At 38.8% G+C, this 72089-nt stretch overlaps 2 long non-coding RNA genes across 2 annotated transcripts; both read right to left on the minus strand.

Annotated features, from left to right (window-relative positions):
• Window positions 1–5389: 5389 nt before the first annotated feature.
• Window positions 5390–30884, minus strand: LOC112980871 (uncharacterized). The gene is made up of 8 exons (XR_010387416.1): window positions 30787–30884; window positions 29672–29833; window positions 28691–28777; window positions 23947–24022; window positions 21386–21538; window positions 20341–20535; window positions 19515–19597; window positions 5390–6654 (listed from the first exon to the last, which is right to left on the minus strand). It is a non-coding gene; the product is annotated as an uncharacterized LOC112980871 (long non-coding RNA).
• An 8109-nt stretch (window positions 30885–38993) lies between these two features.
• LOC112980869 (uncharacterized) lies at window positions 38994–58179 on the minus strand. Its single transcript, XR_003258533.2, has 4 exons — window positions 57915–58179; window positions 53373–53471; window positions 53175–53261; window positions 38994–40584 (listed from the first exon to the last, which is right to left on the minus strand). It is a non-coding gene; the product is annotated as an uncharacterized LOC112980869 (long non-coding RNA).
• Window positions 58180–72089: the final 13910 nt, after the last annotated feature.

Consider the following 72089-nt stretch of genomic DNA (forward strand, 5'->3'; position numbering starts at 1 on the left):
TTCTAACACATGGATTTCAGTGTTGTAGTAATAATAAAACCCCACATTTTCAGTATTTTCTTCTCTTCTAACATGTTTAGGGCAAATTGTGGCAATACTTAACACTTTAAGTGAGCAAGCTCAGAGACAAGAAGCTGTCCAGTCACAGCAGCTTGGGAAGGTTGTCACAGCCCTGAAGAGCTGGTGAACCCCCCAAAACCCAGCAAGGAAAACTAGTGCCTTTAAACAATCCAACTGCATGAGAAATTAGTAGCGTTAAAACAGAGTAAGGTAGCAAGGTACAGTAGTGATACATTTAAAATTCCCAAACTGACAATCTAAGAGTCACTGTAAAATCTGGTCGGTTATACAACCCAAAATGGTTACCACAGGCAGCAAGAGATATTCTGAGTCCTCGTCATAGCCTATCACTTGCTTGTTTTCCACCATCTGTGTGATCCTCTGTTCCTCCTTTTATACTGCTCTTGCTCTTTCTCCCATCAGGGCCCTTTCTCTCTTAGACCTCCTCAAAATACCCTTTTATCTTTTGTGTTTCCACTTTCCCACAGATCTTCCATCTTTAGTATCTTCCCTCACCTGCAAATCCTTCCTGCTTCCATTCCCCTCTCTGAGAAATCCTTCTGTACTCTTTTCCATCCCTCCAATACCTCTTCCTTTCCAAGTCATCCCTTTTCTTCCTTTAAGAACCACCCTCTCAAATTCACCAGTTCATCCATTATTCCCAGCTTCTCATTCCCTGCTTCTCCCAAACACTGCTTCCTCTATTTCTTTCCCCTTTTATACCCTTTTCCCATGACAAATCCACTCTTTCTCCTGCTCCAAAACTTTGACTTTGCCTTCAAGTCTCCTTCTCTCCTGCCTGACAAAGACTCACACTCCACTACATACCTCTTCACCAAAACCCCCTGTGCTTCCCAAAGATCTACTGCAGATACTACAAGGAAATACAGGACCCACATCTTCTGTACCTTCTCTCCCCCTATCCCTCCACCCTTCCCAGAGCCCTATGTCTTTTCCCTCCCTGTTCCCATCAACTGGGGTGTCTCAGAGACTTCAGACTTCCTCTCTCCTTCCTGCTGCAGCTACTCCTAAAAACCATACCTTTTTCCTTCATACCACCTATTTCAAAGGCCATGGCTTCTTACTACCTATCCCTCCCCTAACTTTCAGGCCCAAAACCTGGGTAAGCTTACTTGTATCTTTTGCTTTTCTTACAGATAATAGTAGTAGTTCTCTTCTCCAGTATAAACAACTATATTGTTCACTTCTGACAAACACCAAGCAAAGCTCTCCAAAGAGATTTTCTTTCTAAAATTTCTGTGCGTTAAAGCCTGCTTTTGGATGGCTTTATCTAAAAGCCCTTTCACACATACCCAATACTAGATTAAGTAATGGGATTGTTCAAACTGCTGTTAAAACAAAATGAACCAGTTAGGGATCTCCTGAAAGAAAATGAAGATACAGGTTAAGAGCAGCTTTAGCCTGTTAATCTCACACAAAGATTTTGCCAGTAATCCTGAGTTCTTAGAAATGTGATTGTGAAGGACAGGATAGTGCTTATGACAGAAGAATTCTTAAAAAAAACATAACCAGAAAAAACTTTAACTTTTTATTTTAACCCCAAAATTGAGTGCGACAGATGAAATTCAGTACTCATACCCACAGCTGCATGTGCAAGAACCTGATTCAAAATACAGAAAAGGAAATAAATAGAAGTCTTCTGGCTGATTTACCTCACCAGGCATGGATCAGGCCTGAGGAGTACCAGGGCTGCCCTTGCTACACTTGCAGATGTCCAGCTTGCATTGAACATCTCCACATTTCAAGGATGCTTAAACATGGTGTCTTCATCAAGTTTTATCTTTACTTCTGCATTTGCTGCATAATTTGGGCTTTAACAACTTTATTGCTAATAGCAGTGTAGAAGAACAGAAGAGCCCAGTTTGCCAGAGAAGATAAAATGCACCCACATTTGTGATGTGGAAATCATTAAGAGAATAAGCATGGAAACCCACAGTGTCATTTTTTTACAGCAAAAGGAAAAGAATGCTTAATGTTGGTAACAGTAAGGCTCTACAGAGACTTGCCATTCACTGGGTGAAGAATATACTCAAAAAGCATAGCAACTTACGGAACAAGGAATCAGAGAAGATAACATTCTTGAGCACAACACATATTTCCTAAAATAAAAAAAAATTGCCAAATTGTTACAACACAAAATAAATGAAAGGGATGGCAGGACATGGGTGTTCTCTAGCTTGATTTTGCAGGTGCTCACATTACTTTGTCACATGTTTAGTTAACATATTACATACTGGATCACAACTGTTAGCTAATATAACTCCACTTTTTTTCTTCTAGTAAAAGCTATTGGAAGTTTTATTCTAATGGAATAAAGTATCACTTAAAAGGATAGCAAAATTATGCGTATGTCTGTGTGGAGGGAGAGAGGGTAAAGTACATACAGGGGAAGCACATATACTCCCAAATGTATCAGCAGCACTGAGGTACACTTACAATTAGTGCATCAATTCATTTCACAGGGAGGAATGTTATAGTTTTGTGTTATTTCACCTACCTTCTAGGTTGATCAAAATGTCTCTTACTCTGGAAAAAAAGCATGACCAATTTAGCAGAAATACGGTTGGTGAAGTCCAACACTTGTTCTCCATAAGCCTGTAGAAATTGCATTCTCTGATACATGGCTTCCTGATATTTTTGTGGACAAGGCCGTAATGCACTTGTAATTAATAGCATCACCAGCTGCAGTACCCTACCTGCTACTTTAGCCTTCCCTCAGGCATTTGCCCACTTCCATTCAGCAGCAACACAATGTCTCATCCTATGCTAACATCTTTGCCAAAGCTTCTTACCTTGAGGCTCTTATGAAAAGAAGGTAGCTGCCAGACCTTTTCTACCCTCCAGGGCTTTTTCTTAGAAGCTGCTGTTTGTTAGTTTGCTGGCCATTCAGGATGTGGGCTTGAAATTAATTTATCTAAACATAAACTTAAAGTAAGTTGTATTAATTCGGCAGAGAAAACAGTGTTTTTGCCTGACATGCCAAAACACACATTTCTTACATACTAAGCTCAATCATTTGTTTTCAGCTTTGTTTTCAGGGAGAAAGGGAATAGTTCCTAAGTAAGGGAAACAATCTCACTCACTACTTTTGGCAGGCAGTGTTCCTTCTTTGCAGTGCAGATGCCAACTCTTTGCTGAGTCCCATGCACAAAACCAATTTTTCTTATGATTAGGCAGCATCATACCAATAAAACAAGTGCACTTACATGTGATATCATACACACTGATGCACACGCAATACAGACAGGTAAAGATAAAGGCTTTTTACCTAGCTGCATTTTCTAAGAGATGGCTCACTGAAGAATCAAAACCCTTTAGTGATGTTAAATACTCAGAAAAGGGCTGAAGACCCAGCATAGTTGTTAAAGTATACAGTCGCCTGACCATTGCTGCATTCTGCAGAGGCTCAAGTTACGCTGTCCCAATCAGACATTGAGACTCATCGGGAAACATCAGTACTCAGAGGCAGAATGAAGCAAACTTTTTCTGCACTCCTTGGCTCCGAGTGGTTGTTGACCACCATCTAGTTCCCAGATGAAAGTCATCAGAAAAATATTCACAGTTGAAGTATGAAGCTAAAAGTCTGGAAATGGTAAAGACACTCAAAAAATATTTAACAAACAAAACTTCACTCTGTCTGCACAAGCAATGAGTGGCCAAAAGGGGAAGATAGTCAGAAACAGTTTATTTCTGGCAACAGCAAGCTGTGAAATGCTTCATGTTTTTAATCTTCAGCAAAAACGGACAATGAGACTGTATCACAGACATTTGTGTAATACTACAACTGAAGTAAATGAGAGCCATATGTTTAACCAGCAACTATAAGAAGAAGAAAACACAAAGAATCTACGACTGATCTGAAGCTGATCCATTCTTGCAGTTTTCAAGAACTGACTGCATTCCTGACAAGCAACCAGATGACTGGTACCTGGAGCTGGAAGAAAAGGTGTCCTTGAGAGGCTGAATGATCCAGACCCAGACTAAATTCTAGACAAAGCAATAGGCTCTGACAAAGAAAAGAAGTCATCCTACCCACATCGATGTTTATGGAAGAACAGCATTCTGCCAGTACTGGCAACAAAGTACTACACCTAAAGGCACCGGAGAGCTTATGGAGCTGACAGTCAAAGTCTCCTCTCAAAGAGTATGTGAAGCTACATACCTAAGAGGGTAAAAATCAGAAGCCAACACACACACAATACTGAGAAAGATACAAAAACATCGACACTTTTTTGAAGCAGTTTGGAACAGCTATCAAAATACGTGCCACATGTGACACTAACCATATCTCAGGGATACTCCTAGCAGAAGCAAAAGAGAATGTTTCAGCAGGAGATGAACAGACCCACAGGCTCTGAAGCCATTGCAGTGTTGATCCTTAAGCTGCTCCTTACATACAAGCCAAAGCAGTGCCAGAGCCAGTGATATTGTAGCAGAACCCCCCTCCTACAAATAAACAAAGAAACCAAGAAGTAGTCAAAGAAATGTAACTTACTCCCTACACAGTCTCACAGTCTTCCTTTTGCAAAGTGTTAGACATAAGGAGGACCATTTTAACTCCATTTGGGGAAAAAAGTTAACACAATGAACTGTTAACATGTGAACTATTATTAATACTAAAGGTATCAGCATTGTTAGATGGGAGAGATGCATGGGTCAGTTCCAAGGTATTTCTGACTGCGATTAATCTTTGCAGCTTTGGAAGAATGTAACTGTTACCACTACCAGCATGCTAAATCCTCTCTCTCAGCAAATAAAATCTCAAAAATCACAGAAAAAGCTATCTACCTTTAAAGAATGGAAATCACAGAAGTGACTCTCTCTTTGTGCCCAACAGCTGTTACCAGAAGCAGTGAAGTTTCTCCATCCTTCCTAAGTAAGGACAGCAGACTTCCCATCGCAGGCCGTAAGAATACGAACCTGGAGACCAAAAATGGGATGATCACAGTCCGGCATGTCACAGCATTGGCTAATGAATACCTCAAAGTTACTTGATTGTAGATTGTCTTTCTGTTTATGCTGCAAATTAACTGTTACCCAGATGTTCCTGTATACTAGACTATTCCCTTTCATTACTTAGTCTCCACCAAATATTTGCTCTAGAAATCTGGGTTAACTGTGAATAGGTGCAGACTTCTTTCATATACATATTATGATAACCTGTTAAAATGAATGGGTAAATCAACAGTTCATGAGAGATGGCAGGAACATACAGCAATGAAACATACAACTGGAAAATCCATGATACACATATTCTGTTTATCAAGGCAGATGTTTAAACATTACAGTCAAAGTAATCAGTAGAAAGTAGTAGAAACTAATTTTATTTGTAGTATGGCAGTGAAAACAGACTGATGAAAAATTGATAAATTGATGAAAACTTAATCTAATTAAAGTGAAAAATGTAGAAAAGGTTCCCCTATTTTCAGAACTGAAAATACTTATTTTGTGTTTGAAATCGTCCTTGATTTATCATATAATTGATTTAAATTCATTACTTAAATGTAGGTGAATTCAAAGGAACTTGATCATACTTCAAATCTCTGTAAATCAGGAGGCTATTTCAGGTGCCTAACATTTTGAATATCAGGACTTTTTGTTCCTGATGAAAAAACTCTTTTTCTATGTTTTTGCCCTCCATCCTCTGAAAGAAAGGCACAATTTCAACACCTCAGTAGCGCTAGCAGCTGTCTTTTGCCCATACCTCACCCTTGACCAATGGAGAAGAGGCTGAGAAAAATGCTAATTGTTGCTTTTGGTCAAGGAGTGATCAAGGAGAGCAACGTGGATGCTACTAATGTAAGATGAAAAAAAGGGCAATGAAAATACAAAGACAAAACATATGTTTGATACAACGAATCACCAAAAGAAGAAAATGAAGTTCTTCAGGACTGAGTCATTTATGACTTTGCTCTGTTTTTGTCTACCTCTCTAAAAACAATGTGCCAACTCATTTTCAAGTCTCTCTTTTTAATGATGCACTGCACAGACAAGTGATAATAGATAAAGGTTACATTTACCACAGAGAAACTCCCATATTTGAAAGTAATATGATTTAGTATTTGTACCTGAGGACAGAGCTAGATCAACAGGGATGAATTAATTGGAGATGCAAGTAAATACCAAACAAAAGAAAGGAAAAGCGAAAAATTGAAGAGTAAAAGGAATGAGAAAAAGGGGAGAGAAATCAAAAAGGAAGGAAATGAGATGTTCCAGCAGTCAGATTGTACCTGTCACAAGGAAAACTGAAAAGAAAAAGGTAGTACTCAAACAAACTTATGAACATCTTTGAGGGAACAGGACTAACACAACTGACTCTATTAATGAATATTAACTAAAAATTAAATGAAATTTATCAAAAATAAATTAAAATTAATTAAAAATTAAATTGACACACAATCTGATAAACTCAAAAATCTGTATTTTCTTTAGTTCCATGTATGACTCCAGAGAAATGCAGATGTTGCTTAGAGCTCAGGAAGGTGTAGGCATCAGCTACGCATTCCCTCATCCTGTTATTTTGTATACTAGAAAGCCCAGCTTCCATCCAAATAGGTGGTGGTGGGGAAACACCTGTAATGGAAAAGTATTGTCTTAATTTGTAGAGAACTTGAACAGTCACCGTAAAGATGTAAATTGCACTGAATATTTTTATAGGACATTAATTCAACTGATCAGTGAAAATTTCAGTGTTAATACTCTTAATTGCAGAGAAATAAAGTCAGAAGAGCTCAGACAATTCTAGGTGTAGACACGCTTCAGTAAGAAGGTCCCACGAGTAAGGAGTCTATAGCGAGCGTATACACAGCCCAGTGATGAGAGACTGCCCCTGAGCCCATTGAAAGGAGGAGCATCCCCACACAGACATTTTGACATTTTAAGAGAGCGGAACAAAGGCTGTAATGTGAATGTGGGTGTTAAAAAAAAAAAAAAGAAAGAAAGAAAAGAAAAAAGGCAGTGGGAATTTACCTCAGCCTACTTCAAATTGTTCATTTGGGCTGATGAAATACTGTGTTACAGCTTTTGGCTACGAGTTGATAAAGTGATGCCCTTTCCGTGGGCTGGAGCTAAAGATAATTCTCTGAACTGAAACTTCGTTTTTATTTTATGACAAAAATGGAAAGAAACACATGGAAAATGGAAAATTTCCCATAACTTTGTTACAATGAGAAGCTAATTTCACCAAAAACGTGATATTTTTTCCAAAAATGTCTCAATCTGTGAATCTCTAGCCTATCTGCTTTTCATTTAAAATATTGTTATGATATGGGGCCTGAATTATTGTCATTCCATAGAGAAACTATAAATTCAACCTCTTCTGTCTGTCTGTCTGTCTCTCTCTCTCTTTTTTTTTTTTTTTTTTTTTTTTTTTTGGAAAAGAAACACTGCTGAGCCTGGAGGCAATTTCAAAAGATTAAAGTCAGACATTTTTAGCATGTTAATACTGCACCACAGATCAAGTCAACACAATGCTCAATGTTTTCTAACAGGAATAAAAAAATGCCCAGATTTTCCCAAACATTTTAAGGCTGCATTTCCTAAAGTTGTCCTAAAATAATCTGCCACCATAAAAGTATAATGGCAGGCACTTTTCATAAAAAGCAACAGCAATCTGAACAGCACTGCCATACCAGCTGGCTTTACACACATTAACAAAGAACGACTGATTTTGTCATAAGCAGGTGAACTGAATTTGCTCAGGTTGGTTATTCTGTCTCTGCTGTGTTCTGCTAATTACCAAGTGGTTCAATAAGCTACCGATCTAATGAATCTCAGTTTCCTACAAATCTCTGTCTCAGGAGCAAGCTCCCATAGGGATTCTCTGCTTCCTATTTAATGGGCCTTTGTCTGATCCACAACATTTGTGGAAAACCAACATCTTTGACTTTTGTGTCAATTGTGGTTGAAATTTGCCAATAGATTTAGGAGGTGTCAGCTGAGCATGAACTTCTTGTGACGTGCTCATGCACTGAAAAACATTTTTTTGGGTAACAGGCCAAAAATAGGCAGTGCAGTTCCATCAGCCACTATTCTTTGCATCCAGCCATCCAAGATGGAGATGACATGCATTTGACATGAAGAAATGAGATCTTTTGAGTGGGACACTCAAAATCTCAACAACAGTCACCAAAAAGCAAGCTAAATATAATGTCAGCAACCTTACCATGGTCATCATCTGAAAGAAGTTCTCTCCACTTTGGACAGGGAAAGCAGAACAAATATTTTACACAATTCAAATAATTAACAGAAGTTGTGTGGCTTTTTGATTAGCTCAACCTTGCGGTTTCCGAGACATGTCCCAGTTAGACCAGACAACTTGGGATACATAATACAGATTCTCTCAATTCCTACTGTTCTATGACTACAGCAAAAAGATTCAAAGAAAGAGGGAAAAAAACAGTACTGACAGGATAATTTTGCAAACATGCAAGTCTGAAAAATTTGGTCTGAATGTTCATAAATTCGTCTTCACCAGACAAGTAAGAAAGACACCGTATTGGGCAATAAAAAGAACATGAGACAAAGCAACAGCTTTTCTGTGACAGGACTCCATAATTCATGTAAATCAAAGAATAATATCCAGTAATACAAGGACACACTAGCATTATAGATGTTCCCATGCAAAAGTGATAGCAGCTTGAGAATAAAGACAATTAGTTTTAACTACTATCGAGACAAAATTTATTGCAGAATTTACCATTTAACCATTAACCATTTTGTTAGAGGTATTAATTTTAGCAGTGGTGTAATTGCCTTGGAAATAACCTTGATAATAGGTTTTGTGACTTTTTTAAATTTAAAAGTGAGAGTCAGTCTGCAAGGTAAATACTGATGAAAAAACCTTCTGCTAACTTTAATACATCATGCTTTTGTATAAAGATGAGGGGCCAACAGAACAGGCAGGGCCACTGGAAATCCCCTTTATATAGCAAAATACATGATGGACTGAGATGAGTGTAAATAGGAATGAGGTCTCAAGTAATTTTTCTGAGCACTGAAAGCTAAAATTAAAAATTGCTAGCTTACTAATACAGTGGCAGAGCTGGTAGATTACTTAATAGTGATTTGAAAGCTGTAATTAGCAGTGAAACTCACAAAAGTACAATGCAATTTTAACTGATCTGTTAGGTTACAACCAAAAATGAAAGCAAAAAAAAAAAAAATGCATACAAATTTGGCAAAGGTAGTGGTGTTGGGTGAGGATGGTGTTATTAGATAGTGTTGTTGAGTGAGGCAAATTCTGCCAAATAAGATGTAGAAGATCTGGCTGAATTATTCTAATTTCCCCCTTTTTTTGCCTTCAGCAACAATTAGTCTATGAGATCTCAATAAGAAGAGCCTAACAGCTCTTACGACCATGCTTCACTCTTCTCCGTAATAGCCTGTCAAACCATGAACAGGGTAGACTTTCTGCAGTTGGACTAAGCCTTTGATTTCTTTTTCGTCATGGCATAATTTGTTGTTCTTCATTTTTTGTGCAACTGTTAAGTTTTGCCTACCTTTTTTTTTGGTCAGCAATTAAGAGTGATGGGTACAGAAGCTCCATGATCTCACCCAGTAAATTTCATCCTCCTTTTCTTTGCTGTATTCATATGACATGTTCCTAGACAATTCAGCCCAGATCCACACAGCTGTTTGAACATCTCACCCAAATGAACTTGAACAGGAGGAAGATGCACAAATGCCTTTTGTCTAATGAAGGAACTATCTACCAGTCTTTCAATGTTTGTACATGGCTGGTGTGGGTTTCCTGGGACTCATATGCCATGAATGGAGTCTGGTATCATAGTCTAAATAATAATGATTTAATTTGCACTGAGAATAGCTGATCCAGAGATAGTCATTCTATCCTCACAATCCTAAAGCTGATAAAGATTTTAAGCAACACAAGGGATACCTTTCTTTTAGTTTAATTTGAATTAGCTTGTTAAGATTGAATTTGGAAGAATGTGTTGCTCTTTCAATTGCTGCAGATTTACAATGAGCAGCTCCTCATGGTCTATACATCAATTTCAGCCTTTTCATGATCATCCTTAGAGGATTTTGAGTCAGTAGACTTAGAATTTGGTCTAGTGATTGTGGTTCATCTTTACAGTTATAACTTGGCCTTCAAAGCTGCTGGTGAAACTTCTGGCAGCTGTCTAGAATGACAAAATTTCTCCTATTTTTTTTTTGCTGCATCTCCAGTGCCATTCACTGAGCTGCAAACTATTCTTTTCCATTTCAGTAATCTGACTCTGGGTGGCTTCTGTTTAAATGATTTAAACAAAATACTCAGGATCTTTTAAAAATATCTTGGCTGTCTTAGCTTTATCCATTCTCACTGTACCACCTACCTAACTTTCTATGCCTTATACCAAAGCCAAACACAGTTTCAATGCTCTAGCTCCAATTACTGATTCCTATTTGAACACAGGCATATACTCCCTTTCTTCTGCGATAGTGTAATTACAAGATCAGCACAAGTAAATAAAAAGCTGCATACTCTACTTCCCTTTGTTCATGGACCCATTTTTATCTCTGTTGCACATTGCATATTTTGAATTTAAGTCATTTAACTCATACTCACTACAGCTTTTTCTTCATCTTTTCTAACTTCCTACTCCTCCATCCTTACTGGAGGGTGAGATAACCCATTTGCCATTTATGTGACTTCTCTTCATGTTTGCGACTATCTGGATGCTTGTACTTCTCACAGGCATTTTTCAGTATTTTCACATGCTCCTAGGGAGTTCTGTGCATTCTCTCTATTCTGTTTTCCTTCTCTAGGGTCAGGCCATCTTCAGTTAATAGGTTTTCACCTGTCTCTGAAGTATGACCCCATTAAAATTCTGTTTTTAACATGTCATCTTCATCTACAAATGCACAGTGTCATGAGCAGCAGCTGGGCTTCCCATTCATCTTTTGTGTTTAGTAAGCCTTGAGTCCTCTCGCTAAAGTTTTTAGTTTGAATGGAAGTGTTTTCAAATGGCTCAGGCATTTCAAATAAGTTGGAGACTTATGATCATCAAGTATGATTTGTCCATTGGATTCTCATTCTCTTTCTTTCTGTCCCATCTATATTTGAAAGCATTCAACCTTTTAAGTTGCTGGCCATCTGTCTCCTTCAGGTCCTGCAGACATCAGCATCATGCAGTTCCTTCCATCTGGCTACGCTTTCAGAAATGTTTCCATTTCAAAGTCTACTGGAGATATTTTTCTAACACTGACTGTATTTGCCATTTTAGTTTCCCTTTGACACCTTGCCTCGTACCCAGACACTACATCAGAACAATTCTTTAATTTAACTTCCCAAAATCTAAAGAATTGCTTGGCTCCCCAATGTACTTCCTCTCGTTTAGACTGTGTACACACACTGAAGAGAGTAGGTCTCTCTTAGAACACTGTTTATGATAATTATAGCAGCAACTCCAACCAAAATACGGCCTCATTACATTAGGCGCCATACAAACACAGTAAAATGACAGCCCTTGTTCTCAAGTGGATTCCATCTACATTCTGCTTTGGAGATCACTGACATGTCACCTACCAATAGAAGTCAACATAAAAACGTCAGAAAGAGGACCAATATGGGAACCTTTTACATTACAAAGAAGGTGACTAAACTATAGCACATTTGCATAGTAAATTGCTTATTTAATGGGCACATAATCACCTGGCATTTCTAGCCACCATTTAATCTCTTCATTTAGGCACAAAATAACACCATTAAGTATTTATTTTTGCTGCACTCTTCCTGTTATGTCCAAGCCTAAGAATATCAGAAAAACACCATGGTAGATTTAATTACTGTGAATGGATAATGTTCAGTTTTTAATGACATCCACTGGGTTTCTCTCATCAACGGTTCAGAAGGGGAAAAATAATGACTCTGCTTTGACTTTTGCTTTGTCCCTCAAAATTTCCTACCTCCTGACATAAGATATGAAGCAATGCCTTTGCACTTCATCAAAGTTTAACATATTCAATAAAACACTGTGAAGGCATTCAATTTCTCATTTTCTTAACTTTTCTTTCATCTCTATTGTAAAACACTTTTCCCCATCTTTGGAACGCTCTCCTATTCTAAAAACACTGGAAATGAATCTCTTTTACTCTTTGCAGAATTCTTTCAATAAATTAAGGGGGAACATGTAGGAGGTTGAAATGAAAAACTGATTCTCCTTTTATGATCTCAATAAAGTAACCTACTGATAGAAGGAAAAATCACACATTGACAAATCACAGTGTAATACAATAAATCTCCTCTACCTTATGAGCTTCAGTGTCATATCAACAGGTTGAAAGTCAACAAAAGCCATAAAGCTCAGGTTAGAAGTTTAGAAGGGGAGGGGAAAGGAGGAGGGAGAGCAATCTGTCAAGTGGCCCAGTTTCTTTCACAGACAAAAGCAGAAACACCTAAAACAGCACACAGCCTGGGTGGGCAACTATATGGCACTCAGGGAAAAGCAGCTAATTTGGTACCCAAATGCAGACTCTCAAAATCCATGAGGCACTCTTTTTTTCTGGCATCTACTGTACATAACTCCTTATGTTTTATTACTGGATACTTTGTAAAATTCAAACACTTCAACAACTGTAAAGGTACCGCAGTGCACGTACTGTATTATGTGAACACATTTGCTTGCTTTCCACATTAACTCCACTTCTCTGAATGTCTCAAAAGGACCATTACCTTAATATTTCCCTAAAGGCTTAATTTTTAAGGGTTTGGGTGGGGGGCAGTCAGGAATGAGAGGAAGGGAGAGAAAGTCTCTCAACCACCCCATACTTCACAATAAAATTAAAGACAAGGGACACTGTGCTGAAGGACTAAGCAACAATAAAAGCCTTTTCACACTAGCGACGTAAGCATGGGAGGTCTGTGTACAGGTTCCCGAGGATCTGAATGAAAGAGGGCCTCTCCAGCCTTGAAATAGGAGGAGGATGTCTCTGTGGAGGATGCAGCTGTGCACTGCAAATACCTGACATCCACTGGACACCTAGCTACACTAGCAAGGCTTACTGAACACTAGCATCAGCATTTTCAGTGACCAGAGAGAATAATGCAGAGAGGAAGGAAGGATCATCAATACCTCCTCTATGAGGTCAGGAAATACCTCTGCTCTTACATCCTCATGCCTCAGTTTTTGCTATAAATGCTGTTGGTAGTGGGACGATTAAATGAACTTAAGCCAACAGTTAGGGAAATGAAATTAATATTTTTCGTGAAACTTTTCCACATAATGATTGTGGTAGTGAAATAAATATACCTCAGTGGGATGACATTTGTACTGACTAATGACAGGCAACATATAGTCAACTGAGTGTGAAACAGATGCTGTTCAGAAAATTTAAATGTCCCTTAGATACTGTCTCAAAATGTAGTTGTGATATCCATCATCATCATACTGTTAGATAATGTAATAATATATGTACAGTAGTGCAATAATGCTATTGGATTATGCCTCAATCCCTAAATCATTTACATTTACCAACTGTTCACCGTAAAGTTTGTCCTGAAACTGGATTGCGATCCTGGTGTACAGAGTAGTTATAAACTTTTAACATGTAATATGATATTTTCTACATCATCAGTTGACTGCACATACCTTGGCTAAAGTTATGGCTTGACTGAAAATCTGAATGCTTTTCAGTGATACCACAATACTGCAAAAACTGTCACCCCTGCATATCTTTAAACATACCACAAAATAAAAAGAGAAATGCCATTATACAAAGAGCCATTTGCAGCTGGGAAAGAAAAGAAATTGGCTTCTGATGTCCAAGTAACTTGTGGGTCCTACATCTCATTTCACTTGCTCTTTATTATTTAGTGAAGGTTTAACTCTCTCTAGTTCTTTGGATATGCTCCTACTTTACATTCCTCGGAGCAAAAGCAGTTAAGGCCCATCAGGTTACTACATTCTTATTATGTACTCATGGATTTTAGTGTTCTTGCTTTTCAGCCATAAGGCTTTATTTATTTAAATGTGTCATTCACCCTTTGGTGCATTTATTACAAGGCTGACATTTTACATATTTTTTCCATCAGAATCCAAACACCAGAAGCATTAACTTTTATTGAAGCCTTTATAACCATTTATCTGTGTTAGAAGTTTTCAAGGCTACTTACCATTTAGATTCAGGGTTGGCTTGTATAATGTTACTTCATTTTCCTCTCAGAAATCAAATGTGTTACCCAAGGTGCAACAGAAAAGCCTCCCCAAAAGGCAGCAACACTGTTTTGTAACTCAGAAAGCGGAAAGGAAAAGACTGTATTGGTCCAAGGTTTTTTCTTTATAGCTTTCTGAGCCAGGAGAGAAAATTCTGATTTCTGTCAGAGTGGAAAGAACCAAGAAATCCTTCTCACCCCATTCTAATCTGCCCAAGAAGACCTCTCTGTTCTGCCACTCCATGCAGTAGGAGTAAAAGATAAGTCAAAGAGGAGGGTTTGGAAGTAAGTAGGAGGCAGACAAGGAGACAAAAAGGGAGGGACTGACTTTGTTTGCTTTTTAAGTTGTCCAGCTCTATGATTCCTGCAAGATCATCTCAGGAGAAAGCTTATAAAAGAATTACAGAATAATGGAGGTCAGAAGGGACCTCTGGAGATCATCTAATCCAACTTCTCTGCTCAAGCAGGGTCACCTGCGGCAGGCTGCCCAGGACCCCGTCCAGACAGCTTTTGAGTATCTCCAAGGATGGAGACCTTTCAGGGAAACCTGTTCCAGTGCTCTGTCACCCCTACAGTAAAGAAGTTTTTCCTCATGTTCAGATTGAACTTCCTGTGTTTCAGTTTGTGCCCCTTGCCTCTTGTCCGGTCACTGGGCACCACTGAGAAGAGTCTGGCCCCAGCCTTTTCACACCCTCCGTTCAGATATTCATAAACACTGATAAGATGCCCCCGCTCACTCAGTCCTGTCTTCTTAAAAAGAAAGACTAAAACAAGAATTGGGAGGGATAGACAGGTACCGGGGAGGAATAATAATTATAATGGCAAACCAAAGTCCAGTTCCTCAGGAAATGTACATAGCAAAGGCGTTATTTAGGACTGGACATTGATAAGATTATAATGGAATTGATCATAAGTGGAAAATTTGAATTCCTCAGAGTTATAGGAGAGAATATTTTAAAACTGCAACCCAGCCAAGCCACACTGTAAGTACAGAATATCACAATATCCCTAGGACAGAGTAAATCATAGGAAAAAACCTCAAGCATAATACATGCACAGAAAGTTCAAGCAGTTTTGATAAAGCTAGTGGGTTTCTTTAGTAACCTTTTTTTTTTTTAAAGCTAAGCATTAATGAACTCTGTTTACCATTTCTATTTAATTTACTGAATTTAGCATTTGCAAATCTAACACAAACACTGCACAGCAAAAAAACACAATCAAAACTATAGCCAGACTGACTTGGGTGAAACATGTAGTTCTGTGAGCAGCAGACCAATAGAAAATTCACTGGTTTTCTATGGACCTGAGTTTTATAGTTGATTATGAGCTACAACTGAAGTTCTCCCCTTGGCTTATGCATTCTCCTTTCTCATTTTCATGACCAAAACATACCTTCTTAGAGTGAGACAGGAAAATTAATCTAAAATTAGATAAAATGGTACTAAAACTATCTAAAATTATGACTAACTGCAATGATCATCTAAGGCATACTTGCTAATTTCCAGAATACTCTGACCGAAATATAAAACCAATACAGTAGGTGCCCCTACTTTAATTAGTTCATAGATTATTAAAGGTCTGCAGGTAATCCAATGTAATTTCATCCAGGCCTCTCAGATACGTGTGAACAGTTTCCATGACCACTGGACCTCCTCTTTACACTGCACAGGCATAATGACCTGAAGATCATTCAGCCACCCTGTAAGCATCAAGGGGCTGCTAACGCTTTATCCAATCCTAAAAATATTTGGCAAAAATGATGAGATAAGTGTGCCTTTTAATGATAAAGCTAGGGCCTAAAACACTGCTCATACAAAAGAAACAGGTGGAAGATTTTGCATCAGTGTGACTTGAGCAAAGTGGGTCCATTTTGAGAAGAAATCTATTGCAAGTGTTCAGTTGTAGAAAGATTGACTAGGATGCTCAAGGACAGAAAATCATCAATAATAAACCACTAAAGAGGACTTTTAAAAATCACTATTAGTCCTTCAAAGCATGTTTGGCACATGCAATGGAAGTTTCAGCACTGCAGCTTACATGCGTGCCATGAGAAAGGGACCAAGATGCACAACAGAGAGCAGCTCCTCAACATGAAAATAAAGCAGGCAAATTTTGAACTTAACAAAAATAAAGAGTGAGAGTATCAAACAAGTCGATCATATACCAGTTTTCAAGGAAAAGACTAGAGAGAATATGAGAATAAACTATGAAAGAGAGTTTTACAGGTTTTCACATCTAACACTGTCAGGTTGGTCAGGTACCAGGGCCAAAGTCTTCGCCTGTCTCCTAAGAATATGCAAACTATTCCGGTAGCATTGGATAGCGTTGTACATAAAAGGAACTGAATCTTTAATATCCAGGCCCCAGGAAATGAAAATTCCGTGAAGAATACATTGAGAATACAAATAACCATAGACCAAGCATGACTGAAAACAAATAAGACATCCAATGAGCAGTTGTGATTCATGTGGGCCACCAGCAAGGGAAAATGAAAAGGTAAAGGTAAATTACTGACTGGACATTGAGAAAAGTAATGATCTCTACCTTCTCCATCTCAGTCTAGACTAATTAATGGCTCAATTAGCCAGCTCTGGGAATGTGAGAAATGTAGGTTTAACTTTCTTAGGCCAAAGAGGTATCTGAACTTAGGTTTCTCATTTCCTGTTAATGTGCTAGCTCCTGAGAATTGCAAGAAAATACGTACGAATGCCATCACCTTGTTCTTCCTTTCCTTGCTCTGCAATTTTTTATTGTTGTTTTTCAAAGAAGCCATATATATTCTGAAAGGGACTGAGTCTGTAACACCTTTTTTCTTTGCATTTGTTTTGTGTCTTCCTACCAAAGTAGACACCTGCTACAACTTTTGTGGAGGAACGCTTCATTTTGAGTCCTGATTTATGTGGGAGATTACACTGTGCTGCTTAGACTAGAAGCAGATTCCACCTTAGGCACCCAGGGAATTTTTGAGAACATCACAGAGGTGTCTGCAGGATCAGTACGATTTGAGGACAGCTGGATAGGTGCTGGATTACAGTTTTGCGTCTAGGCTTCTCAACTCTTCCTCAGTAATTCTTTACCATTAATATCCTTTATTGAATCTATTCCTTGATTTTCAGTGTTTCAAGATATTTTTGAGAAAGAAAGTTTTGCAACTGGTTCTTTAAACAAATCTTATTAGAAAAATTTCAATGTGCCACCAATGGTGTTACCTATGTGATGTCTAAGACTCACTTGGGATTTCTGACTGGGTTTCTATACTGTTTCACCTTGAAAATAAGTACTACTACAGCTTCCTGTTAGAGTAGATTATGTGGCAGGCCATATTCTGAAAAATATAATGGTAAATCCATACTTAGAATGGTGTAAGAGACAGCCTAAAAAAAGACAGAATATACCCCGCTCTCAAATAAATGCTTGAACTACGGAGAAGAAAACAAAAATTCTATTTAACATGGAACATTAATATGTTAGTACTGAAACGCCTGCATGAAGGAAAAAGACAAAAAGGCAAGTCTCCAACAGAGTTATCTCAGGTGGCACTAAATGCTTTTAGAGAGGTGTAAATCTCACTTTTTTCATTCTCTAGTCTCCCTGGAATTTACCACTAGAACCTTAGGTAGATCTTGATTTAAAGGGAGTTTGTTATGTGCTTCAGATTAAAAATGAAAACATATGCCTGCCTTAACCAGGCATGTACGGTGCAAGGCTTTGATTTTGATCTGATTATCACTTACACATTTGTATATTAGGAGTACCTGCCAGTTCCATTTAAGTCACTGGAATTATGCTCTGACTAAGCCAATGTAATTGAAGAGCTCACTATTAGTCATAAATACAGAAAAGAAGGCAAGAGGAAAACAGGCAGATACTGAACACTGGAAATCAGGCTGAGCATGAAGTTCAAATTCTTGATCCTCTAGAGAGAATCTAACCCTTGTGTAGGGTCACAGCTCCTCACATGTTTACACCTTAATAAAGTGGGGATGAGTTGGGCAGAAGAAAGTAACAGAGTCTTTTTATTTTGTGGCCTATGACAGTAGCTAAAGGTTGAGTGATGTATTTTAAGGGACAGAATGAGGATTTTCCTTTCTATAATACCGCACATTTTCACTGTGATCCTGAGGGTATGGTTTACACCTTAAAAGCATACAAATAAGAGAGACATTTTTGTAGGCTCTGAAAGAGCTATGCCTGAATAATAGAAGGAGCAAACTAACTTTTTTTCCTGTTGCCTCTTTTTATTGCGACCTTGGGGTCACCACAATTCTTCCTCTAATAATAGAAAATTCAGCTGTAAGCAGATGGTGTTGTTTCATCTTTTTGGTCCTTCTGGGCATACCGTAATGATAACACAGTGAATGTTTATCTCAGCTAATCTTTATCTCATTGTTTTAGTGGTAAAGTACACTTGACTTATTGGATTCTATACTTTTCATTAAAACTTATTTTACTGTTATCTGCTTTATCTGAGTGACTAGAGCTAGAAAAGGACATAAGCTTTTAATTAGAGAACTCTCGATAAAATAATTAACAAATAGTAAACTGCAAGCAATAACCATATTTCTCAAAGTATCTACAATAAAATCATTCTGCAGCTATTTGTAATGAGCTAAATAGTTTGTAGAGGAGAAATAAAAAGGGAGTTAATTTTATTAAGTGCTTCATTTTCCATCTTGGTGACACATTTTCATCTCAGTAAGTTAAATGTCCAAAAAGGCACAAGGACCAGAGTCTTGCCTTTGTAGCTCAGGAAGTAAAATCCTAGACAGATCCAGATCAGTGATCAATAAATGGAAGATTCTCCTAAAATATGAGACATCCCAGCTTCAAACATTTTCCACGTCAAAATGAAGAGGGAAACAACGGTCACAGAGAGTTCTCCGAAGCTCTCTGCTTCAGGGCCATCGTCTCCAAACAAAGTTAGAGCTTCACTGGGCCAGCATAATTTAGGACACTGATATTAGTTCCCCATACCAACAACAGGCTCCTTGTGTTGCACCCACTTCTTTCCAGCCCACCCATGTTTCAATCCGCTTGTCTTTATTTGCATGCCATGTGTTTCTGGCAATGACGAGTTCCCCTGCAAGGAGGGGGAATCTCTTTTACTTTCTCTATGCCTTTATACCACAAAGTTCACTTTTTTTGGTCTATATACTCATCAGCTTTTGAGTCACATACAGTTAAAGAATGGAGGAGTGAAGTCCTGAGGGCAGGACATGAAAAGCTCTGCAGTAGCAAGTAACAGAGTTTGAAATGTGTCTCTACTGTTCTTACTCACCTGAGTATGCATGTCAGCTCTCTCACTTCTGACCAACAACTCAGGGACTGAAATAATGACACTGCTCATTCTGAATGCCATCACTGCAACAGAGTGGGAAAAGAAGTGACTTTGTTTACTTCTATAGGCCTTGCATCCTGCTTTAAGTTTCTCTTACTTCCTTCCATTCATGAGCAGTCATACACTAGCCCAGGGTAAACACCAAAAGGCATATTTATTCTTTTATATCAGTATTGTCAGCAGCTACTCTTCTGGCAGTTGTCACAAAGCAAACTTCAGAAGAAAGATCGCCTAGACCTTGAATAATACATATTTAACTATCCCCTCATTCGCACACATTAGAAGATGTGACATTGCACCTTATCCTTAATCAAAGTTCACTGAGCTATAATTCAGAGGGAAATATTCTGGCTAAAATCACCTGAAAGCATATGAAGCACTACAGCAGAAGAGAAACTGGCCTTTTCTATTTGTAGGTACATTGGACTATTTTTATTCTTGCATCCCAAGCTTATAGTTTAGGCACCATTTTTCTTTCTCTTATCCTTTATAAAGTTCTCCTACTTATAGTCCGGAAAGCAATTGCTCTAAATGGCAGGTCATATATTAGCATATTAGAAAATCCTTTAGAAACTCCACCATGCACTCTTTCACTAAAAGCTTTACAAATGTTTCTCCTTTTCTAACTTTCATTTAAATGCACAGGAAACAAAACAAGACACAGCTCCATGGGTTTGTAACAGTTTTTTAAGCAGTCTATTGCTAAGTGCGTTCTTAGATATTTAATATGTTAATCGCTTCAGAGAGAGGTCTTTCAGATACCCACTTGTAGACTATTCCTCCAGGTGAGATCAGGGAGACCGTGTTGTTTTGATCTTCAAATTCCATCTCCAACCTCATTTTTTGCAGCCTCACAATATAATTAGTAATGATTATATGGCTCTCCCACTGTTAAGCATCCTGTATGGTGGTGCATGTCTCTTTGCCATTCCTTCAGCTTACGATGTGATTTTTTTTTCCACTGCCAATCAAACATATCTCACTTAAATGTCATTTCATAATATAGATTCCCAAATTAAATGAATAAAATTTGTCAATATTTTCAAATCCCTTAATCTGATTAGCACTTTAACCGTATGTTCTTATTAGTATGCATTTACTCCCTATGCTAGAGATTTACAAAACAGATTTACAAGTCTGGCCCACTCATTTGTGTATTTCTAATATACAGTGAAGATTAACAATGCAGGGAACATATTTATATCCCTAAATTTATACATATTATGATAATTAATATCTGCTGCTATACAGCTACTGATGATCATAATATATGCTATTTTTAACTGCAAATACCACACCTGAAATCTGATGGTTTTGTCATAGAGCAGAGTTATAGGACCTCACATCAGTGAGATCCCCAAAGATTATCAAAAGACTTTTAAACTTTAAAAATGCCAGATTTTATCAGAATATGAACTAGAACAGTTAACTTCTTAGGCAGGGAAAGTTCAAAGGGAGTAGGAAAGACAGAATAGATATAAAAGGTGGCTACAGAGCTCCTTTTTTCACCATCCTTGAAGGCAGGTCATACCAAACCACTCTTGGTTTTGGTAATCTCAAATATTTTCTGAGTGGTAGCGTGCTCTGCTCTGTTCCCCCAGCCCCTGAGACATTGCTGTCATCAGTACTGTGGCCTGCTGTGTCCTGCCCTTCATTGCACTTCCCAGCTCTGCACTTGGCCCGCAGGCTCTCCACTCCCCAAGAAAGCAGCAATCTCTCCCTTTCCTGCCAGACAGGTCCTCTCAATTCCTTCATTCTATTTAAACAAAATATAAAAATGAGAAACAACCCAATCAAACATAGCAGGTTACCACAGAAAGGAACCGGTGGGCCCCCAATGTGTGGCTCAGGGTGAAGGTGCGCTACTCAGAATTCAGGTAGCCAGGCAGTCGCGGTACCAGGTACTCCCTGTGGTGCTGGGGCCTTTCCAAGGAGCTCATTTTCGGAGCTCATTTTCAGAGCACCTGTACAAAGACAGCTTGCATAGGTATGTCTGAGTTAGCTTTGGATTTGTACCATGCCAACACAGTTACACTGTTTTCCCTTCCCATGAAGACATGCTGCTGCAGCAGCATGTAGGTGATTACTCCATGTTTAGCACCTTTTGCTGTTGCACACGCATATAATAGCATTTCCTGATAGGTTGCACGCTTCTTTCCTTGGGCCACATCTTCACCACCAGGCACCTGATCTACTCACTTCTCCACCACCATCAGTGGATGGATAAATGTCTTTTTGCATGTATATGAAGTCACACCTCAGATAATGCTCAGCTCTTTAAAAGTAAGTTATGCAGAGGCAATGGAACTTCATTTAGCTGCACAAATATGGTAACCTAAAGCTGGCTTCGTTACATTTCCTCAGGCTTCAGCTGCAGCGATGCTGCACTCAGGGCACCTCAAATAGGCAGGCAAATCTCTCTTTTCAGAGGTTCCTGGATAGGATTTTTTACAAAAATTTCTTTAGTAGAGCAAAGCTGCTGCACCGGAGAGAAAGCTAATGAACAAGTCACCTCTGCAGAGGTGTAGCACTCCTAGGGCATTTCTTCTGAGGGACCGAGGTGGAAAAGCAGAACTGTGCATGACAGAGTGGGAACCCCAGGGAAAGCTGCAGGCAGAGGGCTAGGAGGGGGCTGCATGGCAGCATCAGAACAAGGACACCTCTGCTGACCTACCTGCAAAAGAGAGCTTCCTTTGCACCACTACCGTTTCAGAAATGTTGGGTTTTGTGTGTTATGTAAAAAGGCATAATTTATTGTGAAAGAATGGACTTAATCCAGTGGTCATTTAAATGGCTATGAAGCTGGCCAGAGCTTGGCAAGGGGACAATTATATACTAAATAGAGGCAGTCCAGCACAAATACTGCATCTCAGTACACATGATCTCAGGGGTTACCTTTTAGGGTCTGAAAATAATCTTGATTTCTTACAGTGGACTGTTCCTCATGCCCAGCTCTAAAAGGCCTCAACTTTTCTGCATGACATGGTCACTTCATTATATTTTATATGGATAGATGAATAGATGGAGCTATCCGTTCTTTACATGACTCCAAGACAAACTAAAATATTAATCCTAGGAATAAGCACATCTGTCCTCATTTAGTCTTAGCTGGTCTTGTATTCATTTATCAAAAAGAATTAAGATAATCATCAGCAGTCACTAACTCATTTTACTACTAAAAATCCAATCTGTTCAACAAGGATTAAGCCATAACAATTAATTTGATAATCAATGATCCTTCTTTTCCCTCCCTGGAAGTATCAGTATCATTATTATTTTTGGAGATTATTTTCACCATTTTTGGACTCAGCATTTTACTATAGAATATTAATTTCTCATGCCTAAAACAAATGTGACCATATCTGATAATATAGTAAGACTCAAGGCTGAGGATTCCTGTGCATAGTGCTCTTGGCATATTTTGTGACGGGAGAGTAGTGTCATCTGTCAAAGGACACAGAATTGTAACTACCAACCATACAAACCTTAGGCACAGTCATCAATATTATCTCTGTGGCACTGTGAATGCTTGAACACCATTTCCTTAATTAAAAGCAAAACAAAAAGCAGAGAGAGAGACAGATGCTGATAAACCAGACCTTCTGCACACTTAGCTACTCAAGAAGAAAATGTCTGAGGCCCTTTCAAGCAATCTTTTCTCTCTAAGTGGGTTATCTTGGTCAAGGCTGGATTCCTATAACAATACGGAGCATAAGTCCACTGCAGCGGCTCTTGTTGACATATGCAAATATTCTGCTGCTCCCCGAGCTGACACCCTGCTCTGGCAGCGAAAAGACATGGACACAGGCAGAATTCGTATGATTGCTGTAAGAATGGGCCTTCAGGGTTTAATGCTTCTTTACCAAAGCAGTGCAAGTCAGTGTAAATGCAAAGGTGTTGCATGCAACATGGCATCGTTGTTCACACCCACAGCAATATATGGACTACAACATAATATTTCAATAGAAAAATATTATCTTTGACAGCAATATGCCAGGTAAATGAAGACAGAATACATGTACACTCAGATGACCCTCCAACCTATTCTACTGGAAGTTACAAACCTTACTTTCTGCCTCATGCTCCTTCTCACCTCCAGTGTGCTAACACTCTCAGCTGGGACAGAAAGGAACATATGAGTAGCTTATGAAGATGTGGAGATGAGGAGCGGTTACTTTATCTAGCTTGCACTGTTTACATGAAAGCCTACATTATGTGACCAAATACAGAGGAAGTCATTATTAGCACCGCAACATTTCAAAAAAACCCAGCAGCAAGTCACACTGCTCAGAAAGCCAGTAACAACCATCTAGCTTGGGGGAGAAGAAAAAAGGAGGCTGGTCACAGCTCAGGAAACTTAAATTCTATTTACCTGATTGACTGTCCATGGATTTTTCATAGGACCTGCCAAGAAGAGTTTTGTCCTCTTCCTAGAGATCTGGAAGTAACTGGAAGAAATGATACAGACATGCTTAGGCCATATCTGAAAAAGGACTTTCCTTTCCTCCCCAATCTCAAAAACATTTGACTTCTTCATAGAAAATTTTCAAAATGATAGTTTATCCTGCACTGTATGGGAAACATAGTTAGACATGTTAAATAATTAGCTCCCTAGAAGGTGGGATTAAACACGAGCCTGAATTTCCTGCAGGTAAATCTTTAAAATCAGAGTACTTAAAGCACTCCAATCACCTGTTAAATTAGGATTAAAAATATTTCCTACTACTTAATAAGTAAATTCAAGAAGAACTGGTAGTCCAAACAAAGCCTAGAGTAGCATAGTTGCTTACTGTGGGGTGGGTTCCTGTGTAAGCAAACATTTTCAAGGATTACTACTCATGCTCGGTTGAAAGGAAAAGGAATGTTTTCTTCCTAAATATATAAATCAATGCCTCGTTCATGAACTGCTGGTTGAATGGCAGTGTTCAAGAGAATGAAGAGAGCAAGCAGACCTGGGGAAGCACTTCCCACAGCTTTTTCATCACTCATACTAAATTCTTGTCTGAAATTTTACATAACTTGTAATGTTCTACTTTGAATCCAAATACAAATTTTGCACCTGACTCTATACTCTGTTGAATGAGCTGATCTGAGAGGACAAATCTATATTACACCTTGAGGTACTAAACTCTTTGTAACTTACCCATCGCTCCAAAGAAAGCCCCCTATTTTTCACCAGTGATGTTTCAAAATTTCACCAAAAGCACTGGGTATTCCAAGGGATATTTTCCTATTCTATAGGACTGAAATATTTGCCCAAATAGCTGTTCTGGATTCCTAACTGGATAAACTTCTCCTTAATATTTCGCAATGCTCAATTATATATGAATAGCAAAACAAGTGCAGATTGTCAAGTGATGTCAGAAGATCTATTTGAGACACTTTTTCTCGGTCTTATTTTGCAATAGCTGTTGATTGACTTTTAACCAAAAAAAAAAAATCAACTGGTTAGTGTATTTGGTAAAACATGCAACTTGCTGACTTTTTTTCCTCTCCAAAATCAGTTGGTTTCTTGCACTTCTAAGATGTGTCCACTTGCTCCTGCCCACACAAAAAGCTCACAAAATTCTTCTGAGCTGTAATATTTCTTTAAAGAAATTAAAGGTCTACTTAAACTGTTAACTTTTATGTTTCATCAAGAGTTACAGCAGACATCAAAGTTAAAAGTCCTTTATGTTATCCCTAGAGTTTCAATGGGACAAATTAGCTTTTCTATAATTAAATTTAATATGACAAAATGAAGCTTGTCAATCCACATTACCACAATGAATTTTGTTAACAGTGGCTCTCCAAATGAGGAAACACACCACGCCATAAAAACAAAAAATAAAATTTTCTTATAGCTATAATGATGGTAATAGCTTATGTTTTAGATCTTTTTGTGAAAGAGGACAGTAAAATTGGACAGCTCGTCCAACCTCAAAAGTCACAGCATTTATGCTTTTTATTGATTTAAGGTTTAAATACAATAAAATGAAACAAGTATACTAAAAATTAATATAAGATAATGAAAACAGGAGCCAACACATTAATTATGACTAAATCTATCAGACAAGTTGGACTTCTTAGAAATGATAGTGTTGAGTTACATTATTAGGAAAGTAAAAGGTATAAAGCTGCTATGTAAATCCTAACACAGGGGATAGATGGCGTAAGAAAACTGATAAGTTTTATCTCTCAGGTTTTTTTTTTTTACCAGTAGTGACGTTATGAATTAGGGTCTTGGAGCAGGCAATGCTTTCAGCCTCTGGAAACTTGTAAGATAAAGAGTTCTTGCCCTATGAAAAACTTATTTCTTCATTACATTTCAGAGTCTCCATGCTCCCTACCAGTGCTGTGCAGTCCCACAAGAACTTCTGGTGAAACTCCACGCCCCCAGCAACCCAGAGTGGCTTCGTCATTTATCTCAGGGCAGCTGAGATTACACTGTCTGTCTTCAGTTTGAGACTGCCCACAGCTCAGAACGCCAAGCGACGCTATCCCATACTCCTCTGCAAATAAATGAGATGGTCAGTAAGGGGAGCTGTTTTGCTACATTAAAGCCTGACTGGGCTTTGGCTTATAACACTTCTGGACGAAGCAAACAGAATGCCCCATTGACACCACTCACCTGTAAGGACATGAAAAAATGGAATAAATGGGCTGAAAGATATGGAAAACTTTGGTCTATTCTAACATGAAGAGGCTTGGGTAATTTCATAATCTCTGCTCTCCAGGTACAGCTGAGATATATTCTATATTGCCCCAGGGAGGTTTCTGAATTTATTGATCAGCAAATCTAATGCAACCCTTCTCAATGGTGCCATGGCCTTTCAGGTTGAGATTGACTTACTTTCTAGCATTTTCCTTTCCTGGTCAGATCTGTGACAAAGATAAGAACAACACTATTCTGACTTATACGTAACAATGTCAGTGATACTTAGACTCCAATACGCTCTTCGTCATATCCAAGGAAGTTCTCAGAGCCAACAGATACCTCTGCTGACTTTCCTATTAATAGGAATAACAGGTCAAAATAAAGATGAATTTCTAGGCTCTGCAGATATCTGATATGCACACAATTTTCTTTGGTAAATAATGAGATCTTCAAGTCCATGAAAGAGCAGGTATCTTCCACTGCATTCTTCAGTAGCAAAGTCATTTGCATCTCATTTGACTTTGAAGTTGTGTGCTGAATCCCTTCAGAAGGATATGACACTTACTAAAAATTAAATCCTTATCATCTCAGCTCTAGAGGGAAGGCAGAGTCCCTCCTACCCAACAGCTGAAGCTCACCTTATGAGTAATCCAGGGAACAAAATTTTCTTTACACAGAACGAGGATATAAATTCATCCCTGGGACTATGGAAAGCCTTATCTGTCATGATCAGCATGGCCTAGAACCATAAAAACAAAATAAATCCCAGACGTATTGACAAAAAACACCCAAAACAACAGAGCTATTTCCTCTCACCTGAGCATGGGATTTATCTCAGATGATGTTTAAAGGTTACATGTTTATTTTAAGTTAATTGTCTAGCCCCTTTCTGTAGACACTGGAACAGAGAGGCATCTCCAGATGGTTATTTATCCTACCTGTGAAGAATGTCTACTGGTGGTGGTATGGAAATAGTAGAGACTTTCCATTTACCATATGCATAGCCTAAGCAATTAAGTAGAGTAAACATTTAAATCATTAGATGGATACAGTGTGATGAATCATACTGTGAAGTAGTTGCAGTGATACCAAACTTTTTACAACCTTGATTCAAAGCACCGAAAGGGCACTGGTAAGGTGTATGCACTAAACTGCAAAAATAATCCACCTTGCAGAAGATCCTTTATTTATTTGTATAATGCTACTGGTTTCAGCAAGTGGTAAGCTAAGAAAACACTGATTGAATACCTGCTACAGCAACAGACTGAAAGTCAGTGGCAGAGTCAAAGAATGGCATCCTGCAATTCTGTTTTCCTCCTCCAGTGATCCAACCTCTAGGGCACACTCAGTAACTCTACTAGTTACCACTCGTCCTCACACATTTTTTTAAATCAGAAAATAGTAGCAAAGTCTTCTCCTCTAGCACATCCTATCTTAAATTATATAGGTGAAACAGAAAGGAAAATTAATGTGCAACTTTTGACCAGTAGATAAAGGATTTCCATCCCAATTATTCCATGTGTGATAGAGAAGAATTCCCTGTAAAGGCATTTTAAATGAAACCTTGAAAAGTTCTATTTCCCATTAGAGCAAGAAGTGGCCTTTCCACTCACGAAGATAAAAAGAACAAAACATAATGCACAGTACCACCTACAATCTGCTAATGAAATAATTTGGATTTCTTCTTTATTAAACTATCTAGTGGTGGTATAATACTATGCTTTAAACAACTTAAAAAAATCAATTAATTTGTCACGGGAAAGTAATGTGGCTGCCCTGTCACTGCTGCTATTGTTCCTGATAATAACTACTATTTATTTGTAGGCTCTCATGCTATTTCCAGAAGAGCTTTAATTAATTGCTGGAGTCTTTTTTGCAGCAAAGCTCTTCTTTCTTCATTTTTTTTTCCTTTTTAGAGAATGACTTTCAAATAACACTTTACTTCAATTGCAAATGAGTTCCAACTTACTGGACCTTTAAAGAATTCATAAATCTGAGTGCTGATCAGTCAGGTTTAACTTAAATCTATGCACTGAAGCGAGCTTTGCTACATGGTTTCAGGGCACTGAAGGACTCTTCTGTTGTACAGGTATTTGGCAAGGAACTGTATTCTTAGTGAGTGCTTTCTATAGCCCTACTATCCCCCCTTTTTTTTTTAACCATAGACTCAGTGACTCTAAATAACTCCAGAATGCCCCCCCCCCCCCAAAAAAAAATAAAACTCCTAGTTGACTGTTAAACCAACAGGGTCATAATTTCAACAATGCTAAACCCTGCTTCTTACTTGATGCATAAAAAACACAGATACAGGTAAGCTTATGGAGTCAGGTATGTATCGAGCTGATTATGGGTAACAAAACACACTAGTTTTGCATTAAAAACTTCTGTTTGTTCACTGCAGGCACAAAACACGAGTTTATGGTTCAAGTAGCCAATTTCCCATAGCTGAATTTCCTGAAATATTTCATGGATGTCTTACCGTTAAAAGAGATGTTTGTGTCAGGAAACAAATATGAGTGAAAAATACTGCATGAGTGCCCAGAAGCTTCTATGTGCTGCTGCTGTGCTGACAGAGAAAGAAAATAAAACTGCATTAGGTCATTGCTCTCTCATAGCAAATATATATATACATATGTGTGTATATATATATACACACACATATACATATATATAGATATATATATACAAATGGATTCCAATCACATCTGACTAAAAGCACAGACCTTTCCCAGCTGCCACTGTACCAATGCCCCAAACTACCCCCAGTAGATTCTCCCAGTGTAGCAATCAGCCTATTAGGTAATTTCTAGAAGGCATCACGGGAAAAGCAAGCCATGAGAAGTTGCAAGTAGCTTCAAAGAAAGAGTTATTTTATTATTCAATATATCCCCATCCAGGTCAAGACAATGGAAATATAAATAGCTTTCAAGATGAATGGGATTTAAAACTCAGGCAATTTATTGTGGTAAATGTTTCTGGGTATGCTTTTAGTGATTTAAGACAATTAAACTTAACTTAGACTACTGTGAACACTACAGCACAGGAAAAAAAAGACTATTTGTATAGCTAATAGATTGGCTATAAATAATTGAAACTTAATTACGTTCACTTTCATTGTTATTGATACATTTGATTGGGAAACAAAGATGTAAAGAATTGCATCTTTGAGTGAGTCTGGCATAAGCCAATTGAATTCCAAGTCACACGATATGTTAGAAAGAGGACTATTTTACATAAAAAAAGAAAAAGCACTATATGAAACACATCTGTCAGACTCCTGACCACTCAGTATAGTACTACTTTCCAGGCTTCCCCAGCAAGCAGTAAGTCCTTGCTATGTCTCTCCATTATTTTACACACCTTCTTCCCAGAACTATGCTTAGAAAACATTTACTTAACAGCTTAACCCTTCAAGGATCATCTGAAAATTAGAGCATATTTTGTATTTCAAAACCACTACCTGATACTATCAGCCTCTTCTGCCAGAGGTTTTGGCTTTCTTCTCTCCGCTGGAGCTGATGGGCAAGGAGCTACAAAGTCACTCAGTTAGGAGGCTTCAGTGTCATACCAGAGCAAGTGCGTTCAGTTGTTAATGGCGCTGGTTTACTTCCTTAGATGTTGTCTGTTTATAGACATTAACCAGGAGATTTAATCCACATTAAAAGTTATCATGAAATACAGAGTTAATAAAATCAAATTAAATGTATAGCTCTATGAAAACCATTTGCTTGTTTACGTCACCCACTTTCGCCAAAGTAACTTTGCCAAAAATCATCTTATTATTACATGACATGGGCCAACAGTAGGAGGTATTTTCCAGTAGAACTACTTTCCAGTATGACACAAGCTAAATTGATAAACATACTACCTGTCAGTAGAATTGTCAGGTTCACTGGCTTTATTAGATTCATTGCAGTGGGGTGGGACTTTTTGCCAGATTCATTTTCTTTAATGTTGTTGAATAATTTAGTCTTGCTGAAGAGATTTTAGAGTATGAACCCAGTCAAAAATGCCAGGTTCTATTGCATTGACACAAAAATCTCCTTACCACACCAAAATCTCTCCTTATCCAACAGTCCACCTGGAAGGCTTCACCTGAAGCATAAGGAATTCACACTGAGGCCCCTAAGTAGCTGGCTTTTAGATCACGGATGCAATAGGGCTTTTTTTTAATAAATTGGCTAACTCTATACTGATTGCTCTCAATATTAGCCTTCCCAAATGAAAATGAATGTCTACATCATATGGTATTTAATAGAAGCAATTCCTTGTGCATGTCTACCTTTGTAATTGCTATCTTTTGATTTGTATAAGAGTTATGAATCCAATTAATAATGTTTCCAGGCTCTTCCAAAATATCAGCAGACCAAATGCTATCTGTCGTCTATACTTGCACTTCATGAATGAGAGGGAGGGAAGGGCAACATCTCTGCAATATAGTTGAAATGCAAAGAACTGCTGGTTTGTAAACCTAAGGTAAGCCTCCACATGTAGTGTATAGCAGAGCTGGGACAAGGTCAATTTTCATTTTCATTTTGGTTTCAGATCATTTGCACTGCGGAGGATATAACTTACTATGCTGTAGATCTATAATTTTCCTCTTCATTTCTTCTCCTTCTCTTGATTCACTGTCTTGGTAACTTTGGTCAATTTTTTTTCCCAGAGGTGATGGTGTAGATCTGTAGCTTTGCAAAATTATGGCAGCAATTTATATCACCCTAGTATTTAGTCCAATATGGTACAACCAATAACAAAAATTCTATGATCACTTTCTTAGGGATGTAAAAAGAGGGAGGGGGAATTTTCCTTGCTTCCTTTTTGTTTTGTTTCATCACCAAGTTTAGATTAGCACATTTGTCTTGGAAGAGCCTCTTTAATGTTATTTTAATACAACTTTTGTATGCAATTCTGACACTCAAATTATAGATAGCAAAAGCACTACTGAACAATAACTACTTTTTATTATGGCATCATTCAAATGCTTTAAATGGAACAAGAGAAGTGGAGGAAAACTTGTTTCCAGCATTATCACGCAATTTTTTTAGACTAAACAGTAGTGTAGGCACAATAACATAAAGAAGTTTGAAAAATGCCCTTTCTATCACAGCTCTTTAAATGCCTGTCATTTATGGTTGGAACAATGAGTGAAATAAAGACTTTTGCATGTATTACATAAAGAAAACCCTGAAAATGGTGACCATGCTATGCCTTATTTTGTTTCTAATGTGTGGACAACAAATAACAAGAAAATTGCTGAAAAAAATCTCTCATACACAAGTGCCACGCTCTACTGCACTTTTATTTGAAATGGTCAGGAAGATTTAACATCCTCAGAAAGGTTAGTTATTCAAATTAAGGAAGAACGTCAATCTCACAGGACTTCTTAACTGAAGACAAAATCTTCCCACAAAGAAAACAGATATGCTGGGAAGTCTGAATAGCTATTGCCATCAGTGTCCTTTCCTGGTATGAGACTTCTTACAAACCTTTCAGGGTCAAATAAGGGGCTGTAGTCCGAAAAATTGAAAGCATGCTAAGTGACAGAAAACTCAAAAGGGGAGAAAGTCATGGAGAAGAACATGAAGAAAATTCACTCATTTTCTCATACTTGTACAGCAGCACTAGAGGAGATCAGAAATGAGGGCTGGTATGTGGAGAAAGGCTAAAGAAAGCATTGGAGTCTCAAGGTTCACCGGGAGCTCTGGGTAACTGCAGTATTAATCACCAAAGTGAAAAGAACCAATCCCAGAATTTATGCTGAGTTTTTGCTCTTACCGTCTTGTTCATCTCTCTCAACCTCAAATACCTGATGAAGGAATGCTGGGGAGAACGCTACACCACTTGCATCCACACCAAAGGATCTCAGAAAAATGTGTCTTACATTAAGGACTGCAGGTAGGAGAAGAGACTTCAACCACTCCTTCCTCACAATTTCATCTCAGTACACTGTTCACCCCACCATTTCCACCATGGCCAACTTACTTCCCATCATCTCAATACCAAAACATTTTCATCCATCGCTGAAGTCTGCCACCTCCTTCAAGCTTTCACAAAAATGAGGGATAGTGGTTGTACTGGCTAGTTATACAGCTTGGATTTGCATATCAGGAATAACCAGTTTATTTTCATCCAAACATGTTTGTACAGTATCTGCCACCTTTTAACTCTCTAAAAACTCTCAGCCTGTTAGGCAGCTTTTCACATGCTCTTCCAAAGTCTGGCTTTCTGACTAGCACTATCTGACACAAACACGCTTTGAGTGAAATATGTTGGAGGTGTGTTTGCATAAACTAGATATGACATATGTGCCTGTCAGCAAGATACCATTACTATAAACAGATCATTTGCTCTCCTGCATTGACATAAAACTAGCTACACTGTCCTAAATGCAGAAAATCAGAAATGGCATTCACTTTAAAGAAATTCACCTCAAATATTTTTGCGTTCTCTACTCCTTAGTTGCTCTTTCTTTGCTAAGGTGTCCAAGACAGCCACTGCATGGAGGCTCTGCAGCATGAAACAATCATTTATTGACAAAATCAAAACTTATAATCCTGCTCCTGTGATGCCAACGATTGCAGAATTATCTGGATAGATGGGGACTAGGACAGCTTTCATGCTGGGGATTCCCAGCACTGGCATTGGTTCTGGCCGCCATAAGAATGAGCAAAAATATTCATTTGTAAAGTACAGATGCCATCTAAAAGGCTCAAACGTTATGGTATTATCAGGAGAGGGAGAGATGCAAGGAGATTAGAAATCTTTTCTAAAATATGTCTTTTTCTCTCAAATAATTCTCCCAGAATAATATTACTTTAAAGTCTTCCCATAGCAAATTATTAAAATTCAATTTTATAAAAGCTATAGCTCAGACTATGTCAAAAGCTGAACACTTTTATTTGATTTTCCTTCCTTTTCTCATTCCTGTCTGAACCTCTGTGCTTTGAATAAAATGAAGACAAAATTCTATTCATCTCTAGTTTTGTTTTTGCAAAACTAAACCTAGACTGATACAGTTTTACAATACAAACCTAGCTTCCTATGTTGAACTGTAGCAGTTCCATGCTTCATGTAGAATGGATGTAGTGAAAATCTTCATAGCTCAGGTATTTGCAAGCATCTGGAATGCAATGCGATTGAAATATGCACTGTCTGATCTGACACATCTTTATGTTAGACTTCAAGTAAGACTCTGCATGGTGCAATATGCACAGCATTACTGAAGGAGCAAGACACTGTGTTGCAGCCATTTCACAAAAGGATGCATCGCAATGATAGTCAAATTCCACCCAGAAGGCTGGAACAGGCTACTCTGAGCAAAAAGCTAGTGAAGGTTTCTCTCAGGAGGGGACTTGGGGCCATGGTTTTGAATTAGCAGAGGAAAAGGAGCTGGGAATGTTAGAGGTTGGTACCAAAGACAACTAACAACCTCAGAAAAATCTTTTTGACGAAATCCTCCCAAAATAAGTCAAAGGCTGACTTACGTCTTTTCATTAATTGGCTCAATTTATTTCAAGCATTCTTATAAACTGCCATGAATATTAAATGATAATAAATATTTACCATTAAACTTGTAGAAACTAGTGTAGAATGTAGAAATTAAACAAACAGAAATTAGTTTCAGACTCAGGAATACTAACCACCAACATGCTAATAGACTCTTCTTGACCTACCTTGCACTATTACTAGAAGTTTTTGCATTTTCTCTGAAAACAAAGAGCCCCACTATGCTTATAACCTCCTAAGCCTGACCACCTCTTCATGTATTTCTGTACTAATTATAGACATTTTGAATGTCAAACAAATTATTTGATTAAAAAATAATTGTCACTAGGGAAAGTAAGGGAATGGAAACAAATTGATGATAATGGACATTTTCATTCGTTCCAACCCCAGAAGCAATGAAGAAAGAATTAATATTGGCATGTTCTGGCTCTCTCACTTTGCTTTATATTAACTCATTTCAGCTTCATTAATGGAAGATAAAACTTGAAGCTTTGTTTACACATCACCTAAAACATAACTATTAAGCCCATGTATTCGTCCAAGCAGGATTCAAAAACATATATCATCTACCAAAACATGTAAATGACCATTTGTATGGATCTGTGCATCTATATGCCTAGTTACATATGTAATATGTCTTGGCATAAGTGATTGTATTAGACATGAATCCCAACAAATCTCGATTTGCCATATAAATAAAGACATAGTATACGTGTGTGTGCCTGCATATTCCATAAGGATGGAATATTAAAAAATGTATTCAGCTTCCTGCTGAACCACATGATTTTCAACTCTTTGTGACTATTAACTGCTTTGCAAGGAGAACATACACTCTAATCCTAACACCGAAAATAATTAATGTGTTCTTGTAGCTTAAGTAGCTGAGCATCGTGCTTTTGGGGTGGATGGCATTATTTTTGTCTCTTGATGCTACACACATCTGGTTCAGGCAGTGGTCGTGCAGCCCACACAGTAAAAATCTGGAGATCCCAAATGAGAAAGCTAAGCACATCTGTGTTTTAGAAGCCTCATTTCAGTCATCCAGCTTCCATACTTTTACTAGAATCTTGGTGTGCATGGTTAAGCTCTTTTCAAACCACATTTTTGTGGAAAAGCAAACTGACTGTCTTCCTAAGTTGTTAAATGCTACTACAAAATAAATAAATAAGCAAATAAATAAAGTAATTAATGCCTTCCAGGCCTTAAAATTACTCTCTCGTATTTTATGTCCCATGGCTAATGGTTCATTGGCTTGTGTATCAAGCCAATGACTCTTCACCCATCTGCCTCATAGGAAACTTCTACTCACAGACAAAAACAGAACTCACAGCTCTCCCTGTTTGCAACTGTTGCTTAATCCATTGAATTGAATCACCTTCTAAATTAACATCCACAATTGACTGAAGATTCCTGCCTGCTGCCTGTCTATGACACTGAATCGTGTAAGGAATCCAAAAAACATCTGTATTAGACAACAGAGCAGACGAAACTTTTGTATGCTCAAACTGACAAGAAGATTTGTACTTATGTTTTCTGGCTAAAGTACCTTTTATGAATTTACTTACCATTTTCTCAGAAATGAAGGAAGAGAGAAAACATACAAGGAGTTAAGCTTAGCTGTGTTATAACTTAATTCAGTGTAGTCATTTGGGAACTATCCAACAATATCTCATTCCATGCAGATCGTAATTCCCTCTTCTCTCTTCACATTTTTGAAAGCTATTATCATACACACACACCTCTTCCCAATTGTCACAAATCTCATTCAATATAATGCTTTGATTATATTGCCCTTCTGGCAAATGAGAGCACGGGAGCTGAAGGGAAAAGGCTCTTTTAGACCATGGATCCCAACAATAAATACTGGAGGAAGACATGAGGCTCTCACTCACATGGAAATATGAAATGCCAAGGTCATCCAACTGCTCTAAAGTGGTGCCTTAAATGCCATGTGTGATCTCTTTAGAAAACTAGTATGGAATGGGAGACTATCAACTTCACAGATTTCATGGACAACAGATGCTTTAAATTTGTACTATCTTAATAACATAAGCTTAAAAAAAGTTGAAGAAAGTGTGTAAGACCATCTAGGCATGGATAATGTCATCAGAAGTTAAAACAAAGACATCAAGCAAGGCAGTTTTATTGAGAGCGCAAAAACAGTGAAAAAGTGTAAATAGCAAAGGCAACATGTCTGCTTCTGACCATTGCCCTCTTACTTTTCCCCTCTCCCAGTCTTCAATACTCCATTTGCAGTGAATCAAAGGAAAAATGGAGTGTAATATATCTAGGCAGGAAAATAGAGAAAAGTTACTCAGTACTCAGAGCACAGAATATATGTGAGAGACCTGGACTGTCAGGCCTCCCACTGCTAACCCCAAGAATTGCATTCCAAGTGAAATATGTCAGAAGAACTAAAAAAACCTACAAAAAAGCACTGTATTTATTTTATTTGCAACCTTTTGTTTTCAATCCTTTATCTTCATGTAAGCAAAACAATCTCTATGTTTTTATTAAATCTGTCTACTGTCAAGGGATAAGGTGAAATGGGCAAACTTTTGGATGTGCTGTCCCCTTGGCAGCAGGAAATCAGAATAAAATTGTATGTGCAAGCAGTCCAAGAACTGTGCTCCTGGATGAGTTTAGGCTACACCCCACCAGGCTAGAAAGAGAAATTCTGGGTGCTTGTGCTTCCCAAAAATCTGCTCCGGCATACACAAATAGGCAGTTCTTGCTTAAGAGGGGAAGACATCAAAGATCCAGGTAACCCTGAGGTGTCACAGCTGCTTTGTTAACTCAAATTGTTGTCAGTTGTCTCAGATGGTTTACAGATATGTGGAGCTTAAAGCCCATGCTACACCACCATTAAACTACACTTCTTCTAAAGCCCAGTCTTTTAAGGGACTCTTCCCCCCCCACGCACCTATAAAATCAAAAACTGGACAGGGCATGTTTCACCAAGAAGTGCCCATAGTCAGCTCAGAGTTTTACCATACTATCAAAAACTATGTTAAACACACAACTTACCCTGAAGCCAGCCAAAACCTCATTTTCAGCAAATGCAAACTCTGTAGCAGACTTTCTGGATTCTGCTCCAGGGCCAGGGCTCTGCTTGGGAAGAGATTTTTGTTTTGCCTCTGAAGGCATTGGCAGGAGCTTGGAGAAAGGAAAGTTTGAACTGTGAGTGTTATTTTTGTTGCAAAGACTTTCTCAAAGAGCAAGACTTTACAAATTTTCCACTGAACATTTGTCGAGCATCAGTTCTTCTTGACAGGTAACATTTTATCTCCCTTTATCCCACCCTTCATCCTCAGCTTATTCCAAAAGCACATTCCTGGTTCCAAAAGAAAGGCTTGGGCTTGATCCAGTAAGTGAATAAAGATTTTGGATTGGGACCTTAAAATGGTATTGGAAGCCAACAGCGAGCCAGTAAAGAAAGCAATCCAGATTGTATCAGGACACATTGGCAAATACAGTCTACATGTCTGTAAACTTGCATTACTCTTATCTAGTTATACATTCTTAAATGACTTTTCAGAATTGATATTTTTGGGACTAATTCATTATTTGTAGTTTATTTTGATCCTCCACAGTATCATCTTATCTGGGATCAGTAAAATATTTATCTTTTAAACCAGTCTGGGGAGTGAAACAAGGGAAGTAAGCCCTCCAAATTTCTAACAGTCTATACAGATAGGAAAACTATGTACATTTTGTGATTTTTCTTGGGAGCAAGCTTTTGTGCTTTAACATATTAACTGGGAGTTTGGGGGGGAATCTGATTGTGTTGTGAAGTTTATATGATTCCTGAATACAGACAACAGAAAGCTTGATTGTTTGGTCTGGTGTTTCCATTTAATTCTGTTTCAGGGAAGAAAATCCACTTAGGGCTTCTTGCTGGTGGGCACACAGTCAGTATTTCACAAAACAGCATCACTAGCAAAATGTCAGTCTATATAAGGAGCTGGATCTTCTCTGATGCAAGCAACTTTGCACTTTCACTTGGAAACAGATGCAAAGAAATAACATAATACATGCCTTAATATCTCCCTAATACTTTAGTTTAATTTCTGTATGTTCAGTTTAACTTCTGCATGGGTCATTCAGTTAATAAAGCTAAGAAACAAGGCTGACAAGAAAATTTTTAATCTTATTAGAGCAGAAGAAACCCTGTCCTATTGGCACCATCTTCCTGCACAGCTACTCATACTTTAGGTAATGCTTTTCTGGTTTTTTATGCCTCCTACTCATCAGAGACACTATTCATTGCAAATACAGCCCTGGATATGTCTTGTTGCTTGTAAAGAACTCACTCAAAATATCAAAATCTAGTTTCAATATTAATGAAATGTTATTCATTTCAGCATTTGTCTTTGATACGTAAAGTCGCACTTGAAGTGCAAACTCCTCACTGGTCAAACCTCAGCAGAGTTAAGATCCACCTTGTCCATCAGTCCATTTATATGATGCAGAGAGGTGCTCATTGGTGACATCTTGGCATTTCTAAGTCTCTACTCAAGACCAGCTTTAATCGATAATCTTCTGTTACACGTTTTGAGAACACTTACACACACACACACGCACACAAATGATAATGAAGAATTCTGCTCCTGATAGAGACCACACACAGTGGATAATAACCAACAGCAGAAAGAGTGATGACTCAGCAAAGTAATCAAGTTTCCTCAGATTCAGGGGATCCCATCATATTCATGAAGGAAAAGTGTTTATTTCTTTTGTAAAACTGTTCAGGCACTTAGCTGTCCAGCTTCACACATGTATTGACAAAATTCTCAATGCCTACTTGGGCAGTTCGACCTCTATCAAAATCTCTGAGAATTTCGGCACCCAAAAAAATGTGGAGCTTTGGGTCTTGCTCTTCATGTCCAAATTACTTCTGGAAAAAAAAATCCAAGAACTAGTATTTTAAGAAATAGAGACTTCTCTAATCAACTACCTTGTCAGCTTTTTCTCCACAAGCAAGTATCAAAATCATACCCAGGTATACAGAATATAGAATTTCTCTTGGTGTTTTTCGTGTAAAATGCAAAGGGCATTTGCCTCTGCTTTTCCTAATGCCTACATTGAGTTAAAGCAGAGTTAATTATTGCATTTATATCTTTATTCTTGCTGCTGACAAACCAGCACCCCAGCACTCTGACCCGTCTTGGGTTTTGTCATGAGAGAGACCAAGAAAAAATATTGTTTTTAAATACAGAAGGCCATTATATTTTCCCATAAATTGAACACTAATTTAAGGAACTTTTGAAGCCATAGACATTTTCTCCAGTAGGCAGTTTATGGCATTATAGAAGATTTACATACATGACAAACAATGCAAAGCCATGCAAAGACAGCAAAGACAAACATTTAAAAGGTTATGCTAATAAGAAGTCCTTACAGAATAAGGTGCTTATACTGACAACATGTTTATCTCGCCTAAAGGCTTACACGTTCCTATATAAATAGACTTGATCAGAGCTCCACTTTTAGATCACGTATCTGTGCAGTACGCTGTATAAATGCAATGAAACTTTTATAAAACAATTAAAGCAAAGTTACAAGTAATTATCCTTGTAGGTCATGCATTCAATTGTTTTGGTGAGTATTAATTAAAAAGATGGCTTCCCATGATTTAAAAGAAAGAATTATAAATATCTAAATGCCTGATCCAATTTTCAGCAAAGCTGTCAAAAACCCACAGTGGGAAGAGGACTGAACTCCTAAATGCATAAGGCTACACTTTAACTGGCAGTATGCTACAGTTCACAAGGCCAGTTTCAAAGTACACAAAGCCATTTCTGTTGATTTCAGTAAGCTGTAAGTCTGATAAAGGTGAAGATGTTGTCTACTCTGATTTGGAGTTTTTCTTAAGTGAAAGACGGCTCTTTTATTGGAAATCAAGCCAGTACCACTTCCGGCCGCCTTCCAGTTTGGGGATCCTGCTTGGGGTCACAGAGGCGGCTCCTGCTCCTGCACCAGCCCGTCCTCCCAGTGCTTCCCCCTTCCCATGGCCTCGCTCCTCGTGTGCCCGGGCAGCGGCAAGGCCAGCTCACTCGCAGATACAGCACTCAGCTGTCTGCACAAAGAGCTGCTCTTCGGCCCCTCCAAATGAAAGATGTGAGCCAGACGGACAGGTCGCAGAGGCTATAGCCTGCCCATGGGAGGCCAGTTAGACCAAACTACTGTAAAGTCCTAAGAACTCCTCTGTTTTCTCATATTAGTGCTAAGAAAGTCAAAGTGAAACAATTCCAGCTTATTGTAAAGAAGTATTTCTGTAGATTCAATTTCATTAATCAATTGCCTTTCTTCCAGTACACACCAGTATGGTGTTGCTCTTAGTGGTGGGAGAAGGAAACTGCCCAGAAAGAGCAAAAGTTGGGCCGTAAGTCCTACGCATGGCGTGTCCACTGCAGGCCAAGAGAAGCATGCTTGCCTTGTTCCCCAGGAGGATACTGAGATTAGTGCCTGCATCAGCCTTCTACTGATAAAAACAGAAAACAGGAAGGAGCTATAGCTTTTGAAACAAAGTTGACATGCAAAACTCACAGTAATTAAAGTGTAAAAAAGGTAAAATTTGAGTGTGAGAGTGTGAGAGTGTGTGTGTGTGCGCGCGTGCGCATACAAGCAAAATCCTGAGAATTTTTCTCAGCTGCCGTTATTCAGCTCTTTCGATATCAGGCTTAGTAGCTGAATCCTGGGAGAAAAGTGCATCCCCCATCCCACTGTATGATTCACCTTCATTGCAGAGACGTCTCTTAGCCCTCCCTGCAAAATCAGTTTTGGTACGCACACTGCATCTGTAACTCCTCTCAGGCAGCTCGCGCCTCTAAGTAATGCGGAGTCAGGAGCACCACCATCTGGCACCTGGAAAATAAGAAATAAAATGCGACTTCAACTGAAACAGCAAGTGTGGTGACATAGGAAAACCTAGTGAGGGAAAGTTGCTATAAAAAGGCACAATTTTTTTTTTAAGGTAACTATACCTATTTACCTGGTCTAGATTAAAAAAAACAAAAAAACAAAAAAACCCCCCAGCAACTAGAGTAGCAAATAATGCAGATGGCTGCTATGTAGTCTATTAAGCAATCTGGCGCATCCCTTCAGAAGACTGCAGCATGTGCAGGTGGAGGACTGGGGAGAGGAGCTGTTTTGTGCTTTTGGTCATGGGTTTTTTTTTTTAAACAGATTATTTTTTAATCTGGCAGTGAAGGTTTAGTTGCTATAGTTACATTTCATAAAACACTGCTCGGTATACTGCTGGATTTGGCTTCAGAGGCACCCATGATACAATAATGCTTGTCATAAGGATGTGGCAGCTTGCCTTCTGAGGGCAACTGTTCATCCCTGTGACATGCTGAATAAGGTACCAATGTCAGATAAGCCTGTGTGTAAAGGTGCCCAATGAAAGATCTAGCATACAGCAGTTTTCTCATTCACAGTAACAAGCCCATCTTTTCAAGCTGGATGACTTTTAATTTGGATTAAGAAAAAAAAAGACAAAGATGAGCCAAGGCTAAACCTCTATGCCAGCAAGCACAGCAGTGGTATGATCTGTAAGATGCTGTGATGCTACAAAACAGCTGCTTTCCATAAAATACAGTCTAGGAAGCACTTGAAGGCACAGGAAACAAATTACATATAGTAAGCTTATTTAGCTATATACATCACAGCTGTGTAAAAACTTTCCCTTCCATTTCTGCTCCTTCCCCCCTCCTTTCTCCTCCCTGCCTGTTTTTGAAAAAGATATGTTTCTTTTCCTAACCTGTTTTTACTGTCTTTTCTCTATATTGCTGCCTTTTCTCTTGGTAGAGACATTGTGTGTCCTACAGAGGTTTGTTACAAAGTGGCACAATTTAGACAATATCTGCAGGCTGCAGAGGGAGAGATCATGGCAACTGGTGCTTTGGATAACAAGTTTCTCTCATTTTGCACTATCAAACATGAATAGGATGCCTGGGTAGTACTGAGCTCCTGCCAGCCTCCATCAAATCTTGCTCAATTTTAAAACAAGCACCTTTGTGCTTCCTCCCATCCTTCCTTTCAGAGTCTGAGAAACATCTGCAACCCACTTCATTGTTGTTATGCAAATCCCCTTAGAGCACTGCCATTTCAGATACCTGCATAACAGAAAAACGGTTAAGTTTCTGCTGTGCTGAGGACACTGCCTATCATGTTAACTAATGACACCACTTTACTTCTGGCATTCCCCATCTGCCTGTATCTGCCTGTTGTGGCTTCTATCTCAAAGGTAAACTCAGGGAGGACCATCTTTTTTTCCTGTGTTTGGACAGCTTCTCCAGCCAATAATAAGACACTGCAGCAACACAAATATTTCAGTGGGTGCAGGTCCATCAGATTCAGCCTGTTTGGACAACAAAGGAGAATTACAATTAAACCATTACTTGTTTTAACTGCAAGTATGTAGGCAGTAATACAACAAAAGCAACTAGTTCCAAAGATGTAGAGCTGCTAAAAGAAATCTTATACCTGTAGAAGATGTGTTTTTTGTAACAGTGATGAAATATTGTTTCCTGATTTTTTCTAAATGCAAGTCAAACAGCATAACTAAACTCGGTGTTTCTACCAACTGTAAAAGTGCCATACTTCCATAATCCAGGCTTCATAACCTAGGACTGTCCTACTCAAATGCTCAACTCTACCCCTCAATTCAGACTACTGGTGATTTTATTGAGAATTTGCCTAGGTCCCAGCCATATGACACATTCCTGTGCGACCCTGTACTTCTCACCGCTCTCCCAATTTCTTGGGATGCTAAGGTGAGTCTGGCTGAGGAAGGCAGGCTCCACCTCTGCAAAACAGCGATGGTGTGTCACTACTGGTCCCAGCATTAAGAAGCCAACTTGGGATGTTTTGCTCCCTCATGGGCAGCCAGAGCTCCCAAGAGCAGGCTCCTGCAAGGGGCTAGCTGGGCATGTCCAAGCAGCAGTCCATCTTGCAGCAACAGAAACAAATACTGTTCTCTGGTAAGGCTATAACTGATTGCTCATTTTGCAGCAACAACAAAACCCCTTGAGCAGCCCCTTATGCAACAAATATAGAATCACTGCAACAAATTATGTTTGGAAAAAAAAAAAAAGGAAAAAAAAGCCTACATTTTTAAATGTAAGATAAGGGGAAGAGAAATACTCCTGTGGCACAGCTATAGTGTGTGTGTGCGCATGCACTGTGTACAGGTTTTACTCCTCTGTAGTACCTACATGTAATAAACGGGTTGTTCTAAATTCAAGATGCTGTGACATGGATTTTGATAAAATTCAGCTAGCCCTACTCTAAGTCTTCTGCCTTCATAATGTGCAAAAAATACCCTGTGCCAAGTGTCAAGGGTCTGATCTCATTTACAATAGTCTATGTCAAGAATGGCTTGAGACCAGAGTCAGAAACATAAAACAGGAATTACAGGGTGTCCACAAAGACACTTTAATTGTTGCAGCTAACAACAGTTAAACTTCAAACAGGGATTTTCATATTCTGCTTGAACTTAATGACATAATTTTAGCTCTTGGTCACTTTTTAGTAAGCACTTGAAAAATACACACTAAAAAACAGGCACTGGTTCAAAAAGAAAATGGGACAGCAGAGGTCAAGTGACTGGCTTCAGGTGAGCCAGAACCACCAGACACCGCAGAGCTGGGATTCAGCCCCAGAACAGCCCAGGTCCTTAGGCCAATGTGCTTGCTGCTGCAATCTGCTTCTGCTCAGCTTTGCTCACATCAGCATCCCAATCATTAGAGACATATCTGAATTCTTTGTACTGTCAGTACTTTCTGGTTATGGCCGGAAATCACAGAGGAACAATGTTTCTCAAGAGATTCCTAGGTTTTCTGCTCTTATTCCCAGTTGGAAATAGTCTTCCTTTATTTTTTATTCTTCCATCCTTTTTAAGAAATATTTTGATACTTTTTCTTTCAAAACCAGCTTGGTTCTGGAAACAAGAGGTTTGCAGCAATGACAAATAGCCAGAAAAATATCAGTTAATATCATCTTTCTGACAACTTCAGAAATGTTTGGCTCAGGTGTTTAATGCTAGGCACAGCGGAAAACCACCTGCTTACACACGCACATGGCAAATGTTTCCAGTATAGCTGGCAGTATTTTTCCTGAATGAAATTTGGGAAGTGCTGTCACTAAATGCAGCAGGGCTCAGCAGTGCCATGAAGCTTGCTTCTGTCTGCAGAATATTTAACTATTGTTCATTACCATTTCCAAATGTTGCAAGAGATGGACAGAGAAAGACTGAACATCATCCTAAAATACAACATGTTGTATCTATTTTAATGCCTTAAGCAAAAGATTTCTTCAGTGGGCATGTGGCAGAGAGGGGCAGTTTCTCTCTCCCACATGGAAGTTCTTTTCCACTTCACCTTCCTCCCCAAAGGTTAAATCCTGGCAATACCAACGATTAAAAAGAAAATATGAACATATGGGCTTTTCTAATTGCTGCCCTGCTGTAGGTTATTAAAATAATAATATGCTTTATTTATGTAGCACCTATCTGCAAAAGCATCCCAGACACCTTAAATACAGAGCAGATATATAACTATGCACAATAGCAAAACAGAAATCATTAAACATAATTCAAAATAATAAATAGATCAGTGTGCCTTGAAAGTGGCATTATGATTAAAATAATCCTACAGAACTAACTTTCTAACAAACAGAGTTGTTTTCAAGTGCCTTTTTGAGACCCAGGAGGAAATTTAGTCCAGTGCACCAAAGCCACAAGAACAGAGATACAGACAGTTTTGTCAGCTTTTGCAAACAGCATTAAAGCAGCATATTTTTAAGCTCTCAGAGGAAAAGACTCTGATTGTTATTTACATTACCTTAGTGCCCAGCAGGTAAGAGCAGTCAGGACAAGAACTCCATTAAACTAAACACCGCACAAATTTAACACCTGGCTCGATGCACAGCGCAAGCCCCATCCTGGGATATGAATTGTGCCTGCCACTCACTGCAGGCCTTTCCCTGCGAGCAGTGGCAGCTCATGCTGTCAGATCCAGAGGTCCTTAGTTTCAGTCAGTCAGATAGGGCCATCGCGAAGAGTAAAAAAAAAGTCCGTGCCACAAGTAACTTACAGGCCACATAAAAATGGGAGGGAAAGAAAAGCAGAGAGCAAGAAACAGGAGACTGCTTTCACAAACTCAGTCTGTAAGGCAGTGCCCAAGGCAGAAACATAACCGAGATCTCTCACACCTAAGGTTAAATCCCTGTTCCTTAGACTCAACAAGAGTTGCAAAAGACACTGTTAATATGAGAGCATACCTGTGAATCAAATTGTTATGAGACTACTTGACCCAAAAGGAAAATATGATGAGGTGCATAATTTTACTTACAGCTAATAAAGCGAATTCAGCAGTAGATGAGCAGAATCTCCCTTTCTCCAACTGCATAATTATAATAGTTACTGCATTTTGCACAAGCTGTATCTATCAGGTCAGATATTCAAATAGTTCAGCAAAAGTATGTTGTTACAGTCTGGCCTTGAACATAAGCAAGTGAGCATCCAGTGAATACATGGGCATGGAAAGTGAGGCCCAAATAGTCTTCCTCAGATGGTAGACCCCAAGCCTAGGGATCTGCTCTGAGATTAAATCTTTACTCTTTTGAAATCATCAGCATTTCTTCTCCTGTAATGTCTTATTTTTTTCCCCTCTGTAATATCACCTCCTACACAAGAAACACCCAGTGCTGCTCCTGTACACTGGTTTGTAGATACATCTTGTGCTGTGCAGAAATCCCTTGGAAGGATCCCTTGGTGGTGAGAGAGGCAGCTGCCTCCCTCACTTCCATTTTCAGGCTGATCAGATGTGCACAACACACTGCTATAGGTCCAACTACCTCTTGTAAAAACCTCTTAAAATACAGCTGGGCACATTAAATACATCTATTTACTAAACACAGGCAGGCTTCTGAATAAAATAATCACATGCAAAACAAAATAATCACTCTGTATGGCATATATTGATTATGTGCGTATATAAACACATATATAAACGTACACACATATACACATTGCTGCCCTACATCAAACATCTTAGAGAAAACGAATTCCCTCACATTTCTTCCCCGGCCCCTCTGGCCTTTGTCCTGGCCAGTTCCTGTCAGTTCTGAGCGACCTAGTTTTTGACAACACAAGTAAATAGATCTGTAACATACCTCTCCTGCTGCTGTTGCAAAATGAGTAAGAGGAAATGCTGCTGCCTATTATCGGGAGCGCTGAAGGCCAAATTTCACCAAGAGATCTTTAAAAAGCAAAACTGAACAAAAATTGAAGGGCATTGAGGCTACCAGCAACCCCGGGATCCCTGCACTTAACCAGAGCGGGGTCTGCTGGGAACTCCCCAAGAGGTCTGGGCAGCTCCAGTCTGCTTGGATTATAAACAGTCCAACATATCTAAACTGACAGAATAACCACCCGGCACACGCACTAGTGTCTAGTGACCCACAGTAACAGATGCTACTGAAATCTGGAAATACTAGCAAGGGCTTTTCTGGCCCTCTATGATAAAATGTCATTACTGAGTGACAAGAGGAACCTGTGACTCAACTGAAGCCGGACTGAAATTCTCTCAATCAATGTCCTTCATATAGAAACATCCACGAATCTAGAGATATAGCAAGATACTGCTATTTCACTAGTTTTGTGGCATTCTGATCATTATCCCTGACTGAAATAAGGTTCATAAAAATGGATAAAATGATCAAGATCTATGTATTATACATCTGCTGTCTTTTGATTTTTCAAAACCACAGTTCTTCAGGAATAATGCTAACAATTTTGCTAATAAACTGATCCTTGGGGACAACAGCTCCCTGTTATTTGCAGTGCGATAGCAACTATAATGCATGAGGCAGCCCACAGTCACAGAGAAGTTTGAAAGGACAGATGTGCAATGGAGAAAGAGCTCAAAAAATAGAAATAAATGTCTTTTTCCTCACATTTCACCCACGTACGGTATTGTGTATCTCTCGCTGCACTCAGCTCCTCTTACAGAACATTTGCAGAGGTAGTCAGATCACTTAATCTAAGGCGTAAAATGTGGGTACCTTATGCAGAGATACAGTCTCCCAGGGAATCCTTATTGAGGAATATGCTCTACCAGTACATAATATGGAGCAGCCACATTAGGAGTATGCCTTTGTAATTAGGACCAACTCCTGAGCTTGATTCCTTATATCGGGCCTTGCGAGTATCTTCCCTTCCTCTTTAAATTCAACCCAAATCACAGTGTCATCTAAGAGACAAGGACTGTTCAAAGATAAAGTAATGCCAAGGCATAAACTTTGGCTGCTTTATTAACTCTGTCAACAACGGGTGAAGCCAGGTCAGAAGGACCATTTCCCCATGTCACCTGGAGTGAAGTGGATATGCTATGTGCACAGGATAATCACAGCCACCGTGGTGCTGCCCCAGCAGAGCTGCCCTGAGGGCAGGTTATTGTTCTTCTAACATTATCACCAGCTTGTGGCAGAGGGGAGAGACTCTGGCTCCCATCCTATTTATTTTGGGAACAAAATGTTACAGCAGTGACAACTTTTTCATCAATTCCTCCCAAGATTTGTTTCCACCATTTGAAGATGCTACCATATATCTCTGCCTGATAGTGATGAGACAGAGATTTGTGCAGTGTTTTCTCCAAGTTTAAGTGTGCCATTGTGTATGAGTCATTTGTTTTCCAAAGTCCCATTGTTCATGTTTCAGAAACTATTCAGTCTAAAGGATTGTGTGTCCAGGGTTAACAATATACTGATGTTTACTTCACACTTTTCAACCACCCACATTTACCAGCAAGATTACATGCTGTGGCAGCTGTGCATAGAAGCCTCATTCCCATGAGGCAAATATTATTCTGCTTACTCTCAGACAAACAATACAGAATTGAGGAATTAATTTGACTTGATTTAGTCTGCATGATTTGCAGATTTAAGGTACAGCTTAAAAAGCCCCCAAAGAATAAAACTTATTGTACAGCAGGGGAAAAAAAAAGAATAAAAATTCAAACAGCAAATCAGTAAGTGCAGTTCTCAGCTGGGTTGTGCTCAAATCCCCAGATGCCAAACATTTTCTGGCAGTAAAAACGATATAGCCAAATCCCCAGCTTCAGTTAGTGGGGACACATCTCCTTTTCCAAAGCCATGCATGCATTTCCATAGACAGCATTTTGACCTGGCTGTGCCTCGGCATTCGCTGGGTAGGAGTGCCCCGGGCTGAGGAAGCGAGGGCTCAGTCTTGGGGCAGAGACTCCCTATTCCTACGTCTAGGGGCAGCTGGAAGACAGAAGGCATGAACCTTACGAGGGCCACAAAGTGGTTCCTGTTCCCTGCATGCTGAACACTGCTTTTAGTGTTCATGTGTTTGACCCAGTTCAGAGCAATCATGAATTTAGTGCCAACCCTCCCCCTAAAAAAAGATACCTAAAAACATATTAGACCAAAACCACCATCTACCTTACAACATTTTATACTTCCGTTTCAGTCTCTTTTGTTCCAATGCAACACAGACGTGAAAATAACGTAGCCATCCAGGAAGAAGTTTCTCCCCACAGAGGAGAAGTTCCCAGTCTGAACAGCAACCAAAACATCTCTCACATGTAGCTTTTCGGAATGTGGAGCGAGTTGTAGCCCGGATTCCCTAAGGAATGCAGAGAAGCCACACTGTGAGAGCCTTCATCTTTATGGTCACGGGGCAACACAATGTGCTGAAAAAAGAGACCAAAGAGCCTAGGAGAGAGCCCAGAACAGGGCCTACCACAGTTAATCATTAAAAGCAGCAAAAAGTGGGCTTACTCCTTTCTGCGCATCATTTATTATTATGAATTAAAGACCTACCACTGTTTTTCCCCAGGAAAAAATTTGAGCAAAGGAGAGAGGACTTGCCTGAAACATATTTGGGATTAAGTGGTCTCAGGACTGAGGCCACTGTAAACACTTTGTGCACAGATAGAACAATGACCAGGTCTAGAAAGAAAAAAATAAATAAGAGGTCAAAACAATTTAAAGCTGATCTATGCTTTACTTCTTCTATCATCAAAGCTACAGAGCTCAGCTTGCGATCTGTTCCACTTGTTTTACAACTCATGATCCAGAGAGATGCACAGTGGGTCGTGTGCTTCCACTGGCAACGCATTCTCCTTTAAATTCATCCTTTGATGCATCCAAGCACAGGCCGACACCTGAGGTGCATCGGGCTGCAGAGCATCCCTACTATTGCTCCGGTAGGGAGGAAGGTCCTCACAACCCTCCTGGCCCTGATGCTTTTCTGTATTCCTCCTCATTCTCTGTGAGTCTCATTTCTGTGTGTGCCATATCCCTATGGTAACTTGCAAAACGATATCATAAATAATGCAGAGAATATGCTAGTATGTCTTACTTTCTCTCAGACACTCTGGAAAAAAAGAAAGCAATCATGAATGCCATTTCACCTAGCCAAAATGGCACAAAGTACTCATAACATATCAGTGAATCTAGCCCACTGCATGTGCAGATAATTCTGTAACTGTGCTGCCAGCTAGTTCCTAATCTACCTTCTACAGACGAATGACTCAGTGACCAGCGCTGCTGCTTCAGCTTCCCAAAAGAGAGAAATCCCTCTCTTGAACGGCTTCCAGCACTGCTTAAAAGTTCTAACAGGGCAGAGAGCGTGCAAAAAAATACCATTCCCCAGCTCCAGGAAACACAGAGAAGAACATAAAAATGGTAGAAAACATTCTGCCTCCCATTTCAAAGTTTCAGATTTTAGATTTTATCTTAACTTACTTCATTACATTACCTCATTACATCAATCTCCACCTGTAAAACTACTATTAAAAGATCTCCTCCTCTGGTATGGACAGCAATGAGTAACACTTACAAAGAATGCTTATATTTTATTTTCTCATCACAGCTTGAAAGAAACTATTGTAAAGCATAAAGACATAAAGATCACTGGCAGAGAAGATTCTTGGAATTAGCACAGATACAATATGGGATTCACTTTTTAACCTTCAGCGTCAACTGTAAATACAAGCACATAATCTAGGTGTATATCTCCTATTTTGCAGCTTGGTACTAATAAAAATAGGCTAGAGAGGGGTACAATGATAAAAAATTCCTTTCCAAAGGTAGAAAATGACACAGAAGAGTCATAATGAGTTTTTACACTGCAGAGTCTTTCTTCAGTTACTCAGGAGATAAGGATGACTTGAGGATTTTGTCATTCAATTGCAAATTAAAGCATCACTTCACATACAGCAGGATCAGGCACTGAAATCACTTGTCAGGATTTTGACACTTATAAGAGCTTCAGTGTCTGGAACTCATCGTATCTTTTCCTGATGACTTGTGTGCCTGCATGATGCTGCTCTGTGCATTCAGTCATTAGGGTCTCAGTGGAGCTGTTAGTCCAGCCAGAAATATTTTCAATAAAATGCAATGAGGAGGAGAACGAAAAGAAGGAGCATAGCTCTATGCTGATTTCCTAGCTTGGGATCAATAATTTTGCATTCAACCAAAATGATATAAAGAAATATGATCCCTCATGGCTATCAGCTGTGCATATTAAGGAAATATTTTATATATGCACAGAACTGGAATCTTTGAAGTTAAAAATGCTAAGGAAAGTGTCACTACTCAGGACACACAAAACAATCTGACTGTTGTCAGTTCTTCTCTGGCTTAATACCCTAGAGGCTAGAGCAATTTCCTCAGATCTAAGAATGTTACTTTTAAATCTCTTTTTCCTGATGGGTTATTTCTCCAACATTCAAGCCCAATCATGTGGCTATACACTATTTGGGAGATTGGGATGCATTCCTGCACCTTGCAAGTTGCCTTTGCTACTTTTTTCTACAGAAAGATTTTAAATGGATTGAAAGAGAGACCAGAAACCAAGTTCTTCTCCCATTATTGAATAGGCATCCCAAGTACCCTTTCTGCCCAAGTACCCATTCAATTTACTGTCTGTGTCCTAAAAAAAATACGTAATTTTTTTTTCATGTGATCTGTAATGGCTTCAGCAAGTAAGGGTTGAGAGAATCCCAACCATGAAATGTTCTGTTACTTGGAACTTAGGACACTATGGTAGAAGGCATGACCCAGTCCTCAAGTTCCCTCAGCAACTGGGGAACTCGATGCTTTGTGTCCTATATTGCAAGTGACTCATTTAACCATTAGCTTCTTGGAAGAACTGAAACAATGACATGCCCTTCTTTGATGACTCTGTTTGGTATGAGGGAATATCTGGTAGATCTAGGCCTGGCAGAAAAATTAGGAAGGGAAATTCATAGCTAAGTCATGACCCTCAGTGAGAGTCTTGAGAAACTCAAAAGTGAGTGAAAATAGTGAGGGTCTTTTTGCTTGTTTTCCTGGATGTTTACATCCAACCACCAGGTGGGCAGGTTCCCTTGAAACTTTATGTTTTGAGGTCAGAAATCTAACTCTTAGCATGTATCTTCTACTTTAAAGGCTTTCTTAAATTAAGACCAAAATTACTTTACAGAACTACATTTTAAAAAATCTGTGGAATTTAGCCATGCACGGGAATATAAATAGGAGCATAGAAATTGTTGCCAACTGTATCAGGACTACCTTATACTCTTAAAACAAATACAATAACATCTTTTCAATGTCAACATTAAAATGAAGCTTTTAAGATCAGCTCTGAAGAACCTGACACAAAAAAAAAATGTGTTACACTAAAAATAGTACAGACTGCTTACTACGGATTACTTAGGAAAACAGTAAACAGAACTAAAGCAGAGCTCTGAAGATTTCCACTCCGAATTCCAGAAACACTAGGGGCTGCCAGCTGCAGTCACAAAATGTATGCAACCAACACACACAGGGTTTCAGTTTTAACAATAAAAAGTTGGGTGAATTTCCTACCCATCTGTTCAGGCACTGACAGGTGGTTTGAAGCAAATTCCATGCCTAAACTAGCAAGACACTCCCTCAGCAGCTTAGCAAGTCACGAGACGCAACATCACTCCAAAAAGCATGGAGTGCTCTGTTCTTTTTACCCCTTAAGCTCTATTGATTATCAAGAAGTCCCATGCAAGAGAAGCAATCTTTTTCTCCACCTCCTAGTCCTAAACATCCATGGCTGCTGCAATCCAGCTGTTCTGAGGACTCTGGCTCAGGCAAGGGAAGGTTTACAAGAGGACTAAAGCCGTGAGTCACTTCCATTGGCGTCTTCCCTACATCCTATTACCGTTGTTAATCAGATTACTCCAGAGCATGCAGCAGGAGAGCCACCATTATGTGATGACCACATCTGGGTTTGCCCACATAAGAGGTGCATCAGTATATGCCCTGCTCATCATCTCTGCACCCATGCAAGAGCTACAAGGCATTTACAAAAGTAAGTTCTTACTACTGCTGTCGAGAAAAAAAAGAACACATCATCTGTTCAAAGAAAAAGTTTGATTTTTTAACATGCCAATTGATGTCATCAAAATATTTACTGCTTGGCATTTTATTAGGTTTGACATTTTGCCATAAACTGAAATTTATCTATAAATGGCCCAACTTGATGGTCTAGTCCCTTGGAGAAACTCATTGTATTCTCTTATGCTCAAAAGCCTCTGACTTTTAGTAGACCTCAGGCAGAGAAACAAAGCTCAAAAATGCAATGTACCACTCATACAAGGTCAGATTTTACATCAGCAAAGACTTCTAAAACCACTGTGCCTGAATTTTTGACAGTTGCCATAAATTATGAGGATTCTTGCTTCCAGACCAGACTTTTTTCCCCAAAGCGAGCTAAATTTATCATCATGCATTGAGACTGAGTAAAGGAGAAGGAAGGATCTGCACACTATGGCAAAGAGGACAAAAAAAAAGAGAGAGAGAAAACAGAAGAACATACAAGCGAAGAAAAGTCTTAAAATCAACAAAGCGAGTAAAAAATTAATCAGACAAATTCAGAATTTTTCCAGAAGGAAGGTAGGCCTCTTTTTTCCCCTTTTTCTTATTATGTATGCCTTTTTGAGCCTTTTTCAGAGAAGCAGCCAGTGGTACTTCTAGTAGTGCAATGCTGTGGGGGAAAACAGTTACCTACTTCAGCATATAGTGAATGAGCCACTGAGACACCTAGCCCAGAACTGTGAGAGACTACAACTACAGTCCAGAGTATCATTTTTTACTGTTTATTCTTATACTTCCTTTACTCTTACTGAACCCATTGCATCAAACAGCATTCTACTTGAGACTGATGTTGAGCAGCTGAGGTAAATATATTCACACTTCCACAGGAAAAAATCTTGCCTCCACATGATTGCCAGAGGCCTGCAGAGATGAAAGAATATATGATTCTCTCCATAGATTCTCTTCAAGGATGTAAGAAGGGAGAGAAAAATCAGGGAATCTGCTCATCATTCAAGAGAAAATCAAAGCCGTGAAAGAAAACGGAGACATGATCGAGACAGCTTATTTAGTTCACACCCAAATCTTAGTACCTGATTGCAAACACTGCCAATAGGATTGCTGAACTCTTTCCAACATCTTTTTGCTCTGGTGCTTTTCAGAGGAGTCTTGCCCTGTGTCTGACCAATCAGAAGAAAAAAAAACAAGATAAATTTCATTTTAAAGGCCATTTTAAATCTCAGGGAAATGATCAGAATAATCAAAAATGATCAGACATCAGATATTATTACCTTTCAGGAGGAAATATTTTAGATACAATTCCAAAAGACGGCTTCAGAACATTTGCTGCCCTGTGGATGTGTTGAGATGAAGAGCTACAACAGGAAGTCCTGAATGAATTTCAAATGACAGAAGCTATAAATTGCAAGTACTGCAAAGGAGAGAGTACATATAACTCGTTCAGTTTCACAACAGCATGCCCCTCGGATGCAGCTATAATCATACTATTTCTTAAAAAATATAAAGATGCAATTTTGAGAGCCGGGTCAGATATAAAATCAATACTTTTATTACCAGTTGTGCAAAAAACATATTATGAATCATATTTGCTCCTACTGTTACGTAATACCTATGAAACACTTGAAAGCATGGAAGTTGAACATATGTATTTCTATATGCTGTACGTGAGGGTTCTTTTTCCATTTATATAGATTCATATATTATCATGTCACAAAGACTGTCCAGACTGCTCAATCTGTGTTGGAGTTTGTATGCCATTTAAAAGAATCATTACTCAATATACAAAACTGATATTCTATTACACAATGAAAAGAATCTACTCATAAATGAAAAAGCCATAGCTAGGCAGAGGGCTAACACTGCCCAAGAGTTTCTGAGGAAGACTGTAACTGGGGTTAATCGTGGCTGCTGCTTTGCTTTTGCAGTAGCCCAGGGATAGGGACTGTAGGTTTGCAGAGACAGATGAAGCAGAAAGCAAAAGCAGCAGCTAGAGAAGCAGGCAGATGAGGGGGAGGAAGAGAAGAAAAAGATAGGAGGCACTAAGGTATCTTGCTCCATTTTGTACAGTATGTGAATCAGACTTCATATACGGAATATAATTTATAAGTAAGGTAATATATGACAAAATTTACTTTTTAAAAGTCTTAAGATATTCTATAAAAAATACTCTGATTGCATAATTGCTCATGCAAATTCCAAGAGGGAAGATTTTGATAATTCCTTCCATATCTATTTTCTTGAAAATAAATATGCTTCCACACTTGCAAGAAGCTCTAGTGTTTAGCACCAGTTAGCACACAACATGCTTCACCTGCCACTCCTTAGTACCTAATCCTTAGTCTTCTTTGGTAATAGATTTCTTGATCAGATGACTGACAATATTTTACCTCTCTTTTCTTGTCAATGATTTCACTCGTATTTTACCCCCTTTTGGTATGCAGCATAAATAAACAACATACATCTGAATCTGCAACTTGCATACGAATGACTTCTTAAAGGTCATAAATATGGTATAAAGTTTTGTGGAGACTGAACTGTTTTTACTATTGCTTTAGACAGCTTTGGATTTTAATTTAGTTTACTAATCTAGTACCTCGTATTATCATTATCCTAAAGCCATAAAAGACAGAAGGCCCAAAAACATTAAAAAAGCACCCTTCGGGACACAAATTAATTATGGAAATACCAAAAAAAAAAAAAAAAAAAAAAAAAGGCATAAAAGCTTTCTTCAAGAATCAACTGTATTTGCTAGACTCACTCATGTTTTCTGGAGTATTTATGAGAAAGGAAGACCTGTAAGTCATGCCAATAGCATGCATCTTAACAGGATGGAGGTGTATATGTCCATGATGCCTTGCAACAAGGTATAGCTAAATGGTACAACAGAACCAATATATCCCAGCAAGTGTTTGACACAAATGTTTCAGTCTAGCCACTAGTGAAAAAACAGATTTCCTTCAGCACTTCCCTCCCCATCTTCCCCAGCCCTCCACACAGTGGAATATGGAGCTATTTGAAACGACTTGAACGGGACTAATTGTTTTAATACAGCCAGGCTCTTGGCTGATCAGATTTTCGCTCTTTCTTGGCCACACACAAGCACATAGAGAAACATTTTAGCACACAGGCATTTTTACTGGCCTCAGCAGCAATACAATTGTGGCAGGTGACACACACTTTGCCCCATCCACTTTTCCAGATGTACAACCTTAAATCACTAGATTAAATATCCCTGCTGGTATTTCAGAACATCTATAGATTGGAAGCTTGTATGTCTCTTCAATTATTAGTGAAATTAAATTACTTTGATTCCACATGTCTGGGAATTGTGATTTCGAAGAGCAGTGCAAACAGATTCATCTGAAAATCTTGAGTATTTCCAAGCAAGAGTTAAGATACAGATAGTCACACAGGATTTGAAGCAGTTTTATTTGAGGTTGACTGCTGGCTGTCTGACAGCTGTCTGTGCTGACACCTACTGCCTAAAATAAAACCAGGTCTATGTCTGAAATTTATTGCTATTATGAAATGAATAGCCTGTAGTTGATCACTAATAAAATAGATCCCTTGAAACATGAAGTGCTGTTTGTTGGCAAAAGAGAATGTTTTATTTAGCTTCAAGTAGTGTGTGATCTGTAATGTACAGCTTCACATAATAAAAATAAAATATATCAATGAAAATGTATTAAGCCCTCCCCCTGTTTTGGTACATCTATGATATCTTTGATTATTTTATTTACAACAAAACAGGAGTCACTAAATCATATCACTTATAAAATTATTTGTCAATTTTTACTGGACTATGCTACGAAAGAAATGCGTAATTTCTTAAAATACACAGCAACAGATTATCCATTGCATTTTGACTTTTAGAGTTAGATTCCCTCTTTAATACTGGAATTACTCAAAAGATCAGTGTTTCATATATTGGTATATGTAAATATTTCATTTATTTGTGAAAAATCTCAATGCCAAAATAGTCACTATTCAATTAATTATAGTAGTAATGCTGATCATGTTTAAAACTTAATGTACTCATTTTGATTCCCTCATTTTGATTTCTGCTCCTTTTTTTCCCCTGCAGCCATTCTTCTAATGAGAGAAAACAAACATGGAAACTATTATAAGTAATATTTTTAAAGGAAATACGAGCAAAACAAAGGTTTTCTTCCATTTTGATCAGGACTTTTTCTTTGTTTTACTTAGGCAAAAAATGTCTAACAAACTGGGTATTTTCTTTAATACCATTATCTCAGTTAATAGATATGTTCTGTAGACAATTGCAGCAAAAATGCATGTGCCATCTATGTTTGTTTACAGTATTTATTTGTTCCTCATTGAATGTCTAATCTTTAAACATATTTATGTTTGTGTTCTCATGAAAGCTTTGTAAAGACATAATTTTAGGTACTCGTGTATTTCATTGCAAAATAAACCATTCACTAACAAGATTATAATAAATGAAAATGTCCCCATTTACCTAAACCCAATTAAGGTCATAGCAGTTTATCCCATCATTACACTAATATCTTTTTAATATCATTTTAAATGCAACAAAATCATTATTTTCAGCACAGACAGCTGAAAATCCCACTGCAGTGAACAATCTCCTATAATCCTGACCAAAATCCAAGAACTGTGTTTACTCTGGAAACTGAAGTCACCGAGCCTTAATAACTCAAGGAGTAAGCAACATAACTACTTGCTTTATTTCACAGTTGTTACAGATAAGGTTCTCTTGTCTGATGTATTTAAGGCAAAAGAGTTACTATTTCCTTGTAAGTATATCATGTATTTGCATTTTTCAATGGGGAAACTGAACTTGTGTCAAATAGATAGGGCTCTCTCTGCCTCACATATGGTGGTTTGTACAATATTCTGAGAACTGTGATATTTCTTGTAAGGGAGCTTAAGCACTCAACTCCCTAAGCCTCTTTTAAAATATTCAATTTAAGATCTTCCATAGCATAATTGTCTGGCTTATTCCACTTAATTGGGCTTGCTTCCTTATTAGAATTGGAAAATGAGTAAACAGAGCTCTCAGCATGGATATGCAAAAATGTTTTAGTCTTGCCCTAGAGCAGCATGACAGAACTTCCCTCAAGGTAGGAGCTACTTTCAACCCTCATTAATAGCAGCAGGAGCTAGGACTGTAGGACAGCCCGAGTGTGCACCCTCACATTTTCTCAACTAGAGCCAGTGACAGGGTATGCGAGCAGTAGCCAGACTGCCACTTATTCTTTTATTTATTACGATTTCACAGTATCCTGTAAGAATGCTAATAAAAACACAGATAAAAAATTCAGGCTTCTCTTCAGACAACATTGGAGAGCATCCAAACATGAGAAATTAAAGTCTGTGAGGCCTTTTCCAGAGACACATATAATTACTTCTGAGCTTGGAAGGCTTCCACATCTTAGGAAGGTCTTAACTGTACAAAAGTATCAAGGACTGAGATACTTTTAAAAGTATCCTCAGAAGGATTTCTTTCAAAAGATAAAAATGTTAAGGGTGTTTGTATGATTGAAAGTACATTTAGCCAAAATAAGACAGCTTATTCATGAACTTGGATTATTAACGCTAAGTTAATGAACTTAGCTTAGTTAACACTTATAATCTGTAGGCCAAAAAATCTTGCATCAGAAGATATCCAGAAATAAAACATTTTCAGTAATCCATGTTTCACAAGGACTGTCTCCTATAAGTATGAATGTTTCTAATTAAAGTAAGAGTAGCTGATGCAGAGAACAGTTTGACTTGCTCTTCAAGATCCGTTTCTTCAAAGCCCACCAAAACCTCTCCATAGACCTCACCTGTCCACATACTGGAGCCAACACTGGCAAAAGCAGGGAAGCACTCACTCGGGCTAACGGGGGAGCCACGCTTGCCCCTTCCCATGGGGACAATCCTCTCTTCAACCTAGGATTAAAACAAGAGCCACATTTTGGATATTTGCCAGAACTTTCTACCTCTTCAGCTGTTCTCCTGGGTTAAATACGATGCCACCTGAATGGATGCGCTGGTCCCAGCCAGCACTATTGGGAGTTGTGAAAAAAATACACAGGAAAACAGGGAGTCTAGAGAAGCTTTCTGGAACAGTGAAATCAATAGTTTGAGCAAATACACAGGCAGCCTAGGATTTCAGTAACCAAAGGCCATAACAGATATTTACTAATTAACTCTCCTGAGTCAAACAAAGTTACTATGTTTAACATGTAAGAAAATCAATTTATAGGGCATTTCAATGATTAACAGCATTTTCTTTGTTTTATTATATCATGCACTGTGGGCTATCAAAAGCAGAAGGCTTGAATTAATTAACAGCTAGTGAATTTTTGAGCTATTGAACAGCAGAATGTGAAGAGTTTTCTATAGCAATCAAAATTAATGACATCCACTCACTTGCACATGCTTTGAAAATGCTTTGCTTTACCATAGTGTGAATTTTGGCTCCTAGAGTTAAACTGCTTACACAGAAAGAGGTCCAGATTATGCTAAAGATTGGTGACCTGTGTGTGGTGCAAACGCCTTTTGCTGAAAACTCATTTAAGGCTGTTCCTTTTTCTTCCCAGAGGATCTGGGTGACTAAAACTTTGACTCATACGCCAAAAGACAGTCTTTGGGAATAAAGTATCTTTAAAACATTAACCACAGAAGAGGTTGAGGTTCAGGTCCAGCCTCAATTAAATCAGCTAGCTCTGAAAATTTTAAGGTCTACTTGTAGCTAAGTAAGCTTAACACCCTCCCTTCTCAACAAAGTTTGCAAGCAGACCACTGCAAATGAATTTACAGAGCTTCAAATTAAATGATTAATCCTCTTAAAACATATGATGAGTGTATATGTATACCGGTTGTTGCATATGTAACCAGAGATGATTCACGATCCATGGCCTAAATTAATTTCAGAGTAAAAATAAGTTATACTGTAATCACTGTAATAGCACAGCCTGGAGAAGGCTAAAAATCTTAGTGAATTCACAACTCTTCTATAAAAGGCCTCTCAGCCGGAAGTTTCTATTTTAAGTAATAATTACATGTACTATACATATTTGATTTTAAAGTTATCCGAGAAATCTATTTAAAACAAATGTACATGACTTCATTTCATGCCAATGTCACCACAGAAAATACATTTCAAAGAAGCAACAGCACTAAGGGTATTCCTGCTACTTCTAACCTTCTTACTCATCTCCAACAGGAAGAAAAAGAATCCCCCTTTACACTACGCTTCAAATCTTTAATGAAAATTTCCCATTAGACTGTGAGAAAGTTGATAACCATGTAAGGAAAAGGTTAACGACCTTCCCAGCTGACATCTAAGGGCAGACAACAAAATGAGTGCTCCTGCTAGAGGACAATACTCATAGGTACTCCACTGATGAAAACAGTGAGAGCTGAAGAAGGCATAGGAAGGGTAAGACGTGGCTGAAGAAGGAAAAGCTCACACTTTCCTGTGTACTTTCACAGTCTCCCATTCTCTGAGATCTCCAAGACCTCCTCTAGGTTTCACAGCATTCCTCAGTGCTCTTATCTTCTCACTGACTGATCCTAGTCTAAAGACAGCTCAAAAATAAACATTACTTCAGACTCTGAAACGGTGATTTTCAGATAGACCTTAAAGTGCTAAGATTTACTGAGGTAGAAAACCAAAACTAGAGAATGATCCACATTCTGCAGTTGCTAATTGTTTTATGTATAAGCAGCAGATAAATGATAATATTCAAATGATAATATTCATAGCACACTTTATCTTGAAGAAGAGAAGAAATACAATGCACACACTGGAGTAAGTCAAAATGGTTGCTCTGAACTCTTTATGCAAGAAGACGGTTAAAATCTCAGCTTCTTTTTCAGGACAGGCACAGGAAACTTTACCTGCCTTGACTGCTAGAAACTCAGTAAAACATTTTTCACTCTTAGCACATACAGAAGAAGCAGCAGTACCCGCCTTTATAAGCACAAGAGCATCAGCCTACAGATCTCATCTTCATACCCAAGCTGTATAGAAATGATTGTGCTACTCCCAGTTCCTCAAAGAGATTCCTGGCTTACTGTAATCATCAGCAACCAGCATGGTGATGGGAGTTTGGCAAAAGGCAATGGCATTTAGGGGCAGATTAAAATCACCTAGTGGTGTTCCTCTCTTTTCATTTGTCCTTTCATTCCCTTTCCTGACTGGTATCTCTTTGGCAATATCTTGCCCCTTATGACTTTTAATAAAATGTCACAATAAAAATGAAAAACATTTTTCATACTGCTAGTATCTTGCCAGTTTCCTGGCTGTCCTCCTATTTTCACAACTATATCAAAAGATGGGGTGTCAAGCCTCCTATTTGCTCACCTCCTCCTACAAAGTAACTCAGCTATTTTGTCTGAGAGCTAAAAAGACTTGCTTCTATAAGCTAAAAGAATACTACAGTTATTAATTAATATTAATGTGTGCTTGAACCTGAGACTTTTCTGGAGAAATGTGACAGAAAAAGTCATTGCTCTTCTGGTGACACCTGTCATAACATTTGGGTTATTTTCTGTAAAATAAGTTAAAGTGCATGAATAATACAGAAATAATAACCCTCATAGAATTATAGATTTCTGAGCAATATTTAAAGCTTATTATTCAGAAAAAAATTGTTCTGATAAATATTTTCGAGGGGGAGAGGGGTTATTCCTGTGATTTCATGCCTTTCCACTGATCATTCTTTCTTGGTACTTCTCCATGACTGAGCACCCTAGGGGATAGCCTTCTGAGCAGCCATCGAGTGGCTACGGCTCTCAGCAGAGAAGAGGCTGGAGATCTAATGGCGTTCTGAAGCAAATGAACTCAGGGCACACAATGCCACTGGCATCCCCTGTGAATGGGACTGTTTGGAACAGGCCGAAACCACAGAAAGAAACGCTAACTGTCCTTTCTACTTTACAAACTATGGACCTCTGGAGATCATCTAGTCCAACTCCCTGCTCAAGTAGGGTCCTGGTTGCCCACCAACCCTGTCCAGATGGCTTCTGACTATCTCCAAGGACGGAGATATTCAATATCTTCAAGGAGATATTCAATGGTGATATTCAGTATCTCCAGGGATAGCTCAGCTGTTCCAGTGCCCTGTCACCCTCACAGTAAAGAAGTTTTACCTCATGTTCAGACAGAACATCCTGTGTTTCAGTTTGTGCCCCTTGCCTCTCATCCAGTCACTGGGCACCACTGAGAAGAGTCTGTCCCCAGCCTCTTGACACCCTCCCTTCAGATATTCATAAACATTGATAAGATGCCCCCCCTCACTCAGTCTTGTCTTCTCCAGGCTGAACAGGCCCAGGTCTCTCAGCCTTTCCTCATAGGAGAGATGCTCCAGTCTCTTCATCATCTTAGTAACCCTTTGCTGGACTCACTCCAGTAGATCCATGTCTCTCTTATACTGGGGAGCCCAGAACTGGACACAGCACTCCAGATGCGGCCTCCCCAGGGCTGAGTAGAGGTGGAAGACCACTTCCCTAGACTTGCTGGCAATGCGCTGCCTGATGCAACCCAGGACTCCACTGGCCTTCTTGGCCACGAGGGCACACTGCTGGCTCATGGTCAACTTGTCCACCAGGACTCCAAGGTCCTTCTCTGCAGAGCTGCTTTCCAGCAGGTCAACCCCCCCGGCCTGTACTGGTGCATGCAGTTATTCTTCCTCAGGTGCACCTCCCTTTGTTGAACTTCATGAGGTTCCTCTCTGCCCATCTCTCCAACCTGTCAGGGTCCCCCCCTCTGAATGGCAGCACAGCCCTCTGGTGTTCAGCCACGCCTTTCAGTTTTGTACCATCAGCAACATTGCTGAGGGTGCACTCTGTCCCTTCATCCAGGTCACCGATGAATATGTTGAACAAGACTGGAGCCAGTATTGACCCCTGGGGGACACCACTAGCTACAGGCCTCCAACCAGACTTTGCTCCACTGATCACAACTCTCTCGGCTCTGCCATTGAGCCAGTTCTCAATCCACCTCACCATCTGCTCATCTAACCGGAGTTATCCAAATCCTGCCCTGGACTCATTCAAGTATATCACAGACAGAAGTGACTTCACAGTAGAAGTAAAGCTACAAACTAATCCTTTGTTTATTTAAATAAGAAGAGAACATTGTCAGCTTATTATAATTAATTAGGAAAAATAATTCAAACATTTCTGAGTAGCTGGAATTTGTGGTGTAAGACTTCAACAATTATTCCCTTAGTTGATTAATTTGTTTTTCCATCCTTCAGCTCTAGTCAAAACTGACATATTTTTACAGTCCGCAATGCTAGTGCTTATTATCCTAATCCCTAATGCAATTGCAAAAGAAAAGACTGCAAAGTTTCACCTCTATTTTTCAGAAGAAGAGAACAGTCCACAGATAATTTAAAGCTTCTTTTCCAGGACATGGTACCCATTTAAAAGTTGGTATTGATTTTAGATGCAATGCATTTTTAATACTTCAAAAATTCAATATGGAGCAAGAGAATGCAATGCAAAGATGCAAAGGAATAATACAGGAAACATTACTCCTGCCAGATTCGTATATAAATTGAACCTGGAGGGAAAAGGATCAGGAAGGGGAATATCAGATCAACAGCAAATATCATAGCACTGATTTTTCAAAGTTCACTAGAAACTTTTTATTCTGATAATCTTATTGAAATCATCATTTTGGAGGGACAATTCATTTTGAGAGTATCTGTTTAGGATTACTCTTCATTTCTTGACACACAGATCTACCGAGCAAATCTATCCCTTTATAGTTCAATTTTCTGGGTGTGTTTATATCATATCTTTGAATTGGGTCCAAGCCCAAAGGCTTGGCTCAGCCAATGTTCTAAACAACCACTACTGTATCCAAATTAGGATACTGACTAAACTGAGAGATTACAGCCAAATGGCTTGCTTGAGGCAGCTGCCATTTCTCGTCCGACAGCAGCTTGGACTGTGTGAAAACTGCTTCAGTGTTCCAGTCTGCAAGAACACGGAGCAGTTCACTGTCACACAGTGTGTTGTCTTGGCTGATCAATACTCATGTTCCTCTGACCACCTAAGGGCACCAACCCAAAGTGCAGTGTCTGGGACCTCCTAGCTGAGGTTGCTGACAGATCTCTTCTCCACTTCATGCTGGTCCGACCACAGGCAGCTTGAGATGATTTGTCTTTCTCTGTACTGGACAAGGGCAGGAAAGCTGCCTTCCCAGATAAGGACTGGCTGCATCTTGGAGGTATCAGACACCAGCATCATGCTGTCGCTGGGGTTTCTCTGAGACTCACTGCGCACATGCCTACCAGAGGGAGCTGATGCTCCCAGGGAGGCCTCACTGTCCCCTAACCAATTCTTCCAGGCATGGTCAGAAGGGTATAGAGGGTGGGCAACAGGAAGAGCTTGAAAATTGTCTAGAGTGATTTCTTATTTAGGGTTAACACTCTTGTCTGAAAGCAGAACTAAAAACAATAAACATAATGTGTGCGTGTGTGTGCCTGTTGGCACCTTCACAGTGAATTTCAGGTTAATGTTGATGCTGTCTTTTCCAGAGGGCCAGAAATCCACCTTAAAAGTTCCTACGTGAACTTTCGAACAAGGCAATGTAGCTCCTTGATGTACAAATCCTACTGAACCTCAACTGGGAAATAAGCACACCAATCCATTAAGTTCCTTCAAAAATTCAAACCTCATGTTTTCATTTTTTTCCCCTAGACTAGATATTACTTAGAGGGTTTACACTCTGATGATGTACAATGGCAGGTTCTCTTCTCAGTTACACACATACAAATCAGGAGTAAGTCTACTGGAATAAAAAGTTATATTGATGCATTGTGTAAAACAGAATGAATGGTTACATGCAAAGAGTGTGCACTGTGGTAGTGCTTTTTAGATATAAAACTTCTCTAACGTCCATCAAACAGTACCAGGGTACTTTAAAAACTGAAATAAGAGAGCTAGGAGACAAGCAGCCAGTCAGAAACATACTATGAAAATGTTAATAAAATGGTTCAATAGAGCTAGCAAAAAGAAAAAATATAAATAACTCAAAATGCAGTCCAAACAATGAAAAAGCAGTGAGCCAGGACCAGCAAGAAACATACTAAGTGACAATGTCAGGCACCTATTGCAGATACTCTGGATCTTCCAGTTGCAAACTGGAGATTCCTTTCGTTTGCACAAATGTTTGGAGAACGATCGTTTCTCCTGTCACAGTGCTGATTTACATGTAATAAGGCTACTTATGCACAGTCAGGTGTACACATTATTTAGAATCCACCGTGGGCCAGGCAGCACTTGCCAGAGATTAGTCTGCTGTTTCAGGGGCTTATGCCACCAGTAAATTTACTGAACATGTAAATTAGAGAACCAACGACATAGCACAATTAAGAAAGAGCAAGTAACTTACGCAAGTCAAATAACCCATAATTAACCGTATAATTGAATCTGATCACAATTTTTTTGCTGCTCAGACATACAGAAATAAGAAACCAGTATAAAGGGAAATCAACTGAATTTCTTAATTTTTTTTTTTTAGTAGAATTGAATTTGATTAAGCTCCAAATTTCAGAACTGTGAAACCAGAAACTGTCTCTACTTTTGCTCAGTCAGGACTGACTTGCACAATCACCCATGATGAAACCATTTAGTTCTTACCTATGTGGTGCCCAGTGGGGGAGTGGTTGCTTGAGACCCCTGGTGGAATGATGTTATAAGGAGCTTCACCACAGCAAGTTCATATGCTTGAACTGAATTGTTTGGCTTTACTAAAAAATAATTATAGTTGTATAGGAATGGAAGAAAAAAATGCAGATAAGCAAATGGTGCTTCAGCAATTCAGATGCAGAACACAAGTCAGGTGCTGAAACATTGGTTGGTATCTAACAACACTGAAAACATGCTTAAGCCTTCAAGACCCAGGGCTCACACTGATGACCCAGAACCTGCAAGAGACTCATCCCCTTTCTGAAAAACAGGTCAGGAGTGGTATGTTAGGTCATTTTAAATGGTGTTGGAAGGCTATATTTAGGCATGCAGAAGTGCACTGTGATAGGCTATTTTAGACAGAAGAATCTCACATGCTAAAATATGCGGTGCATAGCCTATGCACCCCACAGAAATAAGAAGCAGTGAACACAGAGCTGCAAAACAGAAATTCCAATTTCTGCTCCCCGCCCCCACTACAACTTCTCTTTGAACTCACAAAGGGAGTGTGACAACATGGCATCTAGCAGACATGCCATGCAGTGTAGGTGAACATATCTCCTTCTGCAAAGGGTAACTGTGAAACAAGACCAGAGAAGCTTACGGGCCATAGAGCACTTCCTAATGCCCACCATCAGCAGTGATACCCACTTGCACCGCGGCTCCCTGCCATGGGAGGACCAGGCAGGGCATGTGGCTGCCCTTTATCCCCACACACTGATTTCTATGGGAAGGAGGCCCGGGAGTACACAAAGGAGAAGAACTGCAGCATGTTGCAGAAGGGGAGGGACAACTAGGGAATGAAGACTGCAGGAAATACAGTTGTGTTCACCAACTTCTCAATCTAAATGTAGCTAAAATGATCCACTGAGGATTGTATCTGGGAGCCATTCCACAAGCTGACATACTTGGATACCACAAATAAGCTAGATTTCACTTGACACTGCCTGCTTCTGTCCAGGATCTGAGGAAGTCACTGCATGGATATCGATGGAACAAACAGGATGCCATTTGTCTAATAAAAGATACAACCTCTCCCTCCAACCTCCTCTATTCCTACTCTAGCACAGCTGCCTTACCACAGCTGCCATGTAAAACATCTGCCTTTCCAAGTAACCAAAGAGCCAGCTCAACAAAACAGGGAGTTTGTAAGACCTATTAATGTGGTTAAATCAATACATAGTTAAAGACAGTGACTAGAAAGCCTCTTGCACGTTCTCATCCTCTGGTTTCTGAGTTGTCAAGCAGACAAACAGTATTAGGAACTAGGACTCTCAATTTTGCCTCTGGCCTCCTGGGTTACGTTCTCTGCTCTGTGCTTCACTTTGGGAAAAACAACCCTGATGTCTTTCATAAAACGTTTTTAGATCTACTGATGAAAGCCACCAGCCCTGGCTTCCTTGCTTCTAAAGAAAACCTCCATTTATGACATTCTCACTGAAATCCAGATGGCAGAAAGTACTTCATAGCTCAAGACTTCCGACTCCTTGAGTATGTGCACTGAGAAAGAGAGAGAAAGACAGCGAGAACAACCCCCCAAACACTTCCTATTGCAAATGCAAAAATGGAGGTGAATTTTCTAATGAAGCCAGAGTGGCATTCTTCCCTGTACATTTCAGAGTACTTCAAGGCTGTTTACTTGAAGATAGGAGGCTGCTTTAATAAGATTGCTGTATTTTACAGCTTTCACTATATTGCACCGCAATTTTGCTTTATGTTTTTAAGCCACATATATGCAATTCAAATTAAAGATGATGTTGCCCTGACATCCCCAGCATAATCGCTTCACAAAAGACATGAATGGATTGTCATCAGGCAAAATCAGAATTTCACATTAGGTGATTAGGTGAGCCATTAAGATAATGTATCTATTAACATCCATGTGAAGAAAGAGATGAAGCTGAACTGAATAGTTTCAGCTTAGCTGATTCTTTGTATATACATATCACTATGTTACTAAAGTAAGCTTTTTTTTTTTTTTTTTTTTTTTTTTTTTAATGCACCTTCCAATTTATGGTTGGGGATGGGAGAAGGGGAGGTCCACCATGCTTTAAGCAAATTTATAACCCAATTAGACTGTTCTTTTACAGTTTTATGTTTGTTTCTTTGTAATTCAGATCTCTTTAATTGGATGTGAAGTTATAGAAATGTTATCTGTGAAACAAAGACATATTTTAACTAGGGTTTTGGGTTCTTTTCTTTTTTAGAACTCTACAGATGGTATCACCTCATCTACTATTTCTATAAAAGTATAAAACATTCAAATTTTAACATTGGTAGAATTATAGGGGCACTTTAAAGACTGCTTAATTATCTAGTATTCCATAAGAATGGGAAACAACTAATACTTCAGTGAAAAAATCATTTTTGTAGTGAATACTAATATCACAACTTAATTTTGTAGAGAGAGGTTATCATGTCAATATTCAGTAACTGTTTATCTCAAAATAAAAGTATTTATACATTTGTTTAACAACTTAATGAAAATAAAAACAGAAATTGACTTTTACAATTAGTATTAATTAAACAGATTTCTCATGCAGCAGCATTAACACAGAAGTTAAATATGTGCACATCTTTCATGTCTGGAATTTCTGAGGTTTTTCTCTCTAGTAATTTTATATACCAGTAGAAATTAGGCTGTAGATGATATTCACAAGATATCCTGGAAATCCTCATAATTGAATTCTCTTTGTTTTCTTTTTCTCTCTGCAGTGTTCCTTCTCTTTTTCTCCTAGTGTTCATCTGGTTCTCAGTGTAAAACTGAGAATTAAGCCCTTATTTTTCTTACTAGTTTAAGCTATCATATGTAGCACTACACACTAAGGCTGTTGGTTTATATTTAACCACAGAATAAGCAGTGAGAGTCAAAGGTATTAGAAGAAAAGCAAGCAGGAGGAATCAGTGACCTGACAGAAGCGGCAGACTACCTGGCTGGCTCATGTGTCAGAAAATCATGCAATGATCCTGGTAGAAGTATTAATCCAAGACACTGATACGACTTCCCCATGTCTGTTTAAGGTCACTTTTGAAGTTAACAGTTATTCTTCCCTCTCAGCATGATTGATCTCCCTAAATCATGATTTTTTTTCTCAGAAAGACTGACACCTGCTAAACAATGACAGTAAAAGGCCTCCCATGGGCTAATTTCTCATAGCGCCATCAATATACATCACTAGCGGAAAAGAGACCTTTCATTTATTTTCACTTTTCTTCCCACTTACACAGATTGCCAACAGTTAAGTGAAGTACCATGACAAACACCTTTACCTAAAAGACTAACAACAGCGCCCTCTACCCTATTCTGAGCAAGATGCGTGTGCTGCAACATACTGCACCATCCACCCAGGAGAATCATATCTGAGTCTGCAGATTTAGTGAGAGAAGCTTTTAAAACCAGTGGAGAAGGATATCCTGTACTGCTCTTGGGCACACTAGGAAAAGAACACTAATATCGCTTACTGTGACAGCCTCTTGCCATTTTAAATTTTTCAAAGGGAGTATTAACGGTACAGTAAAAGTAGACAACACCTAACTTTCCCACAAAGATCATTTGAATTAGTGAGCTGCAAAATTAATGTGTCCCTTTAGAGAAAAGAAAAACAAGCATTTTCCTCCTAGCCCCTGAGATGAGAGAACATGACTCATTGCAGAGGAAGAGATGATTCAAACTGCAAATACAGATTTGCTGAACCATTTGGTATTGATCTGACCATAGACGTGGAATGATCAGAGGTTTTCTCCTGCTGCAACAGCAGGTCTTGGCAGGAGGCAGAACAAAAAGAAGGAAGATAAAAGACTAAATGATGGGGCTTAATTACTTCTGCACTTCTTGCAACATGAAGCAAGAGAGTGTAAAAAAAAAAAAAAACTTTTTTCTTGTCATATTCAAAGCTTAAGATTGGGAAACATACAAGTTAGATTGAGGAACACAAGATTTCAAGCAATATAACTAGGAATAAAAAGGACTAAGCCCCTTGGGAGAAAAATGAAGACTGTGAAAACTTTCAAAACAAAACATTAAAATCAGTTCAGGAAACTCTGCTATAAAGCTAAAGCAATAACATGAGTGTCCCCTCCTTTCCTCTTCCACATGTACTCCAGAGTTCCTCAGACTTCTACTGCCCTGATTAAACACTGTGATCACCAGACATGTCAGCTACTTTAATATATATCCCATTTTCAGGAACAGGAATAAAAACACTGCTCAGCTCTGATCCTATTAGTTACTTCTCATCATAGCTTCTCTTTCCTAATCTTTTAAGGTGGGAGTGGGGGTGCCAATATCTGTGGGAAACAAATGGACAAAGCACTAAATTGCTACAGAGGAATCCAGCACCCCCAGAGGGAAGCCTCTTTCAGGTTACTTCGCTCTGCACCATTCAATGGCAACACCTGGTTGCCTGAGGGGAGGACAGGGAATGGTGGTGCCAAAGCCCTGCTCACTTCTTACTCTTTCACTTTTCACTTTCAGGAAGGCAACTAGAGCCTTGCAGAGGCTCCTCCTCATTCCTTAGGGGATGGAAGTCAAGGAACCTCTCCCAGACATATATTGCATCAAGAAATTAATTTGCAGCTACGTTAATACCACAATCACTGATTTTTGCAGCACACAGGTTTCAATGACTGCATTTTTTTCCGTTATCCCTAACTAATTTCAACAAATCAAAAAATTTCTATTTCTTAATGGTGCACTTTCCAAATACAAGCAAGTTTCAGATACAGAAACTTGCTCATGTTCTCTAGCGTGCCATGCATTCTCCTACCTCTGCACTCCTGACGTTCTCTTTTCACCTACTGTTCGTCAGCTCAGTATGGCAAACAGATCAAGATGATCTGCCAGTCTCCTAATAAGACTTGTGAGGTATGCAAATCTATTTAATGTTAACGTCAAGAAATGATACTCAAGAAATGATACTGTTTAATCATGTTTTATTTACCAGCCAAATCTACTATTTGGGAGAATAGTCAAGTAATATTGGCACTGTTTAAACTTCTTTTTAACATTCATATTCACAGCCCTACAGCAGTCCAGGTACTTTGAAGACGAAACAAAGACAGGATCTCTGCCCCAAAAGGCGTATGACCTAATCTTCCATAACAAGAATCGCTGCTTATAGCAGATATTAAGGGAGCCAAAACCTTACTGAGATGGCATTTGCCAGACAAATTGCCGGTATTGAACGAACTCTAGTTTTTATCTGTCCAAGAGCAGATGGCCCAACCAAATGACTGCACTGGCTTCTTCTGCCAGGTGTGGGCCTAGCAAGCTGCAGAGCTCCTTTATTAGCTTCATTTTCTCTGCTGTCTCACTGCTGCTTCTCCACAGCAGCAAAGCCACTCTGTTATTTCTATCCAACGTAGCGCCAGCAGAGAAATGTCTGCTCTGGTTTACTCATGCAGCCTTTTTTCAGCCAGCTGCCTAATCTTGCATGTCACTCAGTAGTCTTTTACTAAGCTGCTCGCTATAGCTCAGAAAAGCGAGAGCCGCAAAGGCTGCTAATCTTCCTTAGCAAGACTCTTCCTTTCTGAACTAGATCCCCTTAGCCTCTTTAAATCGCTGAGGATGCCATTTCTTCTCTACTTCTTCCTCACAGGTCAGTCTTTCTTGGGTCGTATCTTCTATGGAAGAACGTTCTCCCTCCCTTTCAGGAAATCAGTTATTCTGGGATTCTTTGGGGCTAGAAAAAGACTTGACTTCACAAGGATACCCATATAATTGTTCCTGAAAGCAGCAGAATATTTCCTTAAAGGCACTGATTCAGATCTGACATTACAGAGCTATGACACTGACAAACGGTGACTAAAATCCTGAAGTCCAAGATCTGGTGACAATAAATCAAAATACCCAGGATTGCACATCAAGGCCAGGTAGGACCTTTAAAAAAGGAGACTGTTACCAGGTAATTTCATATTTAGAAAATACAGGGGGAGGAAGCCAGGGGAAAAAGGAGATGAAGCCAACAGTAGGTCTGTTAAGTGCTGAACAAGCATTCAAATATGATTAAGTGGCAGCATTTGCAGAGTCACTGATCAAATGTGTGTTTCAGTTTGCAATTTTGCTCTGGATTAATATTTAATAATGGATTAATATTTAAACAAAACACCTAGGGCATGAGGTAATATGACAAACAGAACCAGGTCAATTTTTAAAAACTTGTATAATGGTACGAGGACTCTTTCTCTTGTATTGCAGCTGAGTTCCTTTACCATTTGGTATATGTTATTCATGGAATTCTAAGGCAGGATAAATTCATAAACAAACACCTACTTCTGTTCTGCCTGAGCATAGTCTGAAGTGGATTATGGCCTCATGTGCTGACAGGATTTTTGATAAAGGCTTTTTATTTCTTTTCTTTAGTCTGTGACAAATTCATGAACAGACAATGTGTATATGGATGGAATATAGTAAGGTTACACTAAATGTCTACTACACTTTCTTAATTCTTATATATTTTCTTATCTTTTCCTCATCTCAGGGTAGAAACGGTTTCCCACTTACACAATATGCATATAAATTTCAAACCTGACTGCCAAAGCTTCAACCCATTTTTACACAATTCAAAATGTAATGTGACTTCAAAGATACAAAGCTTCCACAGTTTTATCTACAAGAAACGTATCTACAATACTGGGCAATGAATCCAATGAAGTTCTTCAAAATTTTTTTAAATAAGCATTTCTAAAAATATAAAGACAGATACATTCAATAAGTTGAATGAGAAATGCTCTTCCAGAGCTCACTGAATTTACTTTATTTTTCCCTACCATGGAAGAATGATAAAAAGCTGAAATCTCAGAAATCACCAAGAACCAAAATTCCAAGTGGAAAGTGACTCTGGCTAATACAAACATTAACTTGTGGCCATTCTGAAGTGCTTTGTTTCCATTTGTAGATTTTTTTTTTTTTTTTTTTTTTTACTGTCTGTTCCTAAGTGAAAAGTCACTTTGAATGGGAAAATGATTTGGAAACAGTTCTAAAATTACAGGAACAGCTCACAGTTAAAACTGTAAACAATTATTTGAATCGAATTTTCCCAAAGGTTTCATTTCAATGAACCGGTATTTTCTTATGCAAACACTTGTTTTCCAAAAACCTCCTGAACATATTTGCTTTTCAGCCATTTGAAAAGTTCTCCATTTATCTATGTTTCAGCATGTCTCCCCCATTCATTGTTGAAAGCGCAGATTTTTCATTCTTGTGCTGAAAGAACGACAGACATTATTCTAGCTACATTTACTCTATATAGGAATCCTAGCCTCCTACGCTAAAAGAAGTTTCAGTGCACAAAAAATTATTTCCTAGA

Source organism: Dromaius novaehollandiae, chromosome 2 (assembly GCF_036370855.1).
Source record: "Dromaius novaehollandiae isolate bDroNov1 chromosome 2, bDroNov1.hap1, whole genome shotgun sequence".
Taxonomy (NCBI): Eukaryota; Metazoa; Chordata; class Aves; order Casuariiformes; family Dromaiidae; genus Dromaius; species Dromaius novaehollandiae.